This window comes from Indicator indicator, chromosome 5 (genome assembly GCF_027791375.1).
Source record: "Indicator indicator isolate 239-I01 chromosome 5, UM_Iind_1.1, whole genome shotgun sequence".
NCBI classification, from domain to species: Eukaryota; Metazoa; Chordata; class Aves; order Piciformes; family Indicatoridae; genus Indicator; species Indicator indicator.
Genome location: NC_072014.1, coordinates 33487539 through 33552824, shown reverse-complemented (window position 1 = coordinate 33552824; position 65286 = coordinate 33487539). Strand labels below are relative to the sequence as shown.

General features: G+C 38.4%; 1 protein-coding gene across 1 annotated transcript; it reads right to left on the bottom strand.

The window, feature by feature from the left end:
• Positions 1-7260: 7260 nt before the first annotated feature.
• Positions 7261-49401, bottom strand: CCDC93 (coiled-coil domain containing 93). The gene is made up of 23 exons (XM_054381094.1): positions 49360-49401; positions 48080-48193; positions 46335-46429; positions 43685-43796; positions 39606-39704; positions 38896-38952; positions 35827-35927; positions 32503-32542; positions 31001-31093; positions 30432-30482; positions 29442-29528; positions 26273-26389; positions 21467-21529; positions 21205-21278; positions 20584-20665; positions 19208-19279; positions 18020-18091; positions 17613-17721; positions 15095-15177; positions 12309-12346; positions 10842-10926; positions 7566-7679; positions 7261-7346 (listed from the first exon to the last, which is right to left on the bottom strand). Exons 1-23 carry the CDS (start codon positions 49399-49401, stop codon positions 7293-7295), a joined length of 1854 nt encoding a protein of 617 aa, XP_054237069.1. The 3' UTR covers positions 7261-7292.
• Positions 49402-65286: the final 15885 nt, after the last annotated feature.

The window sequence follows — 65286 nt, the reverse complement described above, 5'->3', positions numbered from 1 at the left end:
CCACTGCTGAATTGTTCTAGTGAAGTGAATTTTTCTTGTGTGATAGTCATTGCTCTAAAATCCAAACAGATGGCATGGAAGGAGAAAATGAGGAGGACACCTTAAGCTGGTGGTTGAAAAGCATACAAATTGCATGTGGCCACTCCTGAAGTTTTCAATAACCACACTTTGGTCAAATTTTAGTGCCTGTACCCCATCTGCCAGGCAAGATAAGCCATTACTAGCATGCAGATCTAACATCAATCCCACTGCACTCAAGTTCAGGCCCATCACAGTCTGTGGCTGCAACAGCAGACATTTGTTCCAATGCTAAATTCCAGCTGACTGGAGGAACACCAGGCTCCAGTTGTGGTGCAGGAACCCTTCCAAGAAGCAACACAGATTTTGGTGTAGGTTTTACCATGTCTTGGCATCTGGAACTTGAGAGAACACCATAAAGCCAGAAAAGTGCTGTGCAGCACACTGTAGCTGTGCTCTAAACTGGTATTCCAGCAAATGCTGAAGATGAAGCAGGGCTGTTTTCAGCTAGCTCAAGAAATATAGCAGGGCCACTGCTGCAGCACACAATGTAGCTCTCCACCTCCTCAAAGATTAATTTAACTTCCTGAGGAGGTGAATCTGAGCCTCTGTAATTTTACTGTGAGAATTTCTCAGGATAACTAGTTTAGAGCTCTGCCCACCCAAGCATCTGTGACAGCAGTGAGTTGTTACAGAGTGACAGGCTTCCACCAAAAGCAGCCTGCTTTCATATTCACCCAGAGGCAAGGAGAAACAAGCAGAGTTTTCATTTCACAACAGTGGTTTAAGAAAGCTCTTAAGAAAATTGGCTTCCCACACTGTCTCTGTGCATGCCTGCATTTGGAAGATTAAAATAACCCTGGATTTTAACCACAATCTGAGCTCAGTGTGGGGGAAAGAAATATATTAACTGGAGTTATAACCTAACCTGATGGATGCTCCTTCCCACTTAAAACCAGAGAAGGCATTAGCATCCCCTGGCCTTCTGCACAGCACATTCAGGAAGTCTTACCCATGGGTTTGTGCACCAGACCCACTAACCTGGTGCAGTGGCAGTATAACTGCTGGATAGGCATCAGCCTTGATTAACAAAAGTTGGAACTCTAGATCATTTCCTACCTCCCTTGTTACTTTATTTCTGTGATTAATTGTTCTCATTATTAAAACTTGCAACTTCATTTTAATTAAAAAGGAAAAAAAAAGGGGGGCGGGGGGAAATCGGGCATGCAAGCACTGCTCTTCCTGGCACTTCATGCACTGGGGTTTAGATCTTATGGCTGTGGCAAGATCTTGTCTTTGGCTTCAAGACAGACCAAAGAAAATACGGCAAATACAACTCCCATGTGAACTAAGATAAATGATGCAGTATCTTAAATAGCCAAATAGAAAAAAATAGTAATAAATCAGCTATTCTAAAGAAGCATTATTTGGCAGCGCTTAGATGTATGGTCATTTATTTCCCCAAAGAGAAGTTGCCAAGCTGGGGTGCACCATTCACCCGCCTCTGCTTGTACACACAGTGGACTACTAGTTTTATTTCCTGACACTGAATCTGCTCCTAGAAAACTCTCTGGAGACTATTGCTCAGCAGAAGGCATTTCTCTGAGAAGCCTGCAGATGTACTGAAATTAAGACCTCAGTTCAATGTGTCGTTGGAATTCACAGATTGCACGGAAATCAAAGAGCTTTGGAAGACGAATGTGAACAGAAGCCACTAATAACTTTCTAAGCTCTTCCTTGCTCCATGAAACCCACAGCTATGCTACAGCTTCCACAATAACAGCTCTGCAGTGATTTACTACTGATCAGGAACTCCTGATCTTTCAACTTGTCTCTGCTTCCAGATAGCTGTGTGACATGAGAGCCTTTCCTACGTGAAGATTGGTACAAAAAGAGATGAAGGATTTCAGCCTCAATACAGGTTGACAACCCACTGCACCAGTACCTCACAAGCCCAGTTTACACCAGTCACAAAGGTAGCAGGTATCACCGAATGCCAGCTTGGAAGGGACCCCAAGGATCATCTGGTCTAACCTTTCTAGGTAATAGTAATTTAAACAAGATGGCCCTAAGCCTTCTCAAGGCTGAACAATCCCAGTCCTCTCACCCTTTCCTCATATGGCAGGTCTTCCAGTCCTCCAATCATTCATGGCCCTTCTCTGGACACTTTCCAGACTGCCTGCATCTTTTGTGTATAGTGGAAACCAAAAAGTATGAGCAGCCCCTGATAGCATGAGAACATGCTGCTAGATGCAACATGGCACTAGCCCTGCCTGAAAAAGCTGCTAGAGACAAAACACTTGCTTCCAGGTCCAGGGTCCACAGCCTTAGAAGCCTTAGATGCCAGCTGGCTGTGTTCACAGAGGCTGCAGCCATGGCTGTGTAGGTACTGCACGAATAAACAGGCTTCTGTTCATACTGTCTTTTAGATAAAAGGCTATCCTAAGAGTATGTCATTCACCACCCAAATGAGTAAGGCGTGTGTATCACCTTGTACTCATGCCCTACTTAAATGCCTAATTTAGCAAGGCTGGTTCTGAGGAGGTGGGTGAACCAGCAAAGCACAATTCTCCAGCTTCTCTTTTGCATGAGTACCAGCAGCTACACAAAACGGGACCTAAAGGAAGTGATGCCCCTTCTCTCATGTAATTTACTTTTCTACAGAAATTTCAGCCAATTTTTGCTATTTCCCATATAACTGGGTATATCCATGTCAGAGTAGCTTTGGGGAATAAAAGACCATAACCTGCCTCTATGCCATACAGTAAAATGCTTTTGTATGTCACACATTTCTCCCCATCAAATACTCTTTGGTTCAGAAACGTACATACTAAGGTCACACTTCTGGAGAATAAATCTTACTGGAGAATAGATCTTATGAATAGTGACTGAAAGAGTTGGGGCTGTTTAGTTTGGAAAAGAGGAGGCTCATCTACCTCAGAGGATGTTGTGGAGAGGTTGGTGCTGGTCTCCTCTCACTGGTAATCAGTGATAGTACAAGAGGGAATGGCCTCAAGCTGCAACTGGGTAGGTTTAGACTGGACACTAGGAAAATTTTTTTTCACATTGGAATGGGCTGCCCAGGGAGGTGGTTGAGTTGCCAACCCCAGATTGTGTTTAAAGGCCATTTAGATGTGGTGCTTGGGAATATGGTTTAGGGGTGAACCTTGATGATTGTGAGGTTCTTTTCCAACCTGAATGTTTCCGTGATTCAATGAGCACACTTTTAATGACATAAAGAGATAAAAAAAAAAAAAAAAAAAAAAAGTCACATTTTAACCTTCCAAGATCTATTCAAATAAACAGTGACTGGGTGCACTACTCCATTCATTTTGCTATCCTGTAACATAAAGATTGTCTGGATTTTATCATGCTTGGATTAGGTGTAAGTCACTGATTTCACTCTCAAAAGACATTTTACAAGTGCACTTGTAGAACTACATTTAAAGAAAGCTGTCACAGTTTGAAAGGTAAGTGAATGCCTTAAGTTCCGAGACTCCCTCAGCTTCTGAAACAAAAAGCAGACTTTACAGTAGTTTATTCATCAGCATATAAAAACCCCAATTGAATGCACTGAAATTGAAATTAAAGCTCTGAGAAGGCTCCATCAATTAAAATAAAACCAAGTTTTGCTACAGGTTCTGTAAATGTTATTTTACAAGCCTGGTAATACAAAATTAATTCAAAGCAAGGACTTTTACTAGTCAAAGAAAAACAGCAATACTGAGGTAAGCTTCTGAAGAAACTCTTAGCTTGCAACCAGTTGAAATGGAGAATTAAGACAGATTCTGCTTGCTTTAGGTTTGTATACTCCTTCACATCCACATTTACACTCAGAATTCAGGGGCTCATGCTGCACAGCTCCAAACTGTGGGCATTAAAAATATTTTTAATTTGGGAGAAAAAAATTAATGGAATAATGATGTAAAGAAACCTTAAATATCCAGCAAAGACAATGGTACACATCCAAATATATTTACTTTAAAGCACTGCCTTCCTTTCGTTGCAAACTCCACTTAAAAGTAACTTGCTGACACTGCCCTTCACTTTGACAAATATCATTTTACTGAAAGCCAAAATGAACTCAGCTGTTTCTGTTTAGCAGGACTGTCATGTTTTATAATGTCAAAGCATCTTGGATACAGTTCCCAAAAATCACCTTCCCACGAGTAGCCATGGCATGATGTGTACTTGTGCCTCCACACAAACAGACTGTGGACAGCCTAATGTAACAGTTAAGCCTGACAGCCATCAAGTGAAGGAAGAGGTGGAATGAAGTTGACCACTAGAAGTGCTTCTCTCATTTTGATTCCTCCCCAGGTATCAAAAGAAATGGAACCATCATATACAGCCTGTGACAGAAAGGAAGGAGCAGCTGACATTTTCCATACCTCTCCAGCTTCTTTCTTCTCATTTTCATACCAGGATCTGAAAGCAAAGATAGTGTCCATCTGCCCTGGATTTCAGTCTACTGCAGAGAGAAACTGCCTTGTTACAATACGTTATAATCTGCGCTCTGATTTATTTTCTATGAGCAATAACTGGATCTCCTCACAAGCCCCAGATTTACATCTTAGTCAAAATCGCTAGCTCCTAGCCCAAGCTAATGTTTTTATATTCCATGTCAAAGTTTCCAGGTTATTGTGTTTGAAGCAAATAATCACAAAATTTATTCTACCTGTAAGCTCATTACTCATCACTACTTAGGAAATTTTGCTTGTTGGTAAAGCAATACTGATGAAAATAATAAACCCAAACTGAAATGTCCATTCCAGTTGTTATTTTTTTTTAGAAGTGCTTGGTATGCCAATACATCACAGCCTGATTTCACAAACAAGTTATCTGGGTGCCAAAGTTAAATTATTCCATGTATAAATTAGAAAGAAAAACAATTATCATTTCAATAGAGGGTGAAGTTTGCAGGCATAAATAATATCTCCTAATATCAAAGCTGACTACAGAAAGTCTGCAAATAGCATTCAATGCAAATTTCCTTCTAAGAAGGCACTCAATGTAAATTTTTTCCTTCTTTGAAGGTAATTGGAATGTTGCTTTCATTATTTCAATAGGTCTAGGAAGACTGACCTTTTGAATAGATACACAAGAGGAGCAGCACATGTATTCAGTCACCACACAGTGTGTGGGGGTTAAGTAATTGTACTGGTTTAAGCTGACTGGCCTCTGGCTGAGGGACAAGGGATGAGGAGACTGGGCTACTCCCACCCAGTGGTACAGAGCAAGCAAGTATATTCTACAGCATGCTAACATCATGCTTGCTGCATGACAGAAAAGGGATTGCCCAGGTTTATGGGACTTGTAATATATTCTATAGCTTGGAAAAGGTTCCTGTTCCAGGTTTGTGTTTTTTCCCCAGTTTCTGGGCTGGGGTTTGCCCTTTTGTTCCAGTTTTGGTTTGAGAGTGGTGGCAGAGGTTTTGGAGGTTTCCTCTGCGGGGACCTTTTCTCCTGTTTTCTTTGTTTTCCCTTTGTGTAATCTGAGATCCCTGCAATAGAGCAGTAAACTGTCCTTATCTCAACTGACATTTTGGCTTTTCTGGCTCCTTTCCTCCTTGCCCATGCAGAAGAGAATGTGTGTGTGTGGAGAGGTGTGCAGGAGAAAACCCCTCTGTGGTAACTGGACTGTGGGGACTCAGCTGCTGGCTGAGTTAAAACCAGGACAGTCCGTATTTGGCATCCCAGCGTGAAGCGTGAGCCTGAGGAGCCCAGGGGGCAAGCTGAGATAATAAGAGAACTCAGTTCTGTTAGAGTAAATTTGTTCACCTTAGATTTGCTTTAGTATGTTTCCCTTCACTTTTCTGGTTGCATTGGAGGGGTGGTTACACTCCACAAGATCTGCATTTTATGTACTTGTATTCCCTATGGTGCTATTTGTCACTTTGGGGAAATGGCTTAAGGCATTGATGGTACTGTGCTGTTTAATGGCATGTCAGCTATGTTATGACTGGCACAGGGAAGCATCCTTTCAAACTGAATACTGGCACAAGTCATCTTTTAATATGCTCACAATTCAAAAGGGTATTAAGGCTTTTAAAGCAAGTTCCACTTTAAAAACACAATAGCAGAAGGTCACCATATTCCAAACATTCTTTATTTTTGTATTTGCTGCCATAGAAAGTAGTCAAACAGCACTGTCATCAGTGTTAGTGGGAGGAGAGAACATGGATTGCCTTCCCCCAAAGATGAGATGTACATTAAGAAGTCAGTCCAAAAATCCTGATGTTAAGTACAAAAAAAGCAACTGTCTGAATTATAAAATACTGTATATACAGATATAAAAATGTTTCAGAAAGTGTTCCACAAAGTTTCTAAACTTTCAAGAGCAAATCTTCAGCAGGGTAAATAGGCTGTGGTCTGCAAAGGTGAGCATCAGTTCACTGCGCAGAATGTCTGAACCTTTATCTTCCTATATTACACATGACACAGACTTTGATTTTCATCCAAGCCAGGGAAAACATGATGATCCTACTGATTAAGGTGGTTTGTTTGTTTTGTTTTTTTGTGTTGTTTTTTTTTTCCCTGGAGCTATTAACAAGCATACTCCCTCTATATAAAAATGAAATTTCAAAGAAATTTATACAGCAGCTAGACTTTATAAAAATATAGATCTGTAACTTTACACCAGGAATTTTCCAAGGTTAAGTTTTCATTTTCTTATGTCTTAACCATTAGAAATTAATTTTCATCCTTTGGAATATTATCTATGGCTAGAGTGTAAATTTCAATAATGCAAAGTGATTAGCTGGTGAAGAGAGTTTCAAGGATCTCATTCTGTGGGTTTTTTTCGGCCAAGATTAAAAAAAACCACGGCGCTCTGAAGTGCTCATCTTGTGGTACTGGACATACTGCACAGTACAATCCACTTATTCCAGAATCTTGACCTAATTCAACATTAAAACCCAAACAAAAGGCCAGTCTTTGTCCTTAACTGTGGAAAAAAAAACCTCCCAAACCCAAATAAATAAAATTAGACAATTTCTATTTTGCTGTACTGTGTTAACTCTTTACTGTGTAGTGGAGGCAATAATGGATAATACAGCCACGTGATGAAGGAATGTAAAACTTAATACATACTGGAAAAAACCCAGACTTTTACAGCTGTGTGTATATATATACTTTTTATATATATATATATATTTTATATATATATATATATATATATATATATATATCTATCTACATTGCAATTATAACTGTCACCTCCAAAAGAGATTCAATGGACTGAACAATCTATAAACTTCTCCAGCTGGAGCTCCTTCAGGAAGAACTAGCATTCAGCTTGGACTGCAGCATTTCATTCTTACGGCATTCCTGTTAACAGAAAGCAAACAGTTGCTAATCTACCAGTGAAAAAAGAATTTCCAGAGTCGGATTCAGAGTGCAAGAATCATGTGGAGATAACCCCAAAGAGACACTGTGAACATGGTATCGTAATCGTACCAGGAAATCTTGTGCATACGTTCACACTTTTATTGTGGAAGTCAGGCCACTGAACACTGGATGTTTTTACATTAGCAAAAACGTTCTTACCTCTTTGAATTCTTTCACTGTTTTAAAGTAAAGCCTCTGTTTCTCTAGAAGTTCCAGGTATTCATCATTCAACTGGTCTCGTCGCATTTTGTTTTCCTGCTTCTTCTTTTCCATCTGTTGATATACAGATGGGATAAGAGATTATACACTGTGGAAGTGTAAGGAACACACACACACACATATGCTGTGTAAGGAACAACTGTCTAAAAGAGACAATGGGGGCAGATGCTTCATAGATAACACCCCTGGCTTCTGCTTTAAATGCAATGAACATTTAGGCCAGCTCACCAAAAAAAAAAAAGACCTGATGATGATGTCTTAGTACAAGAGGCACTACAGGGAAGATCTACAATTAAGCTAAGGCTCACATCTCTGCCAGCCAGGAATCCTGCTCGCTAAACAATCCTACTGCAATGAGGACACAGTGAAATTTATTAACAAAGATAACAAAGACAAACCAGAAAAAGGGTTTTGATGCAATGTGGTGAACTTGTTTTGACTGTTTTTAGCTGTATGAAATGGAGAAGACAGGAGACAGCTTTGCCTTCCTATAACAATGCTCAAGATCCCCACATAAAAAATGTCTTGTCTCTTCTTTTGCCAAAGTTGTGACGAACATAACTCAAGTCTGTAAACATGAAGAGGACTGGTACTTATTGCAGAACAGACTGCCTTCTTCTCAGGAGTACTTTCTCCACCACAGCATCACACACAAGTTTACTGCTAGTCTAGAGTGAATCTTCCCTCCTTCTGATGCTAGGGCACAAGCACACAAACATAGCCCTGTTGTATTCCTCTCCCTAAAGATTATTTGTGCATTCTCTCTAGCTGGCTTTTGCCTCCTAATTTTTGACAAGGTAAAATGCAATTCAACAAGCTGCAAAAACCCAAACAAGCAGGTAATTCCACAGCAGCACAACTTGCTGTATTTCTAGATTTGTGTATCAACACTAACCTTATTTAATCTTATGCCTAAAAGAAATAAGCAGATCCCAAACTTTCCCTGAGCATTAACTGTGCTAACAAGGTGTCTCCTTTACAAAGCCAGATGCTGCCCAAAACATCAGGGAATCTGTCCTAACAGAACTTACAAAGGCCAGTAGGTTTTTAAAGTTATGCTTGAGGAAGAAAAAGCACCAAAATCATTAAAGCAGAAAAAGGCATTAGCACATGTCCCATTCCTTTAGGATGAGACTAAAACCAGCATTGCTAAAACATCCAGGGACTAGATCCTTGTGAAGAAAGAAGGCCCTATTACTACACTCTGACAAACTGCATGAACATGACAAATCTCTATGTACTTCTCTCAGCAGAAACTGGCCTCCTGTCCTTGTAAAGCCTTGCTAATCTCTGTTATCACACTGAGATGCTTGTTGGCAAGTTACTCGTTCTTGTAACAAGTCTGTCTCCTCGGGCCTCTTCCACAATGCAGTTACAATATGATAGGCTTTCAAAACCGAAATTTCTCTTCAGGTATAAAATCTCCAGGGCTGTACAGAAAACACTTATAACGGATGTACTTTAAGAGTGAATCATGAAACTGACTGTGAGCACTTCTAATGCACTGCAGACAGTACTCCAATAGATAAGACTAAACCATCACAGGGATGAATAACCCTTGCAGGGTACAACTAGTGCCAGTCTGTTGAAAAAGTCATCCAACAGACATTTCCTAGCAGAAGAATAAGAAAACCTTCCCTTTTGCTGCAGAGCTGTTCCCCAAGGAACCATGTGAGTTGTTAAATCTTTCTTAGCATCCATTCTTTGTCAGTATCTTCACTGGCATTGAGAAATCAACTGTTAAAAGTCACTGAGTGATTATCAACTCTGTCATAAACAATCAATATTTTTTTTGTCTCAGTCGAGATAAGCTTAGCCTTTTCATTCAGAAACTCTTGTTCTTCTCCATTAGTTCTAACTGCCATCTCCTGCTGATCCAGGCACCTACACCTAGGAATGAAATGTCACTGACGAACTCTTTCACATATGCCAGTGGCCAAACTGCCACTGTGTTAATACAGCACAAGCGACATGAGCTGCCACTGCTTTCAGCGGCCATCAGAGGTGCTTAAGTTGTATTTTTCCCCTCAAAATAATGATCCATCTGACTTGATAGCTCCAGTTCATTTCCCTCTCCCTTATCTGCACATGAAGCAGCTCAGCCTTTTTATTCCACTTGAGAATACAGTAAGGGAGTCCAGAATGATTTTGTGGACTTCAGATTTAACACTTTGATTGCAAGAACCTGAAGCCACAGCAGAGCTCTGTCTGCTCTCAATCCTTGCATTTGCAGTGCTGTTAACATCTATGTGTACATAATCGACTCACAGTCTATCATACTTCCATTTAAACTCAAATAAAGAACAGCTATAACCTACTACTAAGAATTTTCTGGCTCTAGAGAAAAGAAACTCCAGAGCCCCTTTGTGGGACTTAGGAAAATAGGAGTATGTTCACATATGAAAAATTTAAGAGTGAAACAACGCAATAGCTACAAGTCAGTAACTATCCTTTATCAAAAAGTACTTAAGCCTATCTATTTTGTGTGCAAATATGCCCATGGAGCTTGGAGCTGCTGCTGGACCTCATGCTTGCACTGCTCCAAGATCACTTAAATCCAATGAGGCTGTGCTTTACAAAATAGCTCCCAAAAGTTACCAGATGCAGTTTTGTCTTCTCTGAACAAGTGCTGGGGCACATCCACTGAGTGCTCACCCACAAACCCCCTTTAGTTATGTGGACACACGACACATCAGCAATGCAGAGCCTTTTCTAGATCAGGTTAAGACAACAAAAACAACAGAAAAACACCCAAGTGGATTCCACGAGGCGTCAAATAATGCTGCAACTAGGACAAGGAAAGCTGAGGGCTGGGGCTCTGTGATGTGCTACTGACCCTCTTTGGCAGCCCAAAGCAGCTTCAAGACATAGATATGACTGTGCCCACACAAACCAGATGAAGAGTTCTCACCTGACTCAGTGGCATAGAGTTGCTTCAAGCATCTAAGTCACTACACTGCTAAAAATAAGTTAAAGGATATAAGCTTCCTATCATGAGAGAGGTGTTACAATACCTCTATTCTACTCTAGTCATTATCATTTTAGTGGTGAAAAGTTTCTTATGGAAGGGAAAAGAAGTACTACTTGTTAGTGGCTTGCTTAATTTGCACCTCACATAACAGATTCAGTTATTATCAAAGAGGCACAGTTATTATCAAAGAGGATTTCTGAAATAATTCCCAAGCTCTAGCAAAGAAAATGAGAAGAGCCTCAGACCTTCATCCGATTCTGTTTGATGCCTTCTACAATCTGCTCCATCTGCCGTAAGAACTGCTCACGAGAACCAGAAGATGCCATTGCTCTGGAAAGAAAAAAGGTAACAACTGACAGGGATGTGGACATTGTGCCTCTTCTACAGTTTCCCTGCATATTTATTCATTTTCAAGAGTTCACCTTGCTAGTGTTCTAAGTAAAAATTCACAGGTTTAGTCACTGATCTCAGGCAACATTGCAGCTCTTCAGCTGGTACAGAGACTACAGAGCTCATCACAACTGTTCTCCCTTTCGGTTCAAGTCTGTTCCTTTCTCTCATCTGTTGCACAGAAATAAATTGCTATGAAGCAACCAAAAGCACAAACTTTTGAGAAAAGCAGCTGCTGTGAATGCTAAGAGCACAGAACTAGGAGATTACTCCAGAAAATAAATTCATGCCTAGATAGGGAAAGGCTGGAAGTAATTTTAGAATTGTAACATATCTTAAACAGATTAAGAAAAATAAATTAAAGAAAATATAATGCACCCTGCACAGCCACCAAACAAAAATCCAATCCAAACCCCAGATGTCAATTACAGTATTGATTCCTAATGACTGGACAGAATCAAGAGGATCTCATCACCGAGCAAAACAGATCAACAGTCCCTGCTGCAAAGGAAAGCACCTGAAATACTTAATTCATGTTTTTTATTGCAGTTAAAGGTTTTTTAGTATCACAACAGGAAAAAGAATCATTAAAAAAAAAAAAAAAAAATCAACATTTATGACCAAACACAAAAGAACACAAGTATATAGGAGCAAGCAAAGAGATAATTAGTCTGCAGGGAGAAACAAACAAAACCAAAAAGCCCAAACAAACCAACCAACCAAAAAAAAAAATTCCAGCACCCCAAAACTTAGAATTTCACAACAGAATTATATAAGGATAGAACAGGAAAAATAATTTCAAACTATTAAATGGCCATCTTTCCCCCATGACTCTCCTGAACTGCAATGCCGTTGCAAAAATTCATACTACAGAAACAAATAAATGCTGGCTGCATCACACACTGATATTTGACTTCAAATTTCCAAAGACAGCTATGATTCTACCTAAAGACTTCAAACTATATCTAAACCTTTAATGCAGAGCTAATTTATAACAAATATGTCTGAGAGACTAATGCTTTGTATATTATGTAATAACTACAGCATCACAAGATGGAGAAAATATTTAATTTAAAGCCAGGAAAAATGATGACTGAATTTCTTTCTACAATTGCAACTGAAGAGCCAAATACTAAAAACATAACTTGACTACAAAAGTTAATGAATTTCAAGGCTTTGATTCTTGAAACATTGGCTTAAACAGAATTAATAAGCTATTTTATCAAACAGTTTTTAGTCTCTGTAACTCATGTTCACTTCAGTTTTTCCAACCAATCATACCACTCATTGCAGCTATCAAGAGAAAAAGGACCATTACTTACTGATGAAAGTTGTCATGAATAGAATTCAGTAAGTTAACCTGCAAATTAGAAAAAGAAGAAAATATAAATTTATCCTTTTTGGTATGAGCTTTCATGGACAATAAAATCAAGTTTAGTTAAAAAAAGAAGATTGTCCAGATACTGCCCTGAAGAGCAACCATCTCTATATAAACCACCATGAGCTCTCTTTCTGAAGAGAAACCATGATCCTTTTGTACAAGTCCAGCCTATGCCAGTGGAGCAGCCACAGAAAGCAGAGGCAAGTCTTGGACCACAACTGAGATTTTAGACACCCAGTTATGCCACTGAGCATCTTCTAGCAATATGACCTTCCACACTAAAGCAATGAGGTAGAATATCACATACATGTTCAACATGCCTTGAAATTTGACCTACAAGTAATTTACAGGTACTCAATCCAGTGTTAACAATGACAGTGCAGAAACTTATGTTGTGGCTCTGCTAGGTTCACATAATTAGTCTTGCAGTGATAAAGCAGGACTATTTCACTTAGGCATATTCTTGCTGCTGACAAGTCAAACAGAATAGCAAATGAAGAAATATCTTTAAAAAAACCCACCTCATCAAGCAAAAATCCAAGCCATAACTTCCCACACCCAAACAACAGAAAGCCAGGTTGTATTAACAGTACTTGGGCAGCTTTGAAGCTAATAGCAGCATAGGCCTGTCAAGAAGCTGCAACTTAGTTCATTAGCCTAAGCAAAGCACTGCATCAGGAAAAAGCAAACTAATCCCAAACACACAGAAAACCCTCCACTTTGCCTCTGAGACCATTATCTCCACACAGTATGGTAAAGACTTACCAAGCAGTGAATTTCTGCACTGCTTTCATTGTGCAAAGGAGTTTTACAGGTTTCCAAACAGCCATGCATCATAACTCGTTTTGCTTGTAGGTATTTTACAGGCTGATAAAAGGTAAACTTCTAAAAAGTACTGAATGACATTTCACATGCATGGCTTCTCTTCTAAAGTACTGACTAACTTTGTGATGAATCCAGACAGAAATAGAAATTTGTAACAGCACCACAGAAATTTTTTTGTTGCTCTCCTCCAACCAATTATAGTGAATATTTTCTGTGTAACCACCTTTGATTCCCCCCCCTCCCCCTGCTTTCTACATATTGCTGAGAGCACTAAAATTCACCATGTAGCAATTAATGTGATTCTCTCTCCTGGCTTTGACTGCTTCCTGCAAGCCTCCTGTGGTAAAACCTTCCAAGCATTTCCTCTTTTGATGAATATTTGAAAACGCTCTGTACTAAATGAACCCAAGCACTGCAGAGTTGCTTGCCCTACTGCTTTGGAAAGCTACATTGCTCTGTCCCAAAACTAAAATCTTCATGAATGGAGACATTAATAAGCACATGTCACAGAAACTGCAGTCACTCCTAACATTATTTGGAAAATCACAGAATCATAGAATTGGTTCAGCTGGCAGACATCTTTAAGATCATCGAGTTCAACCTTCAACCTACAGCTGCTACTTTACACAGTATTATCTGCAACCTGTTGTATTATGTGGTATGATTACATTTCACTGTTTTGAATACGAAAATGAAAACAGTGAAAGACCAGAGAAAAACAAAGCATGTGATAATCTTCTCACAGCCTTAGCAAAGGAAAAAAAGATATACTGCTGAGTAAGTTCTGCACAGTAGAATATTGGTGAGCTTTCCAGCAGAATCACATGGAACACTTTTCAAGGTTATCAAAACAAAGTAAATTGTACTTAGCTACTGTAGAGAGTAGGAGAATCAGGAAGGAATGAAGTCAGTTTTTTCCCCCCTCACAGTACAACTGCTTTTGTACATGTCTAATGTTATTCTTTCCCAAAGGGCTGCTGTTTGCCCAAAGTTCCCTTGGCTCCTCCAAGTATCTCTTCTCACGGTTTTACCACACAGTACAGGCAGCTCTTGTCAACTGTTTTAAAAGAGCATTTCTGTACTTCAACCTATTCCTTTGGCAATCAACTGTCAGGATCACACACCCCTCTATAGAAGCTACATAAATTGATGACTTTTCTGAATTGAAAACTGAAAATTATCTATGTATTAGAGTCAGCTGCTTAAAGGAAGGAAGTGGTTGCTTATCATCTTTAAAAACTGGATAGTGTCTCTACATAGTCAGAAATTCAACAACTGCTTGTCTCACTAAATACATATATCTAAATAATGCAAAGCTAACTAATCTGTTTTTAGAAAGAAGCCTGAAGAACCAAAAAAAAAAAAAAAAAAAAAGGGTGAAACAACAAAAGATACCTCTAGATTGTTTTCACAGCCCCCTCTTCTGTTGCAGTATGTCAGGGGAAGTTCAGTTTGGACATTAGGAAAAGGTTCTTCACTGAGAGGGCAATTGAAATAGGCTCCCCTGGGAAGCAGTCACAGCACCAATGTTGTCAAAGTTCAAGAAGCATCTGGACAATACTTGCAGTCATATGGTTTTGGTAGTCCTGTGAGGAGCAGGGGACTGGATTTGATGATCCTTAGGGAGTGCCTTTCAGCTTGAGGTAGTCTACGACTCTATTCTGTGTTTTGTGAACATAGTAGTTTAAAACCTGCTGTACTAAGCTGCTGCACTTCTTTCACTACACAGACAACGTCCCTCTCAGCATCAGAAATGCTCATATGCATCAGTGTTTTCATTTTTACTTACAACGAATGTTAAATCTGCTCTGACATGAGTGAATGTGGTGAAAGCCAAGTAAAACTCTTTATCTCCTTCCCCACAGACTGAATATTTAGGAAACAGTAATAACATTTTCTTACCTCCTTTTCCAAATATACTTTCTTATCATCCAGTGTATTATAAAGAGTAAAGAACTGCTTCGTTTCTTTGTGAGTTGCTGAGACTGCAAACAAAAAAGGGTAGAACAATAAGAGCATGAGGTGAAATGGAATCTGTAAAAACACTTTATAGGCTTTATATAATATACTTTCCACTATCAATAATGGAGCACACTTTTTAATACACTCTGGAAGTATATTCCCTCTCTGCATGTAAACCTCCAGCAGGGTTTGCAGCTATCAGATTTTATGAGAACACCAGCCTCAACTGCTGACAGTCCTTTATGCAAACCTATGCTGAGACTATCAGCTCTGCTTCCTCACCACTCTCTGTCCATCCTTCCTTTATAACCTTTACCATTCACCAGCTTATAGCTGCTGTCCTGCCTGCTAACACCTGCCCTCACATAGCTTGCCCATGGTGGCAGAGAGGCACTGGTTCAGCAGGGACAGATAAACAATCTGATAGCACTGTGTGTTTCAAATTATGCATGTGTGAGATGCCCAAGAAAGCTTCTACTGTTTCAAAGCCTTTTTTCTCTTCTATTCTTTATTTCTTCAGTGCCTACGGAAACCTAAGATATCTGTGATTCCCAAGGAAAGGGTTTAACAGCAAAGGACTACTGGCAAAAACTATTATCATTACATATATATTAAGCACTGTCTAGAATCCTGAACTTGGAATAAAAATATATGGGTTAAAAGTGCTCTTAATTAGTTTGGTTTTTGCAGGACTGATGCCAAATGGATAGGCCTTTCCCAAACCATTTCCTTCGTGAAGCAGCTGTGGTAGTCAGATCTTGAACGACTAGATTCCATGTACCAAGACAGAAAAAACTTGAAAACTTTTCAGGATTGCCACCGAGCTGGAAAGTTGTACCAGCTTAGAGAGCCTTATGGGCACACACCAGAGCCCATGTAAGGCAAGACAGGCAATGAAAGACAAGGAAGAGTAAACCAGCTGACTCATTGATTCTCTTGAAACCACAGCTTAATGTTTCCAAGGAAGGAGGTTTAGTGAGGTCAAAAATAAAGCATGGTGTATTACAATTTAAAAGCACTCTAGTACAGAATCAAAGAACCACCGAGGTTGGAAAGCATCACTGGAGACTGTTGTGTCCAACACCCCTTGGATCAAAGTTCCAAAAAACCAAGTTTTGACCACTTCAAAGATTATCCAAATTTGGCTAAATGAAATGCTCTAAAAGTGCCACAGTTCACAGAAAGACTTGCCAGAGAATTTCAGCTTGTTTTTCAAAAAGCTTAGCCTGTACAGCGTGGGCTCCTGGAGTTAGCCAAAGTTACTACACATATTTTGTACTACAAGAAACAAGCCTCATGAAACAAAGCATCTTAAACTAAACACCCAAAGCGGCAAAAGTCTCTTTGACCTTAATCTTTCTGTACCTCATATGCAAATGAAACCCCCATCTTCTGAGCAGGTAGATGCTTTGACCATAGGTTATTTGTCTGAATTCCCTTAGATGGGATAGAGAAAACAATCTGTAGAAAGTTTAAGGTAGGACAAAGTTGTCTTCATAGTTGGACTTGATTAAGCAAAGTGGGGGAAGGAAGTACTGGATTTGTACACTAAAGAACATCTATTTCATGCATGGAGTCAGATAACATATATAGGAGATTCAAATGACTATGCCAGAGATGCCTCAACCAGGGCAAGGGATTTGCATCAAAGTTAGCTAATTTTACAACTGCTCAACCTTCAAGAGCGTGGTTCACATGCATACTTAATAAATACAGAACATCTTCAAAGCATTAGCTAGTTGTTCTTGGCAGAATCTTATTTTAGCTTATTCTAATAAACAAGGTACATTAAATATACACCAGTAAACATACTGGTCTGTTATCAGTTTAATGGAACAGAAAGCTTAAATTTTATGCAGTTTGCATGTGCCATACCATCCATACACAGCAAACAGACCTACTCAGAAAGTCAGCAGAGCACAGTTCCCAATTTTATAACTTCTTATAAAGACCATTTGTACTCTGATCCTACCAAGATATTGCAGAATATTTATAAATCAAGAATATCTATAAATCAAAAAATGAAGGCAAACAATCCTTTCAAGAAACTTTGTAGTTCTTGACATAGTCTGTTTCAGAACTGGACATCTCACGTCAATGAAAATACCGAAAGCAATCTCCTGTTAAAGAGCAGTTAATTAAACATGACTCGAATTTACAGCAACTTCACTTGTAAAAGATGAATTGAGGACTTTTTAAATGGACAGGCCATTACCTAAATGATTGAACCTGTTGCAGACAAAAATTTACTCCAGAGATCTTGTGCACTAAGTTTCACCCTCAGGAAAACCAGCATATAAAACCTTGAAAACCAGGTGTATAACAAAATTTCCAACAGACCCTTTAAAACATCACAGAATTAGCAAGTGCTGCTGTTACATGCCATATGGTTAAACTGTAAGCACCCTCCTTTCAGGGTTTTAACCTTCAGTAGGATGTTGCTGCTTGGTATACATACCCTGACTGTAAAGTTCAATAAATCTCTTCTGATACTGTGTTAGCTCAGCTCGGCTGGGTACTTCATCAATCTTGCGTTGCAAAATGGCTATTTCTCTGTTTCTTCGTGCCTGAATAGAAAGTTAGGAGGGGAGAAAACAAAGCCTCTTCTTGTTCTCTTCTTAAAATGGACTAGGCCCCACCCCAGCAGTATTTTGCTATTAGTAATTAATTAAAAAAACAAAACAAACCAAACAAAAAAACCCCAACAAACCAAAAGCATTGGCTGAGGCTTTTATTTTTTATATATAATTGATTTGTGACAGAAATTTTTTTAAAATTAGAAGGACAAAAAGAAGCATTAAAAAGTTACAAGATGAGCAAAATGCCACTAATTTTGTACAAAGAGATTTACAAAGAGTTACTCACCAATAGCAGCCGGATCTTTTGAAGTTTTTCTTTCTCAGCTTTGTACTGCTGTTCTATAACCTTATTTGGCTCCTGGAATTTGAGGACCCAAAATAATTGTCTGTTAGAGTAGCATGAGAGCTGCAGTGCAGAAATGTGCAGGCTGGGTTTATTCTCTGTGTTTGTCTACCTTCCATTTAATGTCCCACCCAATACCACCACTGTTTGCTGTTTGTTTTGTGGTGGGGTTTTTTGTTGGTTTTGGTTTTGTTTGTTTAAAAAAACAATGATTCATAATCTGAATTTAAAACTTGCCATCTTTTAGTGTAAACAATTGTATTTTGCTAGCTTTTAGTTTTTAAGGTTTGCCAATAGTTTTTCCATTGCTTTACAACAGTCATACTTTAAATGAAGATATGTATCAGAAGATTGTCCATACTCTGTCTGAATGTTTATACCTGGATTCAATGGCCCAGGTCCCAGACAGAACATAAACTTCCTGACATGTATTCTAGGTTCTGTATTGTGGACTTCAAAATAATTTTTTCTAGTTTAAAAATTTAATATTTAAGTTTCTATTTTTATTTTTTCATGCTGTGTTCAGGAGGACAGCAGCATCACAGACCTGTAATCTACCTCATTTCAGAGGCATAAATGTATCAAATGTTTACCCACTGAAAATACAAGTCATTCATGCTCTTCCTTTCTGTTCATTCATTATTCATTGCCATCAGTCTGGATGCACTTCTGTTAAAGCCTATCTTCTGACAGCTGCTCATGGCATGCAATGTACTGAGCTACTGAAAACTTGTGCTTTCATCCTTTAAATAAATCTACTTTTAAGGAAAAGGCAAAAAACCAACACCACACATTCTGGGGAAGATGTGTTTTTGTCAGAGGTATGCACTGCTCTTAACACAACATCCAGAGATTCTTCTCTGGTAATACAAAGAAAGAAGGAAAAGGCACAAAAGCAGCCATGAGTTAGCCCCATGGATTCTGCAAGAAAATGAAGAAAACTCCCAACCACTCTATTTCTGCAATTATTAGCCTGACGTGTGGGGGAAACCAGTGGGAGGGAAACAAGAATATTTCAGAGATTGCAACATATACTTCTAATGTTTAGAAGAATGTCCTAAAAGTTCAAAGGACCTAAACCAACATTCTAAAACACAAACTGAAAATAAGAGCTTAGACATTTGCTATTACCTGTTCCTCTCCATTTTCTGCTGCCTCAGCTTTCAAATTCTCAATATTTTGCTGAAGTCTCTCCATTTCTTCCTTTAAAACGAAGCAGACAAACAAACAAATTGTGTTGATTTTAACTAATATCCATTCTCTTCATAGGCAAGAGCAGGAAGTTTGACAATGTACACCTCTAACAAAACCACAGAGCTGACCACAAGCTTTCTATTTAAATTTGCAAGTCTAAACCCTGCTTAAGGGTACAGCCTCCATTACCACTCATTACACAGAACTGTCTGCTTTTATCAAACACAGGAACAGATTAATTTCCTACTCTCAAATATACTAGATGGAGTTAAGACAAGTAATTAGTTGGGAAATGAAACTGAGGAAGCAAAGGAATATTACCATAGCAACCGCATGACACGGGACTGCAACATATAGCATTTGTAAAATTGAATGAACCTAAAGTTGCTTGCAAGGTAGTTTACACTGCAATCCTTTAGGGCTTTCCAAGGCAGTATGTATGGGAAAAGAAGGTTCCTATGCTCAGTCTATGCCTCAGGGCACTATTTCTCTTTACTGCTTTTCATTCTAATTAACTGCCATCCAGTAGTTTTTAAATAGAAGAAAATTAAACCAATTCTCTCCAATTATATTTCCAGCAGCCCATAACACAGCAGTAAAAAGGACAGCAAAACACAGTGGTTAAGGAGGAAAACTGAAATATGCTCTGAAAACTGCAATAGCTTAATCTCAGTCTCATCTCTTTCGGTGGGTTGCTCCAATGCTACGAGCCTTCACAAAACCCTCCTCTTTGGCACCATCCATCTCTTCAGGTCACTGTTGGCTGCATTATTCAAGAAGAGACAACCCATTTCAGGTTCCTAATAGCACAGGTAGATCTCTAAAGCAGTACAATCTCAAACTTACATTTTAGTGCTCCCTATCAAGCCACCCCAAGCTGCTCTCAGCAGAATGGCAACGGGAATGAGGAGAGCCACAGCTGTGATCAGTACAAGGCTGATCATGTCTAAGAACTTCCCTGCATTAAAGTTCCAGGCACAAAAGAACACTGAAGGCCACACTAATTCAGATGCCTTGGCAGCCTTCCTCACACCTCCCTGTCTCAGAGCAAGACCTTCTGGTTAAATCCAGTTTTGAACTTCTTGGTCATGAGCCTTGTTGCAGATGTGATACACTGCAGAACTGGGCAACTGGCAGCAAATCAGGCTGGTGGCAACAGTCAACGTAAGCCTGTAAGCACCAGTAAATGGTGGGAGAGGAAAAGACACAGACATGACAGGCATGGACATGCAACGTGACAATTAATCAGGAAGAAGCATAATGCTTATTTAGCAGATTTTAAATGAATTCTTATAGGAGAAACTAAAACTCACCCTACAATGTGCTTTGAACTCTTGCTCCTGGCTTTTTAGGTTTTCATTCATGGCCACCAATGCTCGCAGACTCTGTAATACGCTAAATTTGAAGATCCAGTAAACCACATTAGACTTAGTTTCTAATTTAAACAGGTGGAGAACTAAAAGACATTAGAAAAAGCTTAGTTCTAAATACATTTCTGATAAAACCTGTGTAAATTACAAACCCCAAATATCACCACCCCAAATATACCAAGGTCAAAACAAAACTGTAGTATTAAACTTAGTATTTTTGATGGGTTTGCTATGTTCTGACTTAGTTATTGTGAACGTTTTGAGAGAGATACTTATTTAATTTGTGTGAGATGAAGGCTTCAAATATGAAGAAAATAAATCAGGAATGTCCTCTCTATGGGCCAAATGTGTTTAGGGTTCTTCTGCTTTAAACAACTACAATCACTTTCAACTACACATTGAGACACTTCATTCTGACTGAATAGTATGGTACCATCTTCCTGCCTTTGAAAAGCAAGCTAGAGAATTATTTAATTTTAGGTTGACAAAGCAAGAAACATTGAGAGATTCATTTTAAAATAAAAATTTTTCAGAACCTCAAATGTCACAAAGGAAGAGACTTACCTAGAATCTGCTTGGGATTCTATTGTTTCTAAGGCTGCCAATTCCTTGTCCAGCTTTTCACTGTAACTCTTAACCTAAAGGATGCAATCAATAATCAATTGAAATACACTTCCACACGTAAAATTATTCATGCTATTTAGCTTTCCCACATCATGGGATCAGTGAGTTGTCAAACATCATCATTTAACATATCCCTCTAAACACAGAGCTTCTAAAAAGTGATTCAGCTAGAATCAGTACAGAGAAAAAAACCAAAGATTACCTCAGTTAACGTCTTTTTTGCTTCGGTACATTTTGCCTGCAGATCTGTACATTTAGCTTGCAACTATTATTAAAGAGAAAAAAAAAAGAGTTTGATTCCATATTCATGCTAATTACACCTCAAGTGGAGAATAGCAGTATTTGAGCTGTGGGTAATGGTTTTCTATTAAAGAGTAGGTCAACCATCACAAATCTCTCTTTCCACGTCATCTACTCTTGAGGGCACTTGAATGCAAGAATTCTGATTGCATATTTAATTAGTAACAGCAAACATTTTCCACCTCACCTTCTGGAAGTATCAGGTCCAAAAATAAACAGCATTCACAAAACTGATGCAAACAGAATGGCAACTTACTGGACAGAAGAATCTCTGTTACACTGCACAAAGTCATTTAGCCTGGTTATAGCACAGCCTGGTTACTTCCACATCAGGCTAAACAGAGGGTCCCATTTTGAGCTTCTCTGGGTAAGTCTGGGTGACTCAAAGCTTGCATAAAAGTACCATGGCACCATACCACAGAGATGCCCATACCAACTCAGCAAGCTGGTTTATGCTTTTCTGCTGAGTAACTATGAAAAGCATAATGAGGCAGTTATCAAAGTGCCACTGAGTATTTCACTTGTCACGTATTTTTCAAGCTATTTTTAGTGGGACATCCTTATTTAAAGTCCTTATGATTTGAGATAATGCTGCAAATAGTAACAACAAAAATGGGATGTGGGCCACAAATGTAGTACAGATTGCAAAGCAATGCACATCTGGCTTTCTGTTCCACTTCTTCCATGCTAAACCTAACTTAACTAGCTAGCTAAACCTAACTAAACCTAGTTTACTGCTCACAACACAGAGCTGTGACACCACACTGCACTGATCCCTTTTCACAGCCAAATTTATAAAAAGATTTTTCATCGTTCATCATATTTTTCACCAATAGTTCACCACCAGATTGAATTCTAACTAGTTAAGAAGTAAATAAAATTTAAGCCTGCAGTCTGCATCTCATGAAAACTGGCATAGAAGTTAAAAGAAATATTTGTTAAGAGAACTCCAGACAAAATTTCCTGCAGCACTGAAGATAGAACATCACAAACATTTTTTAAAAGGGAGGGGCTTGACTGTCACCGATTTCAAAAGCTGTCTTTGTCAGCTGGAAAAAAGAATTCAGTCAGGAAATTTTAACTACACTAAAGTAATAAAAGGATTATATTTGCCTTCTAGCTGCCAGGACTTTTTTCCCCCATATGAAAACATGGCACTGGGACAAGTATGTACTGGAAATAAGCAACACAAAATCAAAGGTCCCTCAACTGCTAAATAGCAAATAGCATGATTTAGAAAATACTTAAGCTTTCCTGTAGATTTTGAAGTTTGCTTGGCAGTTAAAAGCAGATCTGTGATGAAGTAAGAACTCAAGCAATTTTGTGTGGGTTACAACCACATTTCCTTCCAACCCCAAACTACTTCCCCTTCTTCCCAGCAGTAGGTGAAAAGCAAGCAAATACATTCATACACATTCCAAGGAAGCTGGAAAATGAAATTACTTGCAGCAGGCATTAAAAAAGTAACTCACTCAACATATATCTAGTTGCAACCATATTCTGTATTACTCACTCAGTAGCCACATTATGCTACAATTCTCCAGAGTATAAGAGCCATCTGGTACAGAAAAAAGTACTTTTGAACATTTCAGTCATTGAGACTGCTTACAGACATTGTTGGATTCTTTCTACCTTCAGATCCCAAGAGCACAACACAGAACAGCTGCAAAAGGCACCCACAACTAAGCTCGCTTACCAACCTCGCTTGCTGCTCAGCTCAGCAAGAAGGATCAAGGAAACAGCATGGGCAGGTATTTTTTGAAATTTGAGCTAGCTGTTTCAGTTTCCTAATGCCACTCTTACTACACAATTGTACCTAGGCTGTATTTCCCCAAATTAAGCTGCCTCTAAGAACACAAACTGTCCTCAGAATGCAAGGGCTATGGAGCAGTGTTCTAGTACATACATACCCAAACTGAGCATTCCTCCAGTATACAGCTTGCAGAAAAACTGCAGATGGATGTGAGCTGGTGACACAACCAAAACCCATTCAAAAAGTCCACCCAACTGTACTAGAATATCCTTAAACCTGAGCAAAAATAGAATCAGAGAATCATAGAACATGCCCTCTTTTATAACAGGGCAATGCTAAATTGTTATCAGCCATGACAACAAAGCTTCTTGCTTGGAATAGGCTTGTAACTCACTAGCTGAGAGAGCCTGCATATGTCTCCATGCTACAATATACAGGGAGCACATCTGTATCTCCTGCACTAATCTTAGAGCCTTTGTGGTTTTATATAAGATTTAAAGTGTGACAGAAACTTATTGCAATGACACAGGATACACTGAATATCCTCATTCTTCTCCCCCTCACTTCTGAAATTCCAAAGGTTCTCATTCTGTAATTTGTGTTTTTACTTCAGGAAAAAACCTCAAACCAACAAGGGAAATCACACAGGGTTTAACTGCCTGTAAGTTCATATTATGATTTTGAAAGCCTGACACTTCAGCCTGCATTTAAATGCCAGGTATTGTCAATATTTTTTACTAACAGTCTCACCTTCATAGGGCACCAAAGTTATGTCTAACATAAACAGACATGGAAAATTTATATTACTAAAGTGTTAAAATAATACAAACTCTATTTTAAAAAAGGTCTCTTCCATTTCAGTGTATCATAACAATATTCAGCATATCATATAAATACATATTATATATTATTAGAATATCATATTCTACTATTTCATAAATATTCTAATAATATATAATAAATATATCGTATCATATTCTAATATTTCACTCTAAAATGGAAAGAAAAGTGTGACAGACATGGCTTACATTCAACATATAGTGCAATAGTCAGTGAAGAGAGTCAGTAAAAGTAGTGTTACTGACTACAAAAAATGCTATTTTTAACAGATAAGTGATGTAACACAAATAGAAATGCATCAATTTAAGAAGAACAAAGCTAGCTTGACATGTTCCAAAGGAAATGCATTCTAGTATTTACCAGTTAAAGCACTGTCATACTTCAGGCTTTGAAAGGTTTGGGAGTTTTGTGGAAAAAACAATAAATAAAAATTAAAACCCATCTGCACTGGTTCTTCACAAAGCTTTTTATTTAAGCTTTAATAAAAAATAAAAATAAGAACAAAACAAAGAACAGGACAGGCAATTAAGTCTTTCCAATTTTTTGTGCTTAATTTTTATTTCTATACCTTTATTTAAACTTAGTATTACTTCAATGTTAGTCAAAGACTTCCAAAAAATGCTCCACAGCTACCAAAAGGAGATTTAAGTTTTGAAGACAAAAAATATCCTTTAAATAGTTCATTGCACTGTTACAGACTGTTTTGTTCTTATTTTTCCAAAATAAGTATGTTAAAAATAAGTCAGGTCTTGTAAGTGGCTGGGCAGGAAGGTTTAAAATTGAGTGCACCCATAACTGTACCATAGTAGGTAAGGCTTTGAAATTGAGTGCTCCCATAGCTGTACCACAGTAGGTAAGGCTTTGAAATTGAGTGCTCCCATAGCTATACCATAGTAGGTAAGGCTTTAAAATTGAGTGCTCCCATAGCTATACCACAGTAGGTAAGGCTTTGAAATTGAGTACTCCCATAGCTGTACCATAGCAGGCAAGGCTTTAAAATTGAGTGCTCCCATAGCTGTACCATAGCAGGCAAGGCTTTAAAATTGAGTGCTCCCATAGCTGTACCATGGCAGGTAAGGCTTTCAAAGCTACCATTTTTTTATCTCTGTTGTAATACTGAACAGATCACTGTCTCATGAAATGTGCCACACAGACATCTATTACTCAGAGCTCCTGTACCCCCAAAATTAAACAGGTAAAGTCAGTTAAGATGCAAGGTGTTAAGACATTACTGTCAGCAGCAGAGAAAAACAAAATGAAAGAGGTGAAGAATGCTGGAGCAGTGGCATACTTGACAAGAGTATCAACCACAGAAGTCTTCAGACACAGTTTTTCCTTAAGTAGCATTGGATTTTTGGCAAGCTCTTCCAATTACTGATTCTGATGCAATAAGCACTCATCAGATTTTGCAAGCTAAAAATGGCATGGTGCTGATTACAGCAGTCCACATAATTAACAGCAGCATTTCATTAACAGCACAGCTTTTTCACTTAAGACTTTCCTGGATTTAAATAGCAATAGCATAATTAGGTTGAAATACAGGAATGGTGGTTCTTGTTCTTACTTATAAACATGACCAGAACATAAGAAAAGATTTAAAAGCCTTTCCCCCTCCCCAAAAGAAATGGGAAGACATGAACCAAGCAGTGCCTGTGCTGAAACACCTGCAAGGAAACAAACAAGCAAAACCTTCACATTAGTGAGACAAAGGAGCTCTTATAAAAGACAGGAAGTGAAAAAAAAAGTCATGTGTAGTGTATTTTAGAGTTAATTCATAAACTGTTTCTTGAAATTGTGAAAAAAGTTCATTCAGCCCTATAGCTAACATGTCAAATGGAGATACTCTTATCTGAGAGGTATGAAAAAAATAAATTAAAAAAAAATCATGCTTTGATTAGCTAGCCCTCTCCTCACAGACAGAGCTAACAATTTTTTAATATAAACCCAGCCACATTTTCTTAGTAATAAATGTGCAAGCAAGACATTCAGGATATGTCCAGCATGACAAATTGCTGGTACAGAAGATAGCTTGAAAATTGTTTCTGGATGGCAAAAACCTTTGTGATCAACCACATTTATCAATGTTTTCTTCTTTATTACACACACAACACTTACCTCTTCCAAGAGCTTGGTTTTTTGCAAGATCTGCTTATTCAGAGATGCCACCTTCCTTCTGTGTTGTTGGGCAGCTCCAAGCCTTTCTGGTCGCTCCTCTGCAGAAAGCTCAGATTGCTAAAACAAACAGTAACAAAAGCCCATTGGACCTCACATTATTACTTTTTGCCTCTTCAGCAGCTCAAGAAGTGCCAAAGTGGGATACATTTATGATACTCCTTATCAAGAAGTGTGTCCCACTATCCAATAGAGAGAATGACTCAGTGATTTATCTCACATCAATATAAGGAAGCAGCTCAACAACTGATTTATATTCTCAAAGGTAACAGGTAAAGTAAGCTAAAAATTAAGTCAGGTGCACTGGGACAGGTAGAAAATACTACAGTATACTACAAGAAAGAATTTTTTGCATCAGCATTACAGTTAAACCTGACAGAGTTCTTAAATGGAAAATATATAAACATACTAAACACCAGCTGAAGCAGTGGTGTTTACTGAAGTTGATGAATCTGAGATGCTCCATACTCCAATAAGTAGATCTAGAACTTTCAAAAGCCTTGGAAAACATGTATTTAACTTCTGAAATACTAGCTTGGATGCATCTTTATGCTGAGTGACAGTGATGTACTCTAAACATCTTTGTGCATGTGTGTACACTACAGACACCAGCCTTTGAAACCTATGCAATCCAGGACGCACTGCCAATAAAGTGTCTCATAAATACATAATGAAGACAGCAATCTGGATCCAGTCTTCTGTTCTCTCTGAATTGTGAAAGGAAAGCTGCCAGAGAGAGTCTTTACCAGAAACAACATTTATAATAGAAATTCTATATTTGCTGCAGGCAAAAGAAAGAATCTTAAAAAAAAAAAATCTGTAATAGCTAAATATCTAAATGATTATTTACCCAAACACTTGTACCTTTTGAAGTCCTCACTTCAATACTTACATCCACTTATCTTTATAATTTGCTTCATGCACTCAGACTTTCTTTTCCAGTTAATTAATTTTCCCATATTTCATTAGAAAACAAGTTAAATTTCAAGTACTTCAGGTGTTAATTTGCAGAGCCTATCAATCAAAGACTTCCATACTAAGTGCTTCTTGAACAATTACCAAATGCTGACAACCACTACAATCAGCAAAATTGTTAAAAAATATTCCTCACTCATATCTGTGCCTGGTAACCACTCTAGGCAAATGGGTAAGCAGATCTCCATTAACAGCTTAATTTTACTTGAAGAGACAAAACTTGTCTCTCTCTTTTACATTTTCTCTGTTATTCATACTGAATAGCAGTTTAATGATTTGCTGTACTTTTACAGCCACAGCTGTAAACTGGAAATTGGAAATAAGTTGTAATTGGAAAGACCCATACTGACATCTTAACCTAGCAATTTACAATCTTTCTTTCCATTTGTCAGGAAAGGAAAAATGCTTCTAAGCAGAACCTGTAATGCATGCCTCTTGTTATGCAGCAAAATCACATTCCCTCATCACATCATGCATTCCAAGATCCCATCCTTCTCACCTCACATATGTGGACACATCCTTCAATTTTTCTGTTAACACACATTATCCCCACCACTGACAGGTGTAGACTTACTTCTGCATTCTTCCCTGTCTTGTAACTGCTCAATTCTGCTCCTAGCAAAACCACTTGCTATATACGTACCTTACATTTGTACACTCTTTCTCTCTCTCTCTCTATACACCCCCCCCCCCCCCCATACTTGTAAATTCTCAAAGGAAGAATCTCTGTAAGACAGCAAAATCAAAGCTACTTCGAATAATTTGCCTTAGCTTTTATCAGTCTATTCCTCACCAGATTTCTATGTCAGTAATTTTCTGCCAGGGTTTTTAGAAAGTAAGGAACTAAACTAGAATCTTCCCTGCAGTTTACCCACCAAGTTGACACTGCAGCAGAAAGGAAGGGCAAATGCAGAAAACTATATGCATTAATCTTCTCCAAAAATGCCACCTGGAAATGTCCTAGCACACAACACCACCAGATCTAGAATTTTTATTGCCAGCTATCTTTATTGGACTCTATTAAGGCTGGTATACAACTAAGCACTGCTGCGTTCTTCAGACAGTGCATAGTTATAATGGGTTAAAACTAACAGATCTACATCCAAACACTGCTGATGCTTCCATAAATTGTTTGTTAACATCCTTAATTCTCCTTTCCTGGTGCATGCATGCACACACAGAATTTTTGGTCACATCCAATAGATTTGAAAAGTGATAAGCTTTGGGTCTGACTTGAATCAGTTCTTACTTTCCAGAGTATTAATCATTGTTCTACCATAATAGTCAAGGTCCTGCTGACTTTTCTCAGAACAGAAGAAATGTTACACTGAAATATGACCCTTAGGCTTCTGTTCTTGCAATTTTTTATAATAAAGAAAGGCCAAGAATTTTCTATAGACTCTGTTGAGTTATAGGATTTATCTCCCAAAAGGGAAAGCTCCATACCTCTTATGTGTCAACAAAAAGGAAGAAATACAAGGAGACTATTGGACAAATAAGAAGGACCTATAACTCATATATGGCAGTGATGTATTGTATGCATTAATTGCTTGAAGAGCCAGATTTTCTTTCCATATTACTGTAAAAATAATCACAGTTGAACACAATAAATGGAGCTAATATGCACATTTAATTGCCTTGACTTCTAAAAACAACCAAGTTTTGGTTTTTGATGACATTGGATTCAGAAATAGAGATCCAGGGCATGACTGAGAATTGGACTCCAGAGCAAGTAAGATCCCACTGTCTGAAAATCTGAGCAGAGGAAGCCTAGATTTTTCGCTAAGCAGTCCCAGAGAACTACATTTCTGTTCTTAACACTGAACATTTTAAAATGCATTAAGAGTTTAGACTTCTAGTTTGAAGAGATATCAACTCAGATCCTTCTTTATTCATGAAAATATTTAAGCAGGTGCTTAATCCAAACTACTCATAAATACAATTTAGGAATATTTACTATCACACCTAAAGCTCATGTATTTTTAAATCCCATTAAAATACTTTTCTGACCACTAACAGCACATATATCCACAGTGTTGCTTTGAGAGAATCATGGCAACTAAGTTGGAAGGTAAAGGCTTAAAACAACAGGCTCTCAAATGTGACTTGGTAAAACCCAGTCAGGTAACACACTTACCTTTTCAGCATATTCTGACACTATTTGCTTGATCTCATCTGACTGGAGTCCAACAATCTGGCCAACTGTGCTTGCTGTCAACTTGCCCTGCAAGTGTGTCAAGAAAACATTTGGACTTTTGGAACTGCCTGTGATTTTCACACAGCAGTGTCCCCAAGCTCTATTTTTAACAGAGATGTACAAAACCTTAACACTGAGCAAAAAGCTCTAATCATAAAAAAAGCACCAGGAAGCATTCCACCCCTGAAATATATCCTAACGGAAATTAATTAAGATTTTGAAATACTTCTGACTGTATTCTGTGTTCTGAATTTTGCATGTGCAGTAATAAAACTCACTATTTGACCACATGTGGAGCCAAACCATAACAATGCAGATGTTTCAAACTGGAAGCATGTACAAAACCAATCTTTGGGTAGAACTGAATTCTACAGTGGATTTCGGTAAATGTCAATCAATGTCAGACTAGGCTAATTACTACCATTTCTTCTGTGACTTCAGCACAAACAGAAATGAGGTTTAACAACTGAATTTCTTCAGTCCTCTCACCCAGAAATCAAAATTAAGAACTTTTAAAATTACAACATCCTACAAGTTCCATTATATCATTAACTACAACTAATTAAGACAGTAAGACACACATCTACTATTTTCAGAGTCTTAAGCCTAGGTGTTTTTAAATAAATATTCTTCAGTGCTTTGAAAAGCACCTTGAAGCACACACAATTTTCCTCCACTCTCTCCAGTACACCCATTTGAAAGAGGCACTTATTTACATTGTTTTTACAATTTCCAGGTAAACGATTAAGACACCAGCCTCTCAAAAATTACTGTCTTCCTAACTCAACCATCTTTCCTTACACTTCCTTGAAGAAAATTTAAATGCAGTCGTTCCAAGACTTCAGACTCACCATTAACTCGATTTTAGGAATAATTTCTATAATCAACCATAATTTAAACAAAGCTGTAGCAGTTTTAAATGTTGCTTACCTCTTCTGTTGCCATTGCAGCCATGCCAGTCATCAAAGTTTTAATGCGAAGCTAGGGCAAAACATGAGGAATTACACATAACAATTTACCTTTCATTATGTAACTTACTTCTGCCTAGTGACAGGAATACATGCATACAATTACTATACAACTTCTGCTTAGTTACAGGAACACATGTATACAATTACTATCATGTAACAGCTGTATTTTAATGCAGGTAATAGGACAGTAAGTCAATGAAAACTAAAGAAGAGGTGGTTGAAGTTAACCAAATTTAAGGAATATTAGTTGTAACAGTACAGATTCACTGCAAGTATTCAGCTCCCCCTGTTGAATGAAAAGTGACCTTATAAAAATGCTCAAGATTCCAAAACAAAAGTTGAATTTTTTGGTATCATCGAGAAACGTTTAAATTTGTGCATCAATTTCAAGTTCCATAATCTCTTGTGGGAAGCAACTCTCCAGCTAAGCATGGAAATTTTCCTTCCTGCAGAGAATGACTGGGCAGTGATAACGGCTGCTCTCTCCCCAAGTTAGTAATATCTATGCCTACTATGTACATGGCACACCTCTTCAGCAGCCTGAAGGTCATCTTCATCACAAGGCTCAGCTTTCCCTGCTCCTGCAAGCCCTGGAGGTAGCACAATTTTTTTATCTTCAGCCTTTTAAAGAAAAATTAAGAAAATATTATATCTAGTTCCAGTATTCTAAAGCATAAGAAAAACACCAAGGAGAAAATTGGAGTATAGCTTATATGAAGTTTATAGTTTATATGAATAGTTTCATATAGTTTATATGAATAGATCTCAGCTCCTCACACTCCATCTTATGCCAGCTGAAGTGTAACCCTCAGTCACTGCACAAGTACTCCAGACATTTCAAGACAGTATCTCTGGCTTGTTATGAAAACATCTGGGGCAAGGACACCTTACTCCACAGCCTTTTGAGAACTATCAGAAGACAATTAACTACCCCAGAATATGATGACTGCTATACAGGAGAAAGATTAATTATTTTTTTACATGCATTTTTTTTTTATAACTTAATATTGGTATAACAAATACATACATAAAAAAGTATTAAATTGCCTAGATCAGTCCCAGAACTAGTACAATTAAACTAATGACAACTGGTGACACATGGACCCAGTTTCTAGGTCATTACTGCACCACTATGTAAAGCATTTAATCTTCTACTTCTGCCTTACTGGAGACTCGATTCATGCACAAACATCTGAAATACAACATTCCAAAGTCACTTATATTTTTGAAGAAACAAGATGAACTCTCTATTATAAACATGACTGCAGTCTAGCAGTTACTTTGAGGGAAAAAAAAAAAGAGGTAGGATCAGGAAACACCTCCATTTATAAAATTGAAATGCTATATTTATATGTGGAACATTGAGATAATGAAGAAGAGCAACCTTAATACACTTAGTGTATTGCTGGGCCCTTGATCTGCTTAATGCATTTCATCATTATTGTTATCAGTAATAAAAACTTCTAGCCTAAGTAATATCTCCACTGAAATTATAAAACTGCAAGTACTCTGTCAAGGACATTTTATGAGTCCACAATCATCAAAAGCACAGCAAGAGGCACTAAGATTTATTTATACTATGGCATCATGTTTCTCTATTAAACTAAATAGCCTGTTATGTCATAAATGCCTATAAAATTTCTTACCAGAAAAAAAAAAAAAGTCTATTGATCACGTCAAGTGAAACTTAGTTAAAAGATACTCATGAAGTAGACAGGATATGTAGCTACCTCACATTAAAAAACAGAGCATGCCAGCCCCCTTTCTTCTAAGCAAAAAGTTTGCAAGATATGATCTTTGAGAGCAGATAAATGAAACCTTTTAAAAAAGGGTTTTGCATCTTTCATGGTGTGCTGATTTTTAGTTCCAGTTAGCCATTCTCAAGAGACGGTTACAATAGAAGTTACAGCTGTTTACTCTGTTGTATTCCTTTAAGATCTTAGAGTAACCAACACTTCAATAAAAACAACTCAATTCCTCCCACAATGTATTTAAAATTAGTATATAGATAGCTAGATTTTTTTTTTTACCTGTTCTGCTTTTCCTGCTTGTCTGCTAAATCCGTATCTCCTAAAAAACCAAAACACAACAAGAAAGAAATACATTGCGGTTTACAACTTTCACAAATCCATTAGCTTCAACAAGACCAAGTGCAGGGTCCTGCATCAGGGTCGAGGCAATCCCAAGCACAAATCCAGGCTGGGCAGTGACTGGCTGGAAAGCAGCCCTGAGGAGAGGGACTTGGGGGTGCTGGTGGACAAGAAGCTCAACATGAGCTGTCAGTGTGCACTTGCAGCCCAGAAAGCCAACCAGAGCCTGGGCTGCATCAAGAGAAGTGTGGCCAGCAGGCCAAGGGAGGTGATTCTCCCCCACTACTCAGCTCTGGTGAGACCCCACCTGGAGTACTGCATCCAGTTCTGGAGCCCCTATTACAAGAGGGATATGGACATGCTGGAACGTGTCCAGAGAAGGGCCACCAGGATGATCAGAGGGCTGGAGCACCTCTCCTATGAGGACAGACAGAGAGTTGGGGCTGTTCAGTCTGGAGAAGAGAAGGCTCCGAGGCGACCTTATTGTGGCCTTCCAGTATCTGAAGGGGGCCTACAAGAAAGCTGGGGAGGGACTTTTTAGGCTATCAGGTAGTGATAGGACTAGGGGGAATGGAATAAAGCTGGAAGTGGGGAGATTCAGGCTGGATATGAGGAAGAAGTTCTTCCCCATGAGAGTGGTGAGAGCCTGGAATGGGTTGTCCAGGGAGGTGGTTGAGGCCTCATCCCTGGAGGTGTTTAAGGCCAGGCTGGATGAGGCTCTGGCCAGCCTGATGTAGTGTGAGGTGTCCCTGCCCATGGCAGGGGGGTTGGAACTAGATGATCCTTGTGGTCCCTTCCAGCCCTGACTGGTTCTATGATTCTATGATTAAGTTACTATCAGTTTTCAACATAAGGAATGCACTAAAATGTGACCCCTTCAACACAACCAACAGCCAAGTTCAGGTTAGTTTTGGAATGCTTCAAATGAACTAAATAGGCAGGCACTGCAGCACATTTACAGAATAATTTCAGCTGGAACTACTCCTTCCTTCATGATCTGCAAATATAGACTGTTGATAAAATATTGTCATGTAAAGTTTACAAAAGCAAAAAGCGATGCTCATTTGGAAGTGAACCTTGAGAGATTAACTAGCCACTACTGAACTCTGAAAGGGCCCCAGGTTAATTGTCTCTACTGCCAAGAGAATGCTCATGCATTGTGTGCTTTGATGAATCTGCAATTTCCTTCTGAAGCATGGTGTTCACAGCTTTAAATATATACCCAAATCAACTTACTTTACATCCTTTTTTTTTGAGGAAGAAGGAAAACTGACATTATTTTGGAAACAATATTTTGGAAATACTCTCTTAAAGAAAAAACAGGTAGAAAGACATTTTAATACATGTAAGCAATTATCTTCAGTAAGCACTAAACTCAACATGTGCACAGATATGAAAAGTTGTGATGTTCCTGATTGACTAACAGCTACAACTGTTTAATTCCTTAACATTGCAGAAGCAGGACTATTTATAAGCATTTTATGGCTAAAAGTCAAGTGATCCTCAGCAGTATCATCAACTATCACCAGTTCCCTCTTTATTCAACATTTCCACTTACTGGGTAAATTCAGCTATATTTTTCAACAGCTTAACTCCAAGCTTTCAAGAGTTCCCCAACGTTAAGTTTCTCCTGCATTTTAAAGCTAAGCAATACAAAGAACATGGCAGAGCACTACCTTTCTCCATCATTCATTTTCATTGTTTTTTTACATTAAAGATCATAGAATCAAGAAGGCTGGAAGAGACCTCAAAGATCGAGTCCAACCTGTCACCCTAAATCTCATGATGTCTCTTTTTCCAGCAGAAGTGACCTTTACTTAGATCTCAACTGTTTCACAGTACCTAGAGCTAAAATGAATTTTGAGGATCTACACAAAACATCTTTTAGTTATTTAAATTTTTAAGCTGTATAGTGACTTCAAGTTTTGCCTTTTTTCCCCCCCTTAAAGTCTTAAACTACTCTAGAAAGCTACTCTTCCTGATGCTGGCACCAACTTGCAAAATCAATTTTCACTGAGGAGAGAGCAACTGGACTCTAAAATGGATGCTGTAAATCAAGCCTAACTCCTTACTAGCATTTGAAAAATAATAAGACCCACAGAACTTGTGAACGCTAACTGTGCTTATGTGTGTTAAACAGCTAATTTTATTAACATAATATAGATGAACCTATATAGAAGAGGCACTGTGTTTCCTGGTAGCTCCTAGACTTTTAAATTAGCTTGCTGTACTTCAGATAACTGCACTGAACTCTACTGGTGGTGGAAGGAAGGGAGAAGTTCCACTGTTAAACATTTATATTCAATGTTTATGCAAAGACAGAAAACCTCTGCTGAGGAACAAGACACCCAGGTGTGTCTCAAGTTTCATTCCACTAGGAACACACAAAGGAATTCAGCCCACTTCAATGGAAAATAAGATGTTAAATTGTCCACACTGATTTCACAGAACACCACCATGAATGAAAAAGGAAGATTGTAAGCAACCTGCAACCACGTTGCTGATTTCAATTGTGCATCAAGAGAAATGCACAAAAATAACCCCAAACCAAATCAAAAAAAGTATCGCTTTGGGGAGAAGAAGCCACAGAAGATAAAAACAAATTCAAATGTCATTTGCACTCATTAAGCCCTAAGAGCTCAGACAGCAGGCAAGTTGTCCACAGTACTGAACTATGAAAAGGAAACACAAACTCTGTAACATTAACTTGGAGAGATCTCAGTTAAACAGAGGGCCTGCCAAAGGTCATGGATAAGCACAAACTTTGGTAACTTTGTATACAGAAGTTTCAGAAAGTAAGATGATGAAGCACTAAACCATATTCAATCTCCTGACGAAGAAACCACCTTGGACCAAGGACTTCAGCTCCTTTTCCCAGACACACACACACACACGCACGCTTTCTGGGAATACTTGCAAATAGGCAATACTGATGGACAGACACTATCTAGGAGTGTCATGAATATCAGCCACTTTCATGAAGCAAAGAACATCAGTGTAAAATAACCATAAGCTACTCACAGTGTAAAGTCAGAACTTTGGCTCCCACTGAAAAAAAGATTGTTCACACATAAGGACTGTCCAGTTCCCCAAGAATTTACAGGTTAAGTAAGCAGGATTTGAAACCCAACAGAAGCAAATCTGGAACTTGAGTTTGACCCTCAAGTAGTATTAAAAAAAAACAAAAAACAAAAAAAAACAAACCAGAATGCTTCTAAAAACACACAATGCAAACCCCATAGACAATTAAATGAAGCCTTTCACCTGCCATATTCCAGAAGTGTAGAATGAACTTTTGATTCCTCATCTAGCAGTTCTTCAGCTCCCTTCTGACGTTTGTATTTTCTCTGGGGTTTGTAAACTTCCTGTAAGACAGAATGAATTCAGAGCTTGTAAAAGGCTTTTTGAAAAATAAATGATGAATTATTATCTATCTAAATACACCACTTGACAACTCTATATGCTTACCCAAATCAACATCCTTGACTTTCTCTTTTTAGAATTACATGATAAAAATCTTACTGAATTTACTTCTCAATAATTTGCTATAGGACCTGTCTTTCCAGGTTTAAAAAAGAAGTTAGAAATAAATATTTAACAAACATGATTTCTTCAACCATCTCCTCTATTACATTTGAAAGAAGAGTCAAAAATAACACAATCAACAATTAGTAAAAGTAAAAAAAAAAAAATCCCTTTAATTTAGCTGATAACCACAGAATCACAGAATTTTAGGGGTTAGAAGGGAACTCCAGAGATCAAGTCCAATCCTCCTGCCAAAGCGACATCACTGGGTTTTGAATGTCTCCAGAGAAGGAGACCCCACAACTTCTTTGGGCAGCCTGATCCATGATTAGAACAAATAAATACTTTTTAAACAAACAAAACCCCCAAACAAATGAACAAAATCCCCAAACAAAGGAACAAACCCCCAAACTCCAACCCCCCCCAAAAAAAAAAACAAACAAGAAGAAATGAAATCAAAGCCTGGGCTTTTCTACATCTACACTTGACTCAGGAAAATCCTATTCACATGGGATAAAAGATTCAATAAAAGAAGCTGCAAAGATTCTAAAAGAAAATGTAAAAGGAAAATTATTTTTTGCTTGATCTGACTTGCTGTACAACACAAACTATTATTTTCAGCAAGCAATTCCTGCACCATAACATTGCTGAAATAGCTTTCAATCTTTTTCCGAGATGTGTAATCCCGTAGCAGAGATTTTGAACAAGTGCAAAAAAACAGCATTCCTTGGCAAGTTTCTCCTGAATTTGCCCGTTACCCTCTGCAATTTTTACTTCATTTCTAATCTCAATTTCTGTTATCTTTGTTTCCAGCTATTAAATCATGCTATGTTTTTGACTGTCACATCAAAAAGCTTTCTATGATTAAGAATTTCCCACAAAATGTACTTTCAGACTCACAGAAAAGCAACCCAAATAAAAAAATTATAGCTTTTCTGATGTCATTCCTGTGCTATATAAAGTATAGGCATCATACCATAAACATTAGTCTTGCTATCAGCTAGTGAGTAGTTGAACAAAGCCACTGCAAGATAATCTCAATTCACTGAACAGACACCTTTCAGCAGTAGTAGTTCTTACACCAATAGCCATTACTGATATTTAACATTCCCTCTTCTAACCTTTAGGTCTAATCACAAGCCATAAATCTCACTGTATTGTCCCCCTGAGAAGAGAAGGGTAGGTCCTTAGACCACAGTTAGAATAATGAATTCAGACAACAGTCTAATCTTTCACACTTGCGTTTCCTCTTTCAGCAAAGTGGATTTCTCCTCCAACTCCAATGCAACATCATTTAAAGGTGACCTGCAAAAGACCTTTCATCTAACAGCCACCTTCACCTTCTTCCAGTTCCTATGGACAGGTAGGAAAGCTTGGGCTGAAATATCACTGTGCATTCTTCTAGACCACACTCATGCCTTGATGCTGTAAGAGATCTCATGAACTAATATTTTCTTAAGAAGATCTGGCACCATCTTGTAGAAGATAATTCTGGTAGAGCTCATACATAAGGAAGAGAAGTTTGTCTAATGATAGGCTGAGCAGTGATGAACAAATGTCAAAGTTTTATCTGCTATGAAGATGCACTCAAAAACTAGAAATCTGTGATCCAAAGAAGACAGAACACACCGTCATCAACCCTGCAGAGAGATCCACTCTGGGCAAAGCAGCCAGCAAGCTCAAAGGCACCTGGCACAACAGCTGTTTTTCTACTAACATACACTGCACTTCAACCACATAAATGAGGCTCAGTAGCACTCAGGGCATTAATATGGAAAAACACCTATAAAATATGACAAAAGAGTAAGATGACTTGGCTGGTCCATTATGCAATAGACATACACCTTGTTACACTGGCATTTCATCCATGGATGAAGAATTCTGAGTGTCTGGCCAGAACTACTTGAAATAGCAGCGGTTTTCTCAGAAGACTGGTGTTTCACCACCTACCAAAGAGCCTTGGAAGTGTTCCATTGAAAACATACCTAGATTTCTCAACCCTTTTCAAATAGTGATCTATGAATTTATCAAGGTGGTCAAAAACAAAACAAAAAAAAAAAAAAACCAAAAACCCCCGAAAACCCCAAGCAGCAGCAAACTATCAGGGTCAGAAATGATGAAGTGATGACCCCAAGCAAACAGGGAAATTAGAAAAAAAGCAAGGACAGAAACTCAAAGCATCTGAATTTAGTTACAAGAGTGATATATCCCATGCATTTTATATGTCACTCTTGGCAGCATTCACGAACAAGCTTTGAAAAAAATTTAAGCAAACAGTTTATCCAAGTGTTGAAAGACCTGCATCTGAAGAAGGAGAAGGTAAATGATACCAACTTTCCCAACCAACAATAACTACTTAAAGAAAACACTTCTGAAGCAGGGTGTGCATTTTCATTGCTAATTATAAGAAGTAAAAAAGTTCTGAAATGCAGACATTTAAATTGACGAGATTATCACCATTTTGATTAATTTCAAGCTAAGAAGTCAATCTGCTGATAGGTTCAGTCTGCTAAGTTAGCTGTAAGCTACCTCCTTGGCTTCTGTTTGATAGAGGGGAATTGCACACTCTGTGCAGGCAGGTGATACGATTTATCTGCTCATACAGATACATACACACCTAAAAGATTTTCAATTTGATATGTTGGCATTTGACACCTGATCTAAAAACAAAGCTCCATGTGTAACTCAATTGGGACCCTCTCATGAGACAACCCAGGACTGGCTGCATTAAACAGAATTAACCACAGTCAGTAATTTTTTCGATACTAAAACCATAGCTTCTTGATCATAAATATCTAACATACTTACAAAGATGTCAGTAACAGTTTTGATAGCCTTCTCTTTTCTTTGCATAAATTCTTCATCCTGCAAGACATTAACAGACGTAATTAAAAATACCAGGAATGGAGAATAATCTCAACCATTACAGTTAATATAGCAAAGTTGTCAAATAGTTTGAGATGCTTAATTATTTAGTGAAATGTGATTTCCTGGATCATTTACTTCTCTCCTCAGATAGGTAGGAAGGTCTTTATCCAGGTCAGCAATCTCTCTGCTCTCTGCTTAAACACTATGCCTAGTTATACAGCATTACCAGCATATTGATTCTCATTTAACTATATCAGCTTCTCCACATCACTCTGTGTGGTTTTGAACAGATTTCAGGCAAAGCAGCTCCAGTCACATGGTTACCCTGGATCCACTGCACAAAACTCCACATGCACTCCAAAAGTGAGCTACTTGCCAAGCCAGACCAACAGAGAACTACCAAATATTGCAGAAAAAACAAGGCACATCCTAAAGCTAAAGTTAACCAATACCTACAAATTCTCTGTCATCATAATATGTTTTAATTTTTTCCCCAGATGAATTTGCACATGGATTGCTTTAGGACTGATTCAACAAAATGACAGCAAAGGCAACTCTGGTATATTGTGTAGATTTCAGAGCTGTGAAGCTGGTACTGCACCTGAGCATTTGACACTTTCTAACAGAAACAAGAAGTGGCTTGATCTTACCTCTGGCAGTCTATGAGTTTTTTGAAACTGCGATATAGAGTAGGAACGGATATAGTCTCCCATTTCTTCCCTTGTTTCTATTGCACGTTTCACCAGCCACTGGGGGAAAAAACAGGGGGAAAAAAAAAGGTTTGTAAAGTTTTATCAGTGGAAAGAGGAGGAATAGACATCTAGAAGACATCTAATTACTGCATAATTGTTTTTAATACATGATAAAAGCTGTAAGCACATTTTAAGCAGAGGAACAGGAACATTTATTTGTAAACATGGTAACTCAAGGATGTACTTCTAAGAAATGATTCAGCATCAGCTATTTCAGAAACTTCCTTGTACTAAAAGCTCAGCAGAGCACTCAGATACTGCATAAGCTAAGAAATGATGTGGCTTTTGCTATAATCAAAGTTTTATAACTAAAAACCCAAGTATTCTTCATACTGTTGACCTATATTGAATGAGATAAATCTAAATGAGTCACATGGCTCACACTACATTGGGATTTAATAGTCCAAAGGAGATAAACCAGCCTTCCCTTAAAAGATTCTTGTAGTAGAGCCTGGTGTCCCCCCCAAAAAAAACCCAACTGTTCTCAATGTTATTTGTAAATAATATATTGCAAAATTATTTTGTTGTATAATTTCCCCTTTATTTAGCTTGCACTGTAACTTCTCATACCCCAAGTTCCTTTTACATTCTAATTAATTATTAAGTATGGAAAGAAAATTTGATTGTAAATTTCATCTACAAGGAATTCTTAGTTGAAAAATTCATTTATAAACAAAAACATAGGCAATCTTCACAAGCATAGGCAAAGTTCAACGGAATTTTGCCAAAAAAATGTCTGTACTTCAAATATTTGCATCTTCAGTAAAATTGTTCCAGAGAAGAAAATTAAGAGCATCTGTGGAATACAAATGGATGTGAGCCAATTTAAACATAATTCTTTTAACTTGCATCTTTAAGAAGGAATAAAAAGTAATTTAAAAACTACTCTTGCCACCCTCAAAAAACCCCAATCCTCAAGTGTCCTCCCAAAAATCTGACTTGCATAAACCCTACATCCTAGCAGAAGAAATGTACTACTTAGGCTAAAAAAACCCAAACCAAAACACAAACCTCCAAAACATATGGATAGTATTTATTGTTATTATTTGTTAAACATTAATTACATTGTTATCAAAATACAGAATACTATATAATATGGAAAAATACACAGCAGTAGGTCACAAAACAAAGAAATGTTCATTTCCTGGCTTCTTGTTTTCAGCTATATAATGGAACTGCCAGCACACCTAACAACTCACCAAACCAAGAGCTGAGCTGTACAAGCCTGCAAAATATACATCCTAGTTCATGTTTAAAAACCTCAAAACTCTGCCGTATGCTAAAAGCTGTCATACTTGTACATCAAATCCCTCAGCTGCAGAAAGCACTGGATGTACACCACCTATACAAAACTGCAATCATACTCTGCATGCACACAGGTTCATCCCTCTACACTCTGAAGAAGCCCTTGACAGCATACTTTAAAACAAATGAATAGTCCAGGCGTTTTTTACACAGCCTCTGAGTTATGGGATGGTCATCCTTCCATAAAGCAAGCTGGAAGTCTGCTGGAATTTGAAACAATCCAAAGTTGAACAGAAATCGTTCTGGGCTCTCAGTGCCAGGACCCAACAATGTCCACTATGCTCTCACAGAAGATACCACTTGAAACGTGACCTCTTCTCGTTCAAATTAAGCTGTACCCCAAGTAGAAGCCATTAGAACTGGCAGTTATGGTAACAACCATACATAGGTTATATGCATTTATATAATTTTTTTCCTATTGTAGATCACTTTCATTGCTTTCAAAAATTATAGCTCCACTGTGAAAACGTAGATCTTCAAGGCTAGGAAGCGTGGAAGAACCACATGCTCATGTAAGAAGAAAAGACTGCTTCTGACATTTATAAGACCACACAAAAAGCCACAAAAGATTGAAGTACAGTTTAAGTAACACTGGAGAAGATAAATCTTGTGGGCTGTTGACAGCCTGTGCAGGAGGTCATGTAAGAGATCAGATCAACCTCACGATCCAAGTTTGAACCAGCAACTGTTCTCTGTGCTATAACCATGAACCCCTGCAAAGTGAGGGGAAGATGATGACAAGGAGAGAAATGAAAATGCAGACTATTAATTACAAAGCACATCCCAACACAAGAGTGTGTGCATACTCTATGAACATAAGCAGAACTCACTAGGGAGAACAGCACCATTTCTGCCCACTGGAATAATTTTTAGTCTTTTTATTACTATATATTTTTTTTTCCACAGTTCTGTTAGCATCTATGGCAGAGAGCCAAATCAATCTCATTTCTTCCTATAGGGAAGGATTCATCTAAATTTCTCATGTCAAGTTCACCAGACTAGCCTGCACAGTGCTAGAGCTATTGGAACAAAATACCAGGTGAAGAAGAGTTTCTGGATCATTTGGGAATTGACTTGAGATTTCCAGATAGCAAGTGAAATCTCAAGTCTAACAGAGTATTGAGGAAAACATCATCATCAGCCTATTACAGCTCTTGCATAGTATTTATTAGAACACACTAAACTGTGGACACCAACAAAAGGGTTTTTTGAAAGCCTATCTTGGGATAAAATTATGAATCATCAATATTTGGAGCAGGCAGAACTTCACAGGGACCTGACAGAAAGCCACAATTTCTAAAACCAATCCTCTACATACAAAAAACTAAGAAATATTCCTTCATCAAATATGGATTAAATATACCACCTACTGGCCAGCTACTAATACTGAGAATCACTGCTCTCAGAGAAATCTAGAAGCAAATTTTCTCCCTGCTTAGAATTAATGTTTCTTCTTTCCAGAGGTAATATACCAAATCAGGATTTTGGATAAAAAAGGTCAGAGAAAAAAAATACTTAGTGCTATAGTTTTTACAGCAGGAATAATACTTCATATTCTTACTGCAGAAGATAAATTATTTTTCCTGTAAGAGAAGCCCTCTGTTTGACAAATGTAATCATTCATTGTCATCATCATTATCATCAAGTGAACAGGGCTGAAAATTGACCTGAGTTGGGATTATTTTTTTTTCCTGCTAGGAAAATACAAGCTTAGAAGTAAAAACCTCACATTAACACGATACGTCCTTTCCACATCAGGCAGCATCAGCACAACTTGAAAGCTGTGTAACAGTAGCACACAACACAACTTTTTGTGAGTAGTGCAGTCAAGTGTAGTTTCTTCAGGAGCCTCCTACTAAAGGATAATGAGACAGAATTTTTTCCCATTTCTTACAAACAGCAATTTAGATTAAAGTTTGAGTTGTTGAATTCTTTCATAAGCAGAAGGCGAGGAGATATTCCATGAAAAGGCAGCTTGCTTAACAGCCTTAATTTTCCCTATTTATCCAGGAAACATTTCTGTATGTAGTTGAAAGAAAAAAAAAATGATAATGACATGCCAAGGATTCTTAAGATACCACAAATAAGTGGAACACATGACATGCTAGCTTAAACCTTGATCAAATGGAGAACTATGAGCATGCACATGGGCAGCTAGTGGTGCTCAAGAAATACACAATATTAGGATCACATGTCAGAGCCATTTATTTTTTCCATCCATATAGTTATGAAGTGATAAAAATGAAGGACAAATTATGCTTAAAGAAACAACCTCAACTGGTTTCCACTTTATTCATATCCTTATTCATATCTGCAGAACTTACTCCATAAGTTTAAAAATCAACTGTAAGACATTTGCTCTATTTCCTAGTCTGGCAAAGCATATCAGCAGATTAAAAAACAAGCGTAAACTTTAGTTTCTTTAAGTAGTCATTCCACAAAGGGAGAATCTGACTTCATTCAAAAGAATTTAAAGAAGGTTTTCATGGTTTTATGAAACAGGATCAAACAATACTTAAAAATTCTATCTCCGTAACACCATTAAACTCTTTAAAAGCATTCATTTAAGCAACTTCTCTGTGATTATTCATTCCAAAGTTAAATAAATATTAAAATTTTAATGCAAGTTTTATGGCCTTTTTCAGCAAAGAGTCAATACATGACAAAATTACCTGTACAACAGGAAATATATGAATGAAATCCAGTCCCTGGATCTGATGTGGTTCCAAACGATGAGGGCACTTCATTTTGGGTAATACTGACACAATTTTTTCAGTTAAGGCACTATTATAAAAAAACAAAAACACACGTGTGTATTATATGCCACAATTTTATTTTGTAAATTACAAACTATTTTTGCAAGAACAGTTAGTTGTTGGAAGGTTCCCCTAGTGGCTTCCCCTGTACACAGCTGTGAAGAGCAATTAAATTTTAATCAACTAACTTTCACATATATCAATCAATCAAACCAGTCTGTGAAGAGGTGACTATTCCCCTCTTGCAGGCTCCTAGCTTGTGACTCCATTTGCAGTCTTACATACAAAACTTTAAGATCTGTGTATCTGGTCAGATGAAATGCCCATGTAAAGGTATCTATAAAAACCTCCATACACACATGAAGAAACACTAGATTTAAGAACAGTTATAATAAGTGAAAGATATGCGCTCAATGTCTAGAATCAAATTGTTTAGAACTCCCAAAACATATCTTGACATTATTACTGAAATTTTATGAGTTTAATGTGTTACACCTGAAAGCTAAACAAATATACTTCACACATTTTTGAAGGTTTTTGAGGTAAGAATTAAAAAAGGAAAAGGAATACCCTAATGCAAGGGGTTAATCTACAAGAACATCAACCTGTTTCCTTATTTTAGGGCAAGGTATTTTTTTGCTGCCAATGCTGTCAAAGCACACTTTTAAAGCAGGTGTCAGCAGCGAGGATGAACACTACTGGCAAAACTTGAATTTCATTTTTTCCATGACAGAAAAAAAACCCAACAAAAACCGTTCCAGTACTGACCTCCCAGGTATTCAGTGCTACCTAAACAGACAAGAGGGGAGCATGAGATAGAAGACAGAGGCCAGGCCAAAGTCTGGGAAGAGAGCCTGAAAAGTTATACTTCTTAAAAAATGAAAACTTTGATGTAATTCTTGTAAGGCAGTTTCCACTATGGCACTACAACAACAATATTCTACAATATGGAAATAGTAGCACCACTCTGCACAGCCAGAGTAAATACAACATAAAAAAAAAAACCAAGGAATATGTTATTTACCCAACAGAAGCAAAATCCTCTCCTAACGTATACTTTCATGTTCATTTCAACTCAGCAATAATATGACACCATCAAAATGCCTTCAGAATAACACTGAGAAAACACAACTTTGCTTTTCCTTCTCTTGAGAACACCACAGAGGCACCAAGCCACCACCAATATAAAAAATTACATGGACATCAAAAACAGCCCATGCCTGTGTAACTCTGAACACTTCAGATCTACAAATAAATCATTGTTGCTGTTTTAGGAGAGAAGCCTGGTTTTTGTTTTGCCATTTTTGCATCCATTCAGCTGGAAAGATAACAGAACATCTTCAGAACAACTTAACTATTTCCTATCCTGCTATTGTTAAGGGTAACAAATAAGGCAATTATAAACACTTGGCAATTGCAAAAACTACTACCACCACCACCTTCATTCCTACCCTCTATTTAATTCTGTGAATTTAACAATGCATTATGTAGTTACTTATCTATGATGATTTGAATGTCTCCAAGTTTAATGGCAATAGCTATAAATTTAAAAAAAAAATGTGTTGGTTTTGCTGATACAAAATGACTTTCAAGAAAACAGCACAGAAAGATGTTCTTTTGAACTACACTGAGAAAACAAGTCTCTTCATACAACTGCAACTTGACAGTTTATTCTTCCTCCAAATTTTTATTCTTTAACTGATCGCAGAAATGCATAAAGAAATACTGTACTTGAGAACGTATTCCCTTTCTCAGTACAAAAAATATTTACAACTTAATAGAGGAATTGGCTGCTTTATGAGAAAATTCTATGCATAAGAAATTCATCAAGCCAAAATGGTTTTGTCAGGTCACTATCAGGAAGGAAATCCTCAGTATGGGGCAGGTAATGGTTTCAGCAACAGCACCACGCTTTAAATTCTGTTTGCTGATGCCTACACTTCCAACCCAGATCCATAAAAGGGAATCAGAGATTATTTACAAAGCAGAACTGCAGGCAGAGAACTCAAGGAGGGTCTTCTAATGTTGCACTCTAGTTTCCAGCAGTGTGGTCTCCATCTGCCCTTTGTATTGGCTGCTGTATCATCCCTTTGTGCCAGCACAAGCATCTGTACAGCTGCATAGAGAACTGGATCCAGGAACTGATTCACTTTAAAAGTATTTTCCCTATTTTTCTTCTTTTTCCAGTAGATTTTAATATGGATCAGTTCCCAAATCCAGTTCAATGTCAGGCCACATAAATGCTTTCTCTGCTTAGTATGTATAGAACATGGCAGCCCAGGGTGCACTAGCACTGTCTTTTTTTTAATCTATTTATTGGTGTGTTTTGGGTTTGTTGGGTTTTTTCTTTTTAATAAGCTTCTTCCTGGTTGTAGAGATTGAGAAACAACCCTGAAAGCAGTGCAATATTTTGCAAACGGGTGAGAAGCAGGAAACATGGACTAAAAATCTCTCTTATAAACAAGCAAATATCAGGTAACTTCCCACCCACCCATTTCACCTTTTCTGAGGAGAAGGAAAATAAAAAACAAAACCACAACCCACACTTGCCATTTAATCTACTTACATTTTTTGACCAATAGTAGAGTTTTCCTGAAACAATAAATCAACATCGATATCAAAGTTGCAAGTAGTGATACACCACGTCATGCCGCCTACCACCTAGCAAAGGAGCAACACCTGGTCAGTTTCATTTTAAAAGGTAAGACCAAATATATCATAAAGGCTTTATTTTAGAAACTACAGATTACTATTTTCTCCATCCTTAGTATTATATAGAGTGAAATACACATAGACAGCATACATATACCAATACGCATATACAAGACACAAACCCCAGCAGTTAGTGACGTCCTAAATTCTTCTCTTAGCTTTATGTATCAGTTTTGAAACAGCTCCCAGATTCAAAAGAAACCAACAAATAATAGATGAAACACAACAGTATGTTAAATGTCACAATCTGTAAAAGCTGACTGTATCAAAATTTTATCAAGGATCATAATTTTTGTATACATACTTTTACCTTTATATATTCCTTTGCTGCTACTGTTCCTTGCTTGTTGATATACACAACACTGACTGACAGGCACAGCGTCAATACTACAGGGGAAATCTCCAGCTCTGTAGAAATCTCTGTTTCAGGCCCTATTCCTACAGATAGTTAGGCAACTTGGGCCATTTCATGAACTTCACATAAATTACATCCAAATTTAAAGACAACCTTGCATAAATATATGCAAGATAACCTAAACGTATACAAAGGCAAAGAAGAGAACAAGGCATCAAAATGTGGAATAACTTACCAACATCACACAGCAAATTAGGATTTTCTGTACAAGGTTTCCCAATGCATTACCCTTCTCACATTCCCCTCTGAAACATCTGACCAGTATCACTTCTGTACTAGCAGCTAGATCATTTTCAATAGCAATGTTCATTTTAGCAAAGGTTGGCCACTGTCATGAAATGGCAACTTTGCAATTGTATTTGGGCAAGTATAAACTTGATGCAGACATTTCTACATACAAATGCAATGCAACAATATTATATCCTAAGGCAGTCTACCTGAAACTACTCAGTGTCTGTGTGCACAGCCTCCCAAGCACCTCAGATCACTCCTATCAAGGAGTTTGAAGAAACTAAAACTGCATTGCAAAGTAAGTTGCCCTATGATCACAGAAAGAGCAGAAAACAGAAGAGCTTGTGTCAAGGCTGCTGTAGCGTTTTCAAACCTTGCTTGAGGAATTTCTCACAGCGTCAGCACTAAACAATTCAGAAGTCTCTTTTCAACCTGAACTTTGCTCACTGTCAGCATCACATACTTCCTGTCCAGGACAATGAAAGGTTAACATACATGACATTCTGAAGATGCATACAAACAACCTCAAAATAATCTCTCTAGACTAACTGTCCCATTATTACACAGAGCCTCTCAAGACAAGCATTTCTTCATTTCTAGCTATCTCCAAGTATCAAGTCTTTCCTAGGTATTTTAACCGCAGTTGAAAGAGGGGCAAAATTCTCCATGTACAACTATAACTTAAGCCATAACATCCATCAGAAAGCATCACCAGCAATTAACTTGCATCCAATTGTCTTCTTTAAAACAGGCCTTGCTGTGCAAAATCATTTTCCAAGACTGAGAAGGTCCTATCTGTTTGAAACTGGGTCACCTGAAGAATTATTTACACAGGAAAGTCTCATGCATTGCAAGTGTCTGTAAAAACAATAATCACTTAGTACTGCTAAGCTAATTAGAAAAAAATATGTAAATGTAACATACAGTTTTAAAAAATATTACATTGGCCTCACCTTGTCAAAGGGTGATAACCCCTTGATTCTTGCGCGAAAATACCCAGCAGCCACCAAGAGTTCCAAAATTTCAGTCAACTTGATGTTTTGCTCCTCATCTTCTCTTGTTTCAACCTGACAAACAAACAATGCAATAATAATTCAGTATTTCTCCTTCATTCTTCAAAAGGATATTTACCAAACTTTATCCTAACATACCTGACATACCAGGGAAACGCTTGACTTCCATTAGCAACTTGGCTGTTAATTTGAAAGACATTAAATAAATAGGTGATACATTTCTACATGGTTTTAACTTTGTATTTTTTTCACCCAGTTAAATACTTTAATCTCATTTTATTGTTCAGGCTCCTAGTCCACTACTTGCACCCAGCTACACAGATTACTCCTATTGCCGTAAGACAGTTAATTTATTCTCCATTTTGCACATTTCTTCCCATTTCAGGGTTCACAAAAATCATACATCTCAATTTAATGCTTCTGTAATTTTTTACAAAATAAGGAATTCATGTGGAACTCCACTGCTGGGTAATGCAATTTTAAGCATACTCAAAGTCTGACAGTAACAAAAAGCAAACTCGGACGGGCAGCCTGGACAGTTTCAGTGCTCCCAAGCTTTATCAGCACAGCAACCTTGCCAGAGTGCCTTTGTCCCCACGTTACAGGACGAAACCTCACAGCTCAAAGAATAGACCTGATTTGAACAGAGCACCCCAAATCCTCAGACCTTGGCCAGACAAGACAGCTAACGGGCTCTGGGTCTCCCTCTCAGAGGCTGCAGGGACCCACTCCCACTCACCCACTCCCACTCACCCCCTCCCCCGCCCCCTCTTCTCCCCTGTTCCGCAGTTTTTCACCAGCCTCCTCTCCCTCGCACGGAAACCTGAAAAGTCTCGCAAGCCGAGGGTACGCGGAAACGCAGTGGTGCACAGAAGATGACCTATATGGGCACTGCCTGCAGCCCCACAGGGCCTCCCCCAGGCCGGGGCGGCGAGGGGCCCGGCTCCTCATACCCGAGAGACCCCACCTCGCGGGGCCGTAGGCTGCCCGCGGGGAAGGGCGCAAGGCCGGGCCCGCTGTAAGGTGCTGACGGCCAGGCTCCCAGCACAGCCTCGGCGCGGCGCCTAGGGCTGGTCAGCGCCCAGTCCGCGAGGAGACAAGGAGGAAAAGGAGCAAAGGGGAAACCCGGGGGAGCCAAGTGCAGTGGGGCCGGAAGAACAGCGGGCGGCCCGCGCCTCGCCAACGCCTCGAGGGGGCTGGAAGAGTCGCCGCTACAGTACCTCCTGAGGGGCCTGGTACTCCTGTCCCTTCGGGACGACCATCGCCCTCCGTCTCCGACAGCCTGCACCCAGCAGCTCAGCCTGTCACGTCCGCTCCCCCCGCCGCAACGCCCGGGCGAAGGGATATTCTTAAGCCGGTGGCTGCCGGGTTCCCCCGCCCCCGCTCAATGGTTCGCCCGTACCCTCCTTGCGTACAAACGCATCCGGGCCGTGCCATTCACGGCCAAAGGGGTGTGGGGGAAGGAGGGCGGGGGCTGCACGGTTCCCCGGCGGCTCATGTGACTGACTGCATGGAGCGCAACCGCCGGAGCGCCGGCCCGCCCCTTCTCCGTTCGTCCGTGCCGCGGGCGGCGCTACTGGGGGCCCCTCTGGATGTCCGTCTGGGTGTCCCCGTTCCCAACGCCGCGCTTGGGCTTCGGGGTGGGCCGCATAGGCGTTGCCTCTCAGTTTGTCTCCTCCCCGCCTGCATCCGCCCGTTCTGGGCACTTCCCATGTCTTATACTGGCGCTCGTCCTCTTTCTCTTCTTTTCGGTGTTGCAATGGGACTCGGGGCCTCTCCCCATCATGGAAGACAAGTTGCTGAATGCTCTGCGACCTGAGGGATGCCTCAAAGCTTCTCATGCCACCAGGGCGCCGACACCCGTCATTAGCAGCCTGGTCTTGTTGAGTGATCTAACAGCTGAGGGGAGTTTAAACAGTATTTTCTCTCCTGCATGCAAATTCCATTGCTTTGGGAACCTTTGCGCGTCCTTGATCTGGTGCTGCCCCTTGCACCCTCTTGATCTGGTGCTTCTTTGGCCTCCTGGCAGTGGGCCTACCTTGGGACCCATGTCTATATGATGTGGTTGAGCGTAGTCTCCCACCCCATGCCAGTACCATGCAGGCCCTGCAGTATGATGGTGGCACCTTGGCAAGGGCCAGGGGCAGGAAAGCTGCACTCAGACACCAGTCAAGTTGCCCACACCCTGCTCCACCTCCACCACACTTTGGACTAGTGAATTAAATTACACCGATACAAAAGGATTTACTGGGTGATAATAACTTGGTAATAATCCACAGGCTGGAAGTGGAGTAGTCTTTCTTGTTGATGACGGACTTTGGAAATACCAGACAGCAGTCTCTCCAAATCTACCACAGGTGTTCAATTTCTAGGCTCTTCACCATGCACAGAGCATTAAAAAAAAAAAAAAAAGCCCAAAACCCAGAAAACAAAAAAAAATGTGTTAGGCTGAGACTAGAGGTGTGTCAGAAGGTGAAGAACACGGAAAGCCATACCGGAGCGCTGTTTCCGTCCATTGGAGGGCAGCAGATCACACGCGAGCCAGTCCATTCCGACGGCTGCCCTGACAGAGCGATCAAAACCGTAACAATAAAAGCAAAAAATATGCCAGACTAGCTCAGGCTACGTATTGGTGTAACCACAGGCCACGTCTTAATTAGAGTTGCAGAAAACTCTTATGCAGCCCCAGAGGCCAACATGCTTACTAGAGCAATTCAGGCTTTCTGCTTTTTGTCTGCCTTCTCACAGAGGACTGTATGGCTCTGATTTGATTGTCATGGAGAGGAAAACTCAAACAAACAAACAAACAAAACCAGGGACAACAAGAAGGGTTGAAACAGAAGAGTATTAGGAAGGGATGTATGTGACCTTCAGATGCAGCCACCAGCTCAGGTTTGTAAGATAACTGCTGAAAAGAAACATCATCTTGGAGAAAGGCTTCCTGAGACATGTTATGGTCATAAAACTCCTTTTCTAAGAAACATGTTAAAGGATAAATAAAAAGGCAAGGATCTTAAGCAGTAACTGGGTATCAGACCAGGGAGGGATCAAACCTACCCTGGTTTCACTGTTTCTCTGGCTTTTAAAACCATAGTTAAAGGAAAGGAGGGAGGCAGGGCTTATTGAGTCCTATAGACTTTAAAAAACTGACATGCAACTGACACTCAAAATCACAAAGCTGGCTTGAAATGATACACTTACAGAAATACAGTAAGTTCCTTTAATTTGCTTTATGTCACTGTGACCACAAGGATTGGAAACATTTCTCTACAGTGAATGCTGGAATTTCCCCTTGTATATGGTTATAAAATGAAAATTAAATGCATGAAAATAATAAAAAAAAGTATCCCTGTTGCAATTACAACTCATATTTGATGACTTGAACCTCAATAAAATACTCTGCAAAAGCATTGCTTCCCAATGCCTAATTGTGATGCAAATTCACCCAGTTATCCAGACAGACCCTTTGTCCCCTATGACATTTGGATAATCAATCTTCTAAATACCAATTAGGTTTATAAGAAGTCCCAAGAGGGGTACTGTATGAAAAAGAAAAATCTCTCTTCCTTCAGATCTTTAGCTTTTGTGCTTGCAAATCTCTAGTAGGTTTAGCTTTAGTCTTTGTGTTCCTTTCCCTGCTCTATTTTGATCTGTGAAGATAAGAAAGGTCTGGCTCTTGGTGTAGCTGCTTTGAAATAACTTGTCCTGATTTTTCAATTTCATTAATCTTGACCCCATGAAGCTGAGCTAAAGTGATCCTTTCCTTTTTTATAACCACACTATTTATTTTGCTGTTCAGCCTGGACTTCTGACAACATCAGACTTGGTCACAACTGAAAATGTGGCAGTAGGTTTCACTCTATCTTTTAGCACATATTTGCTTTTTCTTGTAACAAGAATTAAAATACAAGATGGGGTTGTAACAGCAATGACAAGAGCTTCACTCTTTGTTGCACAGGCATAGTTACATAAATAAATAGACAGACTTAAGTAATTTTCCAATGTTCTCTACGCTGATTAGGCCTCAAAAGTCGATTTATTTCCAAAAATTACATGAAAATGAAGATAAAATAAGTATAAATCTCTGCACAATGGTCCTTTGTACAGCACCTGATTCTTAGAGTACAAAGTTCTTTTATGTCTACCATAAAACAAAGTGTGGTGGACAGATCTTGGAGTAAATGGAAAGGATCCCAGGGATTGCATTGGCCTATAGACCTCAGTAATTCCATGCCTGCATCTTCTGGAGCTATGTGTAGGGGACTGAACCCAAACCTTTTGAAGTCCATATCAATTCTTGCACTATTTTCTTTGGCCCATATCTTGGATGAGCTCTGTTTATTTAACCCATTTTTTTGCTGGCTAGCAGCTCCAGCACAGGTATCATTTCCACCCTGATCCCTACCGAAATGATTCCTGTCATGAAAGTTTTAATATGGATTTCTGGAATTAGCAATACTGGCAGGTGCAGCAGCAGTGTCTTCCTCTGTACACATTTACTCTTCTTTTTTATTTGTTGTCTTGGAAGTATCCCATCTCCTTGCAGTTATTCAGCTCCTCTTCATCTGTTGCTTGGAATGTAGTAGGCATAAGGAACCTTTCAGTAGGCTATTGCAAATTCCCAGTTATCATCAGTGGAAGTGAGACTCTGGGCACTGTGAAATGAAAAAGTCATAGACCTGTTACAGTAGCCATTGTGTTAGAGGCTGCAGCAGACCATTGCATCAAACAGGCTAGTATAGGTAAGTATACTTGCAAGGTATAGTGCCCTTTCAGCAATCACATGTGACACTAACTAGTAATGTTTTAAACATGCCCACTATCACATCCATTAATGGCATAGAGAAGGTACAGTCCAGCTAAGATCTTATTCAGTCTCTGCTCTGAACAGTTTCTGTTCTCAGCATTTAATAGTTTAAAACATAGAGGGAAGAAGATTTTTTAAATTACTTTAATTATATTTGTATAATTTTAAATATTGTTTTATTAAGATTAACAATACTGACATGAATATTTTTAGCTCACTTACCAAGCTCTTAGTTCATCCCAGCCAAACCCAAAGCAAATACAGTTAAAACAGGTACAAGGAATGGATGTGAAAACATGGTCCTGTTCACCATCTTGGTGATGTAGTTAGAAAAGGGCCACACAACAGTTCATTTTTCAAACAGGAGGAAGAGGAAAGACTTTATGGCTTATGGAATTTGTAGAGGACAAGACAGTGCAATACCGAAACTGCTGATATCGTGGTAAGAAAAAACCACACAGCTCTCTCATAATCTACATGACAGAAGTTGACAAAATTGGTGGCTGGTCCTCTTTACAATTTCACCTGTGCAAACTCTCTCCTAACAGTCTGTCTGGAGAATAAGATAATATTATAACTCAGTTTCTAATTAATACTGAAGTTTTTTGCCAGACTTCTCTTTTGTGGTGTCATAGTTTTGTGGTGTCACATCACTCACAGACCATGGTTAGAATATTCAAATAACTACACATTTTGGGTACTTGGATTTTTGAGAAACTTTATGGGAGGCCTGATTTTCAGAGAGTGCCTACTGTGCCCTCTTTGAAAATCAGACTACTGAGTGGTTTCTTAGTTTCTACTTGGGTACTCATGGCAAAGTCCAAGGAAGGACAGGCACAGTACACCCTGATACAAAGTAATTATCCATAGTGGAGTTTGTCTGAGACAGTGACATTACACATTCTTCTCTTCTGAAAATCTCAGGGCACCTGTACTTGTTGCAGTCAAGAGAAATTAACCTATGGAGAATGAAGTGGGTTTTTCTGACTCATGTACTATCCATGAAATGACTAATTAACTCTGAGTCATTAAGCCTTTACCTGAGAAGGTACTAAGAAAATGAGAACAATTGCCTGATAAATGTATCACACAGTCCTTGATTTGGGCCAGGATATGAAATTTCAAGTTGCAGCTGTGTCTGTGATGCTACCACCAGGAAGAAGAGTTTTGTTTCAGTTTTATGTTTAGACTGTGCAAATCTGATTTGGAAATGTTGAGGGGAAAAAAAGCCCAGGAACTTAGAATATACTTTTATAAAGGTAAAACTTTTCTGAACAGAGTCACACTTTCAGGTTTTTTGTTTGTTTGTTTGGTTGGTTTGTTTTTTTTGTTTGTTTGTTTTTGTTTTTAATGTTCAAAGAACAATGTAATATGGGTTACTGACTGTCTTGGAACAAAACCTTATAAAGGGGCAGAGAAGTGTGTATATTCACCATGAGTGTTTTTCTTTTGCAATATATATGGATTGAGACTTTACTGTCTATGTGCCCTAGGTATGAACCCTGCTGGGTGGAAGGTTGGACTGGATGACCTTAGAAGTCTCTTCCAACCAGATACATGTTCTGTGATTTAGTTAAAACAGTTGTAAGAATGAACAGTTAATTTCTTCAGTGGGGGCAGATAATCTGAAACTGTAGCAAACTTCTCACAGACACACCTTGCTCCCAAAGGAAAAGACAATCTAAGGTGGAGGCATTTCTTTGGCTTTTCTTCTTCCTTTTCAATCTTTGTGGAAGAGAATTGACAAGGCAAAGAATTCATTAAGAGGAGCAAGAGAAAATATCAGTGATGCAGAGGTGGAAAAGATGGAAAGGCAGAGATACAAGGCAAGCACTCAAGAGTAACCTTCAACAGAGCCAAACAAAAAGCAAAATATATCTGAAGTACTGAGCAAACACATTCCCACTTATCTGACTTCTGTTTTATTCAAGTAAATAGGATTTTGCCTTTTCAGTGAATTACAAGCACTGCATCAACAAAGGTTTTACTTCATTGAGTTTAAAATAATCTACAGTGGTTTTTTTAATGAAAAATCTTGGATGAAAAATGTTAACTTTAATAAATCCTCCATTGTCTTCTACTAATGACTCATTAGGACATTAATAACACATCTTAAAGATATCCAGGATCTCTTACAAGCAGCTTTACAATGCAACTTGCCTGCGAGAAAGAAAAAAAATAACTGTATACTGTCTTGGTAGACATCAAGTTTAACTTAAATAATTTATATATATACATGTTCTGAAAAGAAACAGTCCCACACAACATTGTTTTTTAGGAATTTTAGCTTGACTACAGCTTAACTCAAAATGAGAAGCAAAGTTTACTACCAGGCACTCTACTTTCTCCATCTTCAGACTGCTTCTCGCAGTGGATTCTGGCATAATCCAAAACTGCCATTAGAACTATGTTTCTTTTTAAAGAATTGAATCTTACTTATACTGCAGCAAACACTTTGACAAATGGTGGAAGAGCACCATCTGGTGACACCAGGCACATCACTATATTCTGCCACCATTGCAAGATACATTTATGGTCCACAGCCTCTATTTTGAAAGCCTGTCTCCATGTGTTTTAATATGCTTTAATTCATTATTCAATTATGCATAAGGAGTACAGGAGTGAACTTCTAGAGAACCAATCTGAGCTGACTGTCACCCTTTCTCTACTGCCCCTTAAATCACTGGGAACTTCTTTTAATTCGAATCAACATTTTCTGAACTGTTCCGAGACATTTTTTTAAGGTTTTGGAGCGGATTTTTATGGGCACCATGAAATGCAGTCCCAAGTTTTATTGCACTGGACATTTCAAGGTTTTTCTGTGTGTGATCCAAGTATTTTCTTACAGTGTTCAAGAAACTTGGCTTAGCTGTCTTTTCAAAGAATTTTCCACAGAAGCGATTGCTAAGAAAAATGAATTAGCTTTTACCATTCTGTATGTTCAAGGGTAAGGAAAAGAATAGATCTTAACCTGACTATTATTTGCAAATCACAGCTAATTTCAGCACAAATTGAACCTGAATATGCTAACAAATAAAATATGTGATTTTTCTCTATAGGCTTCTTTTTTTTTCTTTCCTTTTTTCACAATACTGATGGCACCCATTTAGTTAAAGTTAATGTGACCTTAGTTAGGATTTCACAAAAGCAGTTAGCTATTATAATAGGCTTAGAAAGCACTTTCTGGAATTTTAGTCTGCAAAGAAGTAATTTTCTAATGCTCTGGTTTGTGCAGACTAACCCTCTCACACTTTGAAAGCTGTGCAAAACCCCTAGATGCCAGGGAACCTTGCCTAAAATTAGATAAAGGTAGATAAAGTCAAGAACTGTGGAAGTTCCTAACTGTTACCTGGGACCCAAGTATATAATTCATAAAAAACATGCTACCAAGTTATTTTTTTATTTTCTCATATGATTCTGGTCCACATAATTTTGATTGGATCTTTTATATAATAAGATAATAAAGCATCACCTCTCCAAAGTGTGAAGACAACCGTCAGAATGTCATCTAGCATAAAACTGTACAGCATGTCTGATTAAATCTGCTAGTAGTGTATGGTGGTGATCCTGAAGAAGAGTGATATGCCCTGCTTCCTCCCACCATCTCACAGCAGTGGGATGATAAATCTTCAGCCTGTGATGCCATCTAAAAGTGTTAAGTTTGTTTCAATGCTGAGTATACTGCAGCAGAAACATCCAGCTGGTGTCTAGTGTTTCGTGCAGCGAGGAATGTAGAGGAAGGCTGTAGTAGTTGAATTAGAGAATAATCACTCACACTAAACAGTAACTTAGAAAACATCTCAAAAAACTTCAGTCTCCAATTTGTACAAGACTTCTAAGCCTTCTTGGAGAACAAGAAGTCAAAAAATAGAAGGGAAGAGAGACCCAAGTCTGGAAGACCCAGGTTCTAATTTAGTTGTTAAAAAGCCACCTACTAGGAAAAATGGGTACAAGCTAGAACACAGGAGGTTCTGTCGCAACACAGGGAGGCACTTCTTTATGGTGTGGCTGATGGAGCACTGGAACAGGCTGCTCAGAGATGTCATGGATTCTCCTTCTCTGGAGACTTTCAAAACCCACCTGGCTGTGTTCTTGTGCAGCCTGCCCTAAGTGATCCTGGTTTGGCAGCAGAGTTGGACTCAGTGGTCTCTGGAGGTCCCTTCCAACCCCTAAAATTCTATGATTCTGTGACTTGAACTTGGATCTCTTTGAAACTGTTTTGTTGCTAACTAAAGGATAGGTCATTTAGAAAAGAAACCTCCTCTTGGTTTTAACAACATTAGTGTTACTGAGAAATGAATAAAAATTCAGTCATTTAGTCACTGTAAATAATGTAATCAGCTCAAATCAGGTGATTTAATGTATCTAAATCATATATTGATATGAAGAGTTAGCAATCACAAAATGCAGAAAACCTTTCTTGTTTGTTTCTTAATTAAAACAGAGATCCTCCCCTCCTCCCCCCCCCTCCCACCCCCAATCTCTTGATTCTGGGATCTGGGGTTTAAACAAACATCGAATATTATGAGGCCCATAATAAAACAGGGAGAACTGGCAATGCCTTATTACACTGCTTCACATCCTTTATACAGGGCCACTTAGGACAAAGATTTATCTCTACGACTGTTAGCATTTTTCTTATCAGTCAACTCAAAAGCAGCAGTTTGTCTGACTCCAGTGACTGTGTTGGAATTTTTTATAGTTCAAGGCTAATGAGGTCTTTTTGTTGTAGAATTCTCCTAGCAATTTCTCCACTGTCTCCAGCAGCTCGTATTCTTGTGAGTTTGTAAGGATGGAAATAATTTGTTTGGAGTTATGCTGCATATCTGCAAAGTGTGCCCACTTATCAGTGATTATGCCTTCTAGAAGCTGAAAATGGAAAAGGGTGCCTTGTAAATTCCATGACTTGAAGTTAGGAACAAAGTTCCCACAGGTACACAAACATCTGGGCTATGCTGTGTGCTGTCCAGCTGAGTTTGTTTGGAATGGCTACTCAAATGGCAGCTGATTCACAAAGCAAACACTAAAAGTTCCAGCAAGCTCTGCTTCCCATTGCTTCTGCTGCTGCTACTCTCTTTCTTGGGATCCATGGTACTTTTGCTTAGTGTCAGAAGTAGATGTGCAAGACCTCCTCTGTCCTAAATCAGCCTTAGTGTAGGGAATACAACCTCTTCCAACTTCCTATCTCTTGGCCCTGCTCTTAGAGCTTACTGGTACTCTTTTAGAACCACACTCCTGGCTGTGACAACCTGTGACTGCACTGAGCAGTACTATCAGCAGCTTCTGCACAGGCTGTGTGGAGCAGAAATGATCAAATCCAGTAACTGCTTCTGGGGGGAAGACGCAGTTGCTGCCTTTAGCTCAGAGACTAGAACTTCCACAGAGAGCATAATTAACCTTTTACTTTGAATATTATTCTACTGAGTTTAAGGCCACTTCAATGCTTTCACCTCTTCTGGCTAGCCTTAATCCCAGCTCTCTTTCTACTGCAGAGTTAAAGAAAAATCTGGCAATGCATTTTCTTTTTTGTCAGTCTGTCCTTGCCTAGCTGCCTTGTAGTCAGTCCTTCCACTATGCCTGTCCCTTTGTGTAGCAGGAGAATATCTTGCAAATTTTTTGATTTTGAGGATAGGATTACATCTCTGTCCTTTGACCTTGGTCAGCTATAGACCGATATCTTTCCAAAATGTTTTACTTAGTTCTTTCAAGAGTGTTTTTTTTCTATGGCTTATAGAGTGTTTTTTCAGGCAATCTGGACATGAGTGTGACTGTTAGTATAATATATCCACCAGAACACACATTGGTGCTAGCAGATAACCTGATGCTGGACAATACTTCTTATATACAATTCTGATTGCCCTAAGGGACATTCTACTTGAGAACTGGCATGCTGGTGTCCATTATGCTGCTTTCCCCCCCTGAATTTTATATCAATACCACTCAATTAGTAAGGCAAAATAAGATTTTTTTTTTTTTTGTAACTGCCAGGTCTGCACATAGAGTATCTGAAAACTGAGATGTATTTTTCCTGCCAGGTAGTTCTTAACTTTGATAACAACAGATATTCTGAGATCAGGACTGAACTGCAATTTTATTACTAAAGCATAAGGAGAGATAGACTGTATCTTGGTTTTTCTGCAGCTCTATTGATTGCTAATAATAATAACAACAACAACAACAACAACAATAATAATAATAATAATAACAACAATAATAATAATAATAATATAGCAACCACCAAACACAAAAAACAAAAATCAGAGAAGCAGTAGATGTTGCCATGGAGAAAGAGGAAAATGAACTATATGTAATAGAAATACATAACTGTGTAATGGAATCATTTACCTTTCAGAGCTGGCACATTAACTATGTAAACACAATATTTAGGTTGATCATGGATTATCACTTAGTTTGCACTGAAGTTTTACTGACAGCCTCAACCGAAGCCTACTGAGGTCAAAGTAAAGTTTCTGTTGCTTTATATAGAATCAGGGCTAAGAATTAATTCATTGAGTCAAAGCTGGATAAGAGTACATAGGAAGTAACAGAAAAATGTCATGCTTTTACAGCCTTTCTGTCTCTTACTGTGCCCATCAGTGGTAGACTATTTTCCACTCTTTATATCTTTTCCATCATCAAACTCTGTTTTTGAAATTCACAATCTTTATATGTAGACCTGTGTTTTGTTTTGTTTTGTTTTGTTTTTCTGGGTGCAAACCATTACCCATATTGTGTGTACTTCTATTTGTTAAATGCAACGAAAATGCCAGCATCAAGTAACTAGGCTGGAATGAATGGCTTGATGTAGTGAATGGCATGAGCTGATGATCCATCTGGTTCAGTCCTCTCTGCTTAGTAAACTGCTGGTGCTTGCATTGCACACAATGAGAGATGTTGTAATTCCTGATTACTTTTCAGGCTATTCTTCTAAGTTCTTTTAAGACAGGTGGAAAACATGGGATTTTTCCAGAATTTATTTAAAGGGGCATAGGACAATAGCACTGTGAAAAGGAACGAGGAAGGTTCTCTCTCTAGAGCAAAGCAAGATGGAAGATGCAGAAGAGGAAACATACAGAAAGAATGATGGCATTACTTAGGCTGGTGGTTTGGGAGTCTTTACAAGATGTGACAGTGATGAAACACTCCCTTGGGCAGGCTGTAAGAACACACAGGGCAGCATCAAGCAGCAACCTGTTCTAGTGGCTAGGCTTGCTTCAGAATTAGTCTGTGGCCATTTCAGCACTTAATTTAGTAGGAAACACAGCATCTTCTAGTCTAATTGAAGAATTCCTGGCAATGGGAGGGTTAGCATGGTGTCCCGCGGGACACAAGCTGTATGGGTAAATATTTCCTTTCTGTCTTTTACGTTGGCAATCAACACCGAGGCACATCGCAGACGTTTCCCAGGTCTGGGGCACAGGTTCCCTTTGTTAACAGCAGATGGCAGTAAAGTTAAACAAATAGGTGGAAATAAACAGAAAAGATGCTTTGCCTACTGGATGGTGTTGCTGCAGAGAGCTCATAGAGCTCCGTGCATATTCAGACAGTACATGGTTCATTTCCAGTGCACAGATCATCCGTGGCACATTCAGGTAGCAGAAGATATTAATTCGGCCATAGCTGTTTGTAATCCAAGTCATGTTTTATTTTGTTTGTGATATTTTTGATCATAGAAATGGTAGAACAGACAGAGTCTCTTATAATTTCTTTCTTACATCCATATTTAAAATCTATGCATAGCTGAACAGATGAGGATGAGGCTCAGCTTCAAGTGAGTAAACTTTTATTCTTTATTACGTATCTTGTGCTACATCTGAGAGAATGAAGATTATATCATTATGGTTTGCATTAAAACTTTTATAACACTGATTTTTTTTTTTAATACTGAAAAAAAAAGATGTGTGAAAGGGTTAACAAGATCAGTTTTAAGACACAGGAACAAAGAAATTGAGAATAAACTTTTACAGTCCTGCTTTACACTTTAAATTAATCTCACTTCTGGTGGAATGGATGGGAGATGGGGATATTGGTTTTCCAATTTCCAGCAGGCAAATGATGGAGATGTCACTACAGGTATTTGATTGCAACTTTTAATTTCCTTGCCTAAAGTGAAAAAGGGATGAAAAGATATTAGGAATATCTACTTAATGTCATTATACCCATAGCAGTGTCATGAAAGCATCGTGCTTGCAGGGTCTGCCATTTCTAATCACATTAGTCCATCAAATAGAGTATCTATTTCCCTTATTTACTGCTCAGTGCTTGATCGACCTCAGGAAACCCAGCATGACTCTCCCTCCATCATATACCAAGATAATTACTCAATCCTGTATGATTATGCAAAGCACTCAAAGAATGCTTTTCATACAGCACTCAAGGCCCAGATCTTCATTTCAAAACCTGTTCAAGACACTAACGGGCTCTGGCTGAAGTCATCAGATATTAACACTGTTAGCTTAATGTCAATACTGTGATAGCAGAAGGAAAGGAACCTTTCTTGTTCCCCCATTTTGGACCATTAATGCTCTGCAACTTGGACCTTGACTCTGCAGTCCTGTTCTTAGGAGAGGTATCAAGTCAGTGAGAGAAGAGAAGGCTTTAGGGCTGTTCTCAAGAGTCTGATTGCCCTTATCATAGCATGCATAATTTCTTATTTTCTTTTCAAGCTCATATTTACAGGTATTACAGTCTGAGTACGTTTTAAATCTTCCCATTATATTAGAATTTTTGGTTAAAAAATGTGCAGGACACCCCAGCAGGCATATTTATAACCAGCAAGGGCACAAGCGTCAATCACTTGTGAAGAAGGAGCCCTTCTTAATCTGTCAATCAGTCAATGCACAAAATGCACAAAGCATCAATTACTTTTTAGGCTGTTCACTATGACTTATATATCTGCCAATAAATCTAAAATACAGGTCAAAGAATGTGTAGCTCAAGTAAATCCATAAATGTAGCAGAAAAGCTTCACTAACTACCTCAGATTGCCAAAGCTGAGGTCATTTCCTTGTTGTGACAAATACCCAAGTCCATAAATTATGTTTATCACCTCAGGGGCAATGCAAACAGTTTCCCTCAGATACTGAAAGTATGATGTATTTTTTTATTTAATACCAGAACACCTCTTTTACACAGTTCTTAACATATGAGATCCAAGATTTTGCTTGTGCTTTTAAGGCCCCAATTCAGCAACAGATTAAAACAGACACTTCGGGTCCTGACATTAAACACGTGCCAAAGTGCTTTGTTGCGTAGTCATAGGTTGCTGAATTGGAGCCTAAAGACTAAATTTTATTTCTATGAAACTCAGAATTTACCTTCCATTTTCCTTCAAAGAAAACAAGGATTTTTTTTTTCACCAAATATAATATAATCAATCATTTAAAAACATTCAGAAAGGCTTGTCTTTTAGAGATCAATAGGTGAGCAATAGTGCTGGAGGTAAACCTTGGACAAAAGCTGGCAATTTGCAACAGTTTGACTGGTGCTAATTTAAGATGTAGTTAGCAGCATTTCCACAAAGAAAATAAAAATACCAATACCTTGAACATGTAAAGAACACAAGCCTGAATGGTGAACACCCTACAGAGAACTTTGGAGAAAACACCACTGAATTAACTTACAGTACATTTGTTAAACATGAGCAGCTCTAATAATGACATTTCATTTAACAATGCCCTTTGTCTTTTCAGTTCATCAGTTACCTATTTCAGTAATGAACTGCAGTCATACCATTCTGATTTCCTCCTAATGTAAAGGCTGAGATCACTTCACTTGCAGTGGAGCGTGATGCTATTATTCTGTTTGTTGCTTAGGAAAAAAAGCTATAGAATATATCACAATTGCAATTGGCTAGCAAATATTAAACTGTGTCATCAGTAAGGATACCAATAATTTAATTTAGCTTTAATGAAAAGAAGTAAAATAAAATAATAACAAAAAAAGACAGAAAATGCTGAAAATCCTCAGCATATCAATTTAATGAGCAGAAGAGTAAGTATTCAGCTGGGGAAAAAAATGAGCCACACATTAAATGTTATTTTAATTTTTTATCAACAGTCCATGCATAGAATTTCACAGCAACTTTTCCAGTTAGGATGAATAATCTTGGCAGCAAAAATAAAATGGAGTTGTCTGCCTTATTTAAGGAGGTTTTTCTGAAGAACTGGAGGAAGTCAGATTAAGTGGGTAATATCCCACTTTGTCCTATGTAAACACAGGACAGATAAAAAATATCAGAAGTCTACTTGATATGATCCGTAAGTCTTACAAGGGGTAATGAAGCCTACTTTCACCCATTTTTCCTGCCTCTTTTTTGGAGTTTCCTAATTTTCAAAAGCTTTTTCATTGCCTTCCTAGCTTCAAGAGAGAGACATTTGAACCAGGCTGCTGTTTTCACTTTTCTGTTCACTGTGATCCATTCAAAATATTTTCAGAGCTCACCAAAACCATTTAATTAGCAGAGACTGGTGTCCAGCACTTCATAATCTTTTCCCAGCTGAACCAAATCTGCACAATTTACAATAGATCTTTGGAAACTCATTTTTTACCGTGCACTGCATCTATAGATCTCTCTCAATTACCCACAGTAAATTTAGGCATTGTACAAGAGCAAATTTTACAGTCCATGAAGAGATGAAGTGAAATCTAGATGAAATTCATTGTGACAGATTTTCAGTTAGTGCTCTGATGTGTCTGTATTACAGAAGATAGACATTCTATTAGCATGGAAGCTCCCATAATGGACTGTGAATCATTTCAGGTAATAGAGATGCCAACTGGAATGACTGAAAAGCACTATTGAATTCCATTAGAGCTCTTTGTTTTTAAATCAGTCATTTCTTTGTGAATATCCAACTATATACTTCTTGACCCTCGCTGAGAGCAATAATTGTGAACTAATATTACAAAACATTAATCTGAGTTACTGTTCAATTAATGCTTCTGTTCCAGGGTTATTTTTGTGCTGCAAACGTGAAGAAGACTGTGTCTTGGATTACAAATATGTATTTGGACTTGAGCTAGTGCAGAATGCAATTTTCAGTTATATTTCTATCTCCACTGTGTTCAGTCTCATCTCATTAGCTGTAAAAAGACTCGGGTATTGGCTTTTCTTTTTCTGAAGTCATCCTACCAGAATAAAATAACTATAATCAACAAATCTATAAAGATAAACATTTTTATAACGGATGCCACAAAGAGTCTTCTTTCATTTAGGTGCTTGGTTAATTATCAGCAAAATAACTAACACCATATCCTGTTACCCAAACAGCCCCACCTTATCTATCAATCATGTATGATTTATCAGACTTGATAATTGCTTGGATAATTAACACAGAATTTAGGTTTACTCAGTGTGCTGAAACCTCGGAAATGCCTGCATAATTGCCATTTGTGTAGTAGATGAAGTTATGAATAATTCTTTTTCACATAAATATGAAGGCTGGGTTGCAGGCAGCACATACTTCTTCACCCATTGCCATTAATGCAGATGTCATGTCATACAAGTGCTAGGGCATTGTCACATGTTATCTCTATGTATATCGTTAAAGTAATTAAAATACATATCTATATAAACAAGGGAAAAGACCTTTCCTTTGTTTGTAAGTGCTGCATGCTTCTTTCATGAGGAAATACAGAAGGAAGGTTGAAGAAAAATTAGTCTGCTCAGTACAGTGGCAACTGGATTTGAATCTCTGTAATGTTCACACATAAATCCTTTGGGAAGACTTTAAAAAGAGTAGGCTCTGTATCTTCTGTCTACGATCATCTATTTTCACATCAGAATGAGCAACATTATCCTTATATGCTAAAGTATCTGTGTCTACAGCTTGAAAATGAGCCTCTCCTTAATGTTGTAATGACAGGTGTAAGATTAACTTTGTTAGGTGTCTAGCCACTCATGCAAACTAAATTAAATTAATGGAACAAATTTCTCTCGTAATTAAGATAAAAATTCATGTCAGCTGTAACCTTGCTGTACACTAATTATATACAAATGATTTATCATCTGCTTCGCCCAGAATATTAATCCTCAACTCATTGATAACTGCAGCCAGTGTTAAGAGATGAGACTTGATTAACTATGACAGATTGGGCAAGCACAGTACCAAGTGCCTGAACAACCAGCCAAACCAAGAATATTCAAACAGCTCTTCTTATTTTAAAATGCATTCCCATGGAAACAGGTGCACGTTTAATGAGGGATATGGAGATTATTTCAATAATGACTGATATTGGAACAGGGGGCAGAACTAATCAATAATAATTAAGCCCTTAGCCTGGTTAAGATACAGTTCTGTAAAGCAGGTTATACACACAAGTGAGATACTAGTTTAGG

Bases quoted from the DNA above. Each gene is read 5' to 3' on its own strand.
- CCDC93 (XM_054381094.1), bottom strand. From the start codon at position 49,401: ATGGTCGTCCCGAAGGGACAGGAGTACCAGGCCCCTCAGGAG. The intron at 43,797-46,334 runs GTAAGTAGATTA...TTTTTATAATAG, and splicing joins TCTACTATTGGTCAAAAAAT to TGCCTTAACTGAAAAAATTG. The intron at 29,529-30,431 runs GTAAGCAACATT...ACACACTTGCAG, and splicing joins CTGCAATGGCAACAGAAGAG to GGCAAGTTGACAGCAAGCAC.